Source organism: Plecotus auritus (assembly GCF_963455305.1).
Source record: "Plecotus auritus genome assembly, chromosome: 7".
Lineage (NCBI taxonomy): Eukaryota > Metazoa > Chordata > Mammalia > Chiroptera > Vespertilionidae > Plecotus > Plecotus auritus.
In genome coordinates, this window is record NC_137774.1 from 154,166,784 (window position 1) to 154,238,872 (window position 72,089).

Here is a 72,089-nt window from a genome sequence, read left to right on the forward strand (position 1 = left end):
TTGGTGATCTAGTTTCATTTTTTTGCATGTATCTGTCCAATTTTCCCAACACCATTTATTAAAGAGACTGTCTTGACTCCATTGTATGTTCATGCCTCCTTTGTCAAATATTAAATGCGCATATTGGTTTGGGTCGATATCTGGATTCTCTATTCTGTTCCATTGATCTATATGTCTGTTCTTGTGCCAGTACCAGGCTGTTTTGATGACAATGGCTTTGTAATACAGCTTGAAATCTGGTATTGAGATCCCTCCTACTTTATTCTTCTTTCTCAGGATTGCTGTGGCTATTCGGGGTCTTTTTTTATTCCAGATGAATTTTTGGAGAGTTCTTTCTAGGTCTGTGAAATACGCCGTTGGTATTTTAATGGGGAGTGCATTGAATCTATAGATTGCTTTGGGTAGTATGGACATTTTAATGATGTTGATTCTACCAATCCATGAACATGGTATGTTCTTCCATCTGTTTACATCTTCCTCTATCTCTTTTTTCAGTGTCCTGTAGTTTTCCGCATATAGGTCTTTTACCTCCTTGGTTAGGTTTATTCCTAAGTATCTTAATTTTTTTGGTGCGATGGAAAATGGGATTGCTTTTTTAGTCTCTCTTTCTGTAAGTTCATTGTTGGTGTATAGAAATGCCATAGATTTCTTGGTGTTAATTTTGTATCCTGCTACATTGCCGAATTCATTTATTAAGTCTGTTAGTTTTTTGATGGAGTCTTTCGGGTTTTTTATGTACAATATCATGTCATCTGCAAATAAGGACAGCTTTACTTCTTCTTTTCCAATTTGGATGCCTTTTATTTCTTCTTCTTGTCTAATTGCAGTGGCTAATACTTCCAGTACTATGTCAAACAGGAGTGGTGAGAGTGGGCATCCCTGTCTTGTTCCTGTTCTTAGGGGAAATGGTTTTAGTTTTTGCCCATTGAGTATGATGTTAGCTGTGGGTTTATCATATATAGCTTTTATGATGTTGAGGTATGATCCTTCTATTCCCACCTTGTTGAGAGTTTTTATCAAGAAAGGGTGTTGGATTTTGTCAAATGCTTTTTCTGCATCAATTGATATGACTATGTGATTTTTATCTCTCAATTTGTTTATGTGATGTATCACATTTATTGATTTGCGGATATTGAACCATCCTTGCATTCCTGGGATAAACCCTACTTGGTCATGGTGTATGATCTTTCTGATGTACTGCTGGATCCTATTTGCTAGAATTTTGTTGAGGATTTTGGCATCTACATTCATGAGGGATATTGGCCTGTAATTCTCTTTCATTGTGTTGTCTTTATCTGGTTTTGGTATTAGGGTGATGCTGGCTTCATAGAAGGAGCTTGGAAGTGTTCCTTCCTCTTGAATTTTTTGGAATAGTCTGAGGAGGATAGGTTTTAGTTCTTCCTTGAATGTTTGGTAGAACTCTCCAGTGAAGCCGTCTGGCCCCGGGCTTTTGTTTGCCGGAAGCTCTTTGATGACTGCTTCAATTTCTTCCATAGTTACTGGCATGTTGAGCTGTTTAGATTCTTCCTGATTGAGTTTTGGAAGGTTATATTTTTCTAGGAATATGTCCATTTCCTCCAGGTTGTCCAGTTTGTTGGAATAGAGTTGTTCGTAGTATTTTTTAACAATCCTTTGTATTTCGGCGGGATCTGTTGTTATTTCACCTCTTTCATTTCTGATCTTGTTTATTTGGGTCCTCTCCCTTTGCTTCTTGGTGAGCCTGGCTAGAGGTTCATCAATCTTGTTTATCCTTTCAAAGAACCAGCTCTTGGTTTTGTTGACCTTTTGTATTGTTTCTTTGGTCTCTATGTCGTTTATCTGTGCTCTGATCTTTATTATTTCCTTCCTTCTGCTTACACTGGGCTTTTCTTGTTGCTCTTTTTCTAACTCTTTGAGTTGTTGGGTTAGGTAATTTATTACCCCTGTTTCTTGTTTTTTGCAGTAGGCTTGTAGAGCTATGAACTTCCCTCTCAAGACTGCTTTTGCTGTGTCCCATAGATTTTGGATTGTAGTGTTTTCATTGTCATTTGTTGTCATGATGTTTTTTATTTCTTCTTTGATCTCTCTGGTAACCCAGTCATGGTTTAATAGCATGCTGTTTAGTCTCCATGTGTTTGATTTCTTTGGGTTGTTTTTATTGTAGTTGATTTCCAGTTTTATGCCACTGTGGTCTGAGAAGATGCTTGATATGATTTCTATCTTCTTGAATTTGAAGAGACTTTGCCTATGTCCCAACATATGGTCTATCTTTGAAAATGACCCATGTGCGCTTGAGAAGAATGTATATTCTGTGGCTTTGGGGTGAAATGTTCTGAAGATGTCAATTAATTCCATCTGGTCTAGTGAGTCATTTAGGATTGATGTTTCTTTGCTGATGTTTTGTTTAGAGGATTTGTCCAATGGTGATAGTGGGGTATTAAAGTCTCCTACTATGATTGTATTGCTGTCAATGTCTCCCTTGATATCTTCCAGGAGTTTTTTTATGTATTTGGGTGCTCCTGTATTGGGTGCATATATGTTTACCAGAGTTATTTCTTCTTGTTGGATTGCTCCCTTTAGTATTATGAAATGGCCTTCCTTATCTCTTGTTATGTCCTGCAGTTTGAGATCTAATTTGTCAGCAATAAGTATTGCTACCCCAGCTTTTTTTTCAGTTCCATTTGCCTGGAAAACCTTTTTCCATCCCTTCACCCTCAGTCTGTGTGCGTCTTTTTTTCTGAGGTGGGTTTCTTGTAGACAGCAGATATATGGGTCGTGTTTTCTTATCCAATCTGTTACCCTATGTCTTTTGATTGGGGCATTTAATCCATTTACATTTAAAGTTATTATTGATAGGTACTTATTTGTCGCCATTCCTATTCTTTACCCCTGTGTTACTTCTTCGCTTCCTGTTTCTTTCTTTCTTTCTTTCTTTTTTTTTTTTTTTTTTTACAGTAGACCCTTTAGCATTTCTTGCATTGCTGGTTTGGTGGTAATAAATTCCCTTAGTCCTTTTTTGTCTGTGAAGCTCCTGATTTCACCTTCAATTTTGATTGACAGCCTTGCTGGGTACAGTATTCTTGGATTCAGCCCCTTCCTTTGCATGACTTTGTATATTTCATTCCATTCCCTTCTGGCCTGATGAGTTTCTGTTGAGAAATCAGTTGCTAGTCTGATGGGGGTTCCTTTGTATGTAACTTTCTGTCTCTCTCTTGCTGCTTTTAAGATTCTTACTTTGTCGTTGGTGTTTGCCAATTTAATTATAATGTGCCTTGGCGTCGGTCTTTTGGGGTTCATTTTGCTTGGGACTCTGTGAGCTTCTTGGATTTGTGTGGGTTTTTTCTTGCCTATATCTGGGAAATTTTCTGTCATTATTTCTTCAAAGAGGTTTTCTATTCCTTGCTCAGCTTCCTTTCCTTCTGGAACCCCTATTATGCGGATGTTGTTTTGTTTCGTGTTGTCCCAAAGTTCCCTTAGACTCTCCTCCTGCCTTTTAATTTTTTTTTCTAGAAGTTGCTTTTCTTGGGTATTTTTTTCCATCTTGTCTTCTAGCTCACTGATGCGGTCCTCTGCTTCTTCTAGTCTACTCTTGATGCTTTCTATTGAGTTCTTTACAGCAGCGATGTCATTTTTCATTTCTTCTTGGTTCTTCTTCATTTCCTCTTGGTTCTTGCTCATATTGTCGAATTTGTCTTCCATTCTTTTCAGCCACCTTATGACCATTTCTCTGAATTCTTTTTCTGGAAGGTTGCTTGCCTCCATTTCGTTTACTTCCTTTTCTGGTGATGCCTGCTTTTCTTTCATATGCGGGCTGCTTCTTTGTCTCCCCATGGTCTCTCCTCTCTGGGTGTCTGGTTATGTAGTTCTCTCTCTCCTTATCCCAGGCGAAATCTGACCTTTCCGTAGTGGAGTGTAGAGCTTCTCTGAACCCGTGTGCTTGCGCCAGTTGGGGAGCGTTGTTCTGGGGCTCGCAGCTGTTCCTGGGGTGCCGCCGTTGTGGATCTAGCTGCTGGTTGTACTGTGCTTCACTTTATTGCACTTCACAGATGTTGCGTTTTTTACAAATTGAAGGCAAGACCTTCCACTCTGGAGAGCGGGATCGCGTCCAAGTAGACGCACAGCGCTCCGGCGAGGACCTTCGCGATAGGAGGAGGTGGCGGCGACCCGCGTTACTGAGGAGGAGGAGGCGGTTGGAGCGCGGCGCGGCGGGGCAGCGGCGGGGCTGGGTGGGTGCAAGTCAGAGTCTTACGAAAGGGAATTAACCCCATCACCAGCCCGGACACCGGCTCCAGCGGCCTAATTAATTTCCTTTCAATGTGCAAGAATGCATGCACTGGGTCACTAGTAGGTATATATGAAGCTATAACCACAATCAAGAAAATAAGCATAACTACCATGCCCAAATATTTTCTAGCATGGATATGTAATCTTTCATATCCCTATACCTAGAATATCTTAAATTTTATATAATTAGAAACTTACAGCATGTACTGTTTTTTTGCCCAGCTTCTATCATTCAATATAATTATTTTAAAATTGATCCATATTGTAGCATGTATCAAAGTTTATTCCTTTGTATTGTTAATAATAGTCTATTGTATGGAAATTTCAAGTTTATTTATCCATTCACCTGTTGATGGCCATTTGGATTATTTTTAGTTTGCCTATTTTAAATAAAGCTGTTATAGACATTTATGTATGTGCAAATCTTTTTATAGACATACATATTTATTTTTCTTAAGTAAATAATATCTAGGAGAAAAATGCTCAGAACATATAATAAACATACACTTAAATTTTTAAGAAACTCCCAAAATGTTTTCTAATATGGTCTTACCAATTAGATTTTTATCAGTAGTTTTTAAGTGTAGAGTTTTTTTTTTAATAAATGTTGCATATGATTGACAATATTCTTTTTTATTTATACTTTGTGAGAAGTTTATTATTACTGCTGGATGAATACATTTGCCAAATGTGTTTTCTTTGTATTGAAATAATCATAAGCTTTTTCTTTCTTAAATTTTCTTTAAATGTATTATTAATATGGTGAATTACATTGATTTATTTGTATTCCCATGAAAAATAATAGTTGGTCATAATGAAGCTTCATCTTATTGTTGGATTAGACTTGATAAAATTGCATTAATAATTTCCTCCATATTTTTATAAGACATATTAATCTATAGTTTTACTTACTTATAATATTGTTGGGGGGGCACATTTGCTATCAGGGTAATGTTGACCTTAACATTATAGAATGATATAAAAAGTATTCACTTCTTTTCAATTCTCAACAAGCTTTTTATAGAGTTCACATTAGTTTTTGGAAGACAGTTTGGCAGTTTGTTACTTAAATACATATTCCTAAGTAAAAGAAGCTAATCTGAGAATGCTATATCATGTATGAATTCAACTGTATGACTTTATAGGAAAAGCAAAACTATAGAGACAACAATGGTTGTCAGCGGTGGGGAAAGGAAAGAAGAATAGCAGAGCACAGGGGACATTTAGGGAGTGTAAATATTCTGTATGCTAGTATAATGATGCATATATGTAGTTATACATTGTCCAAACCCATAGAAAGAGCAATACCAAGAGTGAACACTAAGGTAAACTATGGACTTTGGGTGATAATGATGTTTTGATGTAGGCTCATCCTTGGAAAAAAACTGTATCATTCTGGTGAGTGATATTAACACTGAAGGAGACTAGGAGTATATGGGAAATCTCTGTACCACCCTTTCAATTTTGTTGTAAACCTAAAACCATTCTAAGACAACATAGTACTAGAAAAAAAGAAGTGTGTTATATAGTTATTACAATGAAAATTATAGCTGTAAAAGAGAGTCACAAAGACCCAGCATATAAATAACTGGTGTTAAGAAATAATAGATTCCCATAAATTAATGATAAAAATCTGATAATCAAATAGCAGAAAATATTACTAAAATAGTGGAAAACCTAAATGCCATATGATACCAACATGTTGGAGGGGGGAGGGGTAAACATTATTATAAAAAGATTAGTTAAGTTATTGAAATTCAAAATTCTGCAAAAATTTTCAAGATCAACTACCATTCAGATTTCTCAACAGAAATAAGAAAAAAAGTTTCTGCAAAATTCTGAAAGGAATGAAGTGTAATACAATAATTTTAAAGGTTAAAGTGCACAAACAGACTTCCAAATATTTATAAACTCAGGACTATTACTACATTTGAATCATTGTTAGGGAAGAAGGAGTTAATTGAGCTAGCCAACATAAGATTAAAATAAAGAACTAACTAGTAAATGTTCTTCTATTTTAAAGCAGATTAATATTTTTAGATAACCCATTTTAGAAGTACACCTAAGAAGTTTATGATTTCTTTTTTATTTTAAAAATTAGTGGACTATTTTTAGAGCAGTTTAAGTTTTAAGAAAAATTAAGTAGAAAGTACAGAGTTCCTATATACTCTCTCTCTACCTCAGTTTCCCCTATTATTTGTATAATGCATTGGTGTGGTACATGTATTAAAATTGATAAACTAACATTAATACATTATTATTTACTGAAGTCCATAATTTACATTAGGATTCATTCTTTGGGTTATACAAATCTTTGGATTTGTTATTGTGCTTCTTGATGTTCTTCGTTATTTTAGAGTTGCATCTTGATGAGTTTACTCATCTCTTACTGTTCTTTGTGATGATATTTTATAATTAGTCCTATTTTTAAAAATTTTTGAATCAAAAAACTTCTCTTGAGAATGTCTTCCATTCTCATTTCATGGAGCTATTTATCATTAGTCTCCAGAATAGGTACTAGGAAATAAAAATTCGTATATACATCTGTTCACATTTCTAGTATTTTCTACTTCCAATTTAAATATGAACCATGGATGTCACATTTCTTTTTTTTTTTTTTTAAAGAAGTAGTTTATGGATATATTTGAAATGAAAAAAAAAGAAGTTGTTTATATGGGAATATGAAAATCAAAATATTAATGGTATTTATCTATATATGGAATATGAGTAATTTTTTACTTTATGCTTTAGACTTTTACTAGAGGCCCAGTGCATAAAAATTCATGCACTCAGGGGGGTCCCTCAGCCCAGCCTGCACCCTCTTGGAGTCTGGGAGCCCTCGGGGGATGTCCAACTGTTGCAGAGGCAGGAGAGGCTCCCGCCACAGCCACTGCCGTGAGCCCGACTTCTGGCTGAGTGGCACTCCCAACTGACCACCAGGGGGCAGCTCCTGCATTGAACGTCTGCTCCCTGGTCCTCAGTACACATCATAGCGATTGGTCGTTCTGCCGTTCAGTTGATTTGCATATTAGCCTTTTATTATGTAGGATAATTCTCTAGAAATAACACTAATATTGTAATTGGGAACAATGTATCTGTTAGAGACAACTATTTCCTTGTGCAATTCTTTTTTGCTTTTGCAAAAATACAGAGGGAAAATCTGTTATATTACAATGAAAAGATGTTAAAAAATAACCCTTATTGTAGAACTTAGTGTAGTATTATAACATCTGGTAACCGAAAATAATATTAATAACAAAACCTCAGAGATAAAATTAAGGAAAATAAGACACTGTATTATCTAAGTTACTAATCTTTCATTGTATAATTAAATAGGTATTATAAACAACTACCTATATCTTTAAATTAACTTTATAATCTTATTTCCTTACATTTTGTTTTTTAAAGAGTTAATATCTCTGAAAAAATTTATGTTAAATTTTGCTAATTTCAGGGAGGGTAACATAGTTAAAAATGGTAATAGAAGGCATAAGGCAGTAGACATGAGAATAAGTGGAAATATTGAAGAGATAAGAAGCCAAATCAGGGGAGCTTGATAACTGGTTGGGAGAGAATGGGAAAATACATAAGGGCAATTTAAAAATGATACTCAATAAAGCTACTGTAATATGAATCAGGATTGGAAAAACAAAAGGAAACATTACTTTATGAAGGAATATGATAAGCTAAGTTTTGAACATGTTAAATTTGAGATCCTTGGGGCATATTCAAGTGACAGCTTAATTAAAGCTATGATACTATAGACTGGATTTCACCGGAGAACTGGCTCAATGCAGGTTAAGATCCATCATCATCCACTTATGATAGTCAAGTGTCTAGAGGGGTCAGGAAGCTGAGTAAGAAAAGGGGAAGGAGAACTTATGAACAAATGACTGGGACATGAATAGATAGACAGAAAATGAGGCACCTGCTAAAACAAAGTCAAAGGAAGAGATCTCCATGGAGGAGCCTGGTAGTGAGAGATATACAGCATATTTGAAAAATGGAGAAAATTCCACCATGGCCAGAGGTGACATTCAAAATTCATATCTAAAATAGAAAACTGAAATCCAAATGACTTATGGTTTTTAACCTCAGAGAAATTGATAGCTCGAAAACCTGGGCTAATGAGTTTTTTTGTAGAAAGAATATTATACTGAGAAATTGTTATCCATAAATTCCAGTTAGAGGAAACTGAAATACTATTGCTTTATTCTGCAAAAGAATGACATAAAGGAACCCGCTGGGAAAAGTGGCCAAGTAAGATATTGAAATACATTAAAATTCTGTCATAAGTATTTTTGAACAAAAATTGTTTCACTCCAGGGAGACTTTTATTATTTTCCATTATTGTTTTAAATTTTATTTTCTGTTTCCTTTTGTTTTTATCTAGTTATTTTATTTTATTTTAAGATATTTAATATAGACATCAAAAGGTATGGTTATTCTCTATTTCATAAGTGGTTATGTTGTATTAAACTTAAAAAGTATCAAAGACATAGCGTGCTACATTATTTTTCTATAAAACTTTTAAAGAACAGTTAATTCCTTGCTAACCTCTGATACTGGGCGTTGTTGAAAAATCCACATTTTTTTGGTTGTTACATTTTATTTTTTTCCCTTATACGCTGTCTTACACATGTAATTTATTTTATCTCTCAATAGTTTAAATGTGGTTTAACTTTTTAAATTAATGTTTCAAGATAGGAAATGCAGGAAATAAATTAAGAGAGGTCAGCTCTTTGAATTAAATAAAATTAACTCTTGGGAAAAATCATAAATCTTTCATGGTGGCTGAATACAAAGTGCTTAACTCTGTATTAATTTGTAGATGTAATTGAAAATAATGAATAATGCTTTTTTTGCCAGACCTGAACATACATTTTGAGAGAAAGTAAGACTTCTCCTTAGTTTAAAAACAGGTCTTAAAATTGCCCATGATAACTTTTCTTTTTGGAAAACTTCTATTTTATGTGCTTTGTTACAATTTTTAGGTCCCATTTAGATGAACCACCTTGAGTAAAGTGGTCCACTATGCAGTGGGCCACAGGAAATAGAGTGACTAGGTACCCAAAAGTCTTCAGAACTTTACTTTTCTCTCTTTGTTTTCCATTATGTGTTCTTTTATAATAGGAATTGTTCTTATTTTTAATTTATGTGAATGAGAAGGAAAAGTGACTTATATTTTCCCACTTCAAATTCCTACAAAAAAGAAACGATGAACATTTAAGTTTAGGTATGCTAAACGCCTCTAGTTTCCCAATTATGTCAGGAATCAGTGGTGCACAGTGCACTCCCAGCTAATGGAGAACCTATGTGTGAACCCCAGAGAGACAGTCCTCAGAATCCTTCCACTGAGCAGATGCCACCAAAATTATCTAACATTCATTAACAAAAAGGTTTCCCAGGAGTGGATTCTTCACTCTGCCTCCTCTGAAATGGTTCAGATCTTTAAATTAGAAATTAAACAATAATGCTTTCTCATAACTTCACTAATTTGCACGTACTTCTCTCTTTTCCTATAATGTTCTCCTGCAATTCTTTTTTTTTAAAATATATTTTATTGATTTTTTTACAAAGAGAAAGGGAGAGGGATAGAGAGTTAGAAACATCGATGAGAGGGACACATCGATCAGCTGCCTCCTGCCCCCCCACTGGGGATGTGCCCACAACCAAGGTACATGCCCTTGACTGGAATAAAACCTGGGACCCTTCAGTCCGCAAGCCAACGCTCTATCCACTGAGCCAAACCGGTCAGGGCACTCCTACAATTCTTAAAATCTTATTTCATCAGTTGCTTCCTGGTCATTCTCTCATCCCCACTGGTCTGAGTCCAGTGCTAGCTCTGTCCCAGTGTCTCATTCACCCTATTCCTACTTTGTGTTTCTCTTTTTAGCATGACATATAGTTTATATTGTAAATTATTGACCTCTTATGTCTTCATTCATTACCTTTTGTCCTTCATGAAACAAGTCCTATTTGTTTCATTTTCTATATCTTGGATCAAATGCCAAGTAGATCAACACCAAGAAGACAACCTAATTAAAAAGTAGGCACAGGGTATGAATAGACACTTCTCCAATGAGAACATACAGATGAACAATAGACATATGACAAGCTGCTCAACATCACTAATCATAAGAGAAAAGCAAATTCAAACCACAATGAAGTATCACCTCACACCTGTCAGAATGGCTATCGTCAATAAATCAACAAACAGCAAGTGCTGGCAAGGATGTGGAGAAAACAGAACCCTCATGAACTCTTGGTAGGAATGAGGACTGGTGCAGTCATTGTAGAAACCAGTATGGAGTTTCATCAAAAAATTAAAAATGGACCTTCCTTTTGACTCAGTGATCCCACTTCTGGGAATATATCTGAAAAAACATGAAACACTAGTACAAAAGAATATATGCACTCCTATGTTCATTCACTGAAAGATTATTTACAACTAGAGGCCTGACCGATCAGGGCCATTCGGGGTCTCCTGGCTGCCAGCCAGGGCCTTCCTTCATCCCGTGCCGCCCACTGGTGGTCAGTGCATGTCATAGCGATAGAACTCCTGGTCTCCCGGTCAAACTCCTGAGGGGAAACTGCATATTAGCCTTTTAGATATATAGAAGATAGCCAAGATCTGGAAGCAACCTAAGTGTCCATCAGATCCTGGAAGAATTCCTAGGTGGTTTCAATAATTTAGATTTCATCTTCTGTGAGACAGGAAGTCATTAGAGAGACAGAGAAGGGGAGTACACTGATATGGCTCACATTTTAGAAGGGTCACTTTAATTATTTGTGTTTAATACCATGGAAGAGGCTAAAGGCCTAGGAGAGAGATAGAATTTAAAGTTATTACAGTATCCTGGACAAGGTGGTACCAAAGTGGTGAGAAGTGGTCAAATTTTGTTATAGTTTGAATATAAAACCTACAGTATTTGCTGATGGATTGAATATAGAATGTGAAAAAAAAAAGGAATCACAAATATTCATTAAGTGAAATGAAAAACACTGTGAGAGGAACAGGCTTGACAGAGAAATATCAGCTTGTACTGTATTTACTTTGTTCATAACTTCTCTGCTTGAAACATTATGATGTAGTTTCACTGCCTGGAAGAGCAGAGCATGGTGTCTTGGCTAAAATGAACATGGGCAGGATCAGAACCAGGAAGCTCTGCTGACAATCTTTTTGATATGAATCCCCCCGCCTGTTTCTCCAATGCATCGCCAACCACCCAGGACACTGACATATCTGCTTGATCCCATTCTAGTCATTGTGTCCCTTTATGTCTCCTCTCTCCTGCTGACAGTAGATGTCCTGTCCAAGTAAAGATCATTCTTGGGGAGTTCTTTTTTCATTTGTCTTCCACCTGGTTTTTCAACTGTAGTTTACTTTTTCCTCCTTATGATGAACAAAATCCTAGATAAATCTAATATTTAACATACATGAATAAAGCTACAGATATATTGAAAGAAAATATAACTGAATATTTCTCTAGCTTTAAAGGTAGAAAGGATAACAGAATATAAAGGTAAGGATATGTAATTTTCAGTACAGATTTTTTTTTTGAATCTTTGTAACCAGAATTTCTCCTAGCTCAATAGTTTCTTCAGCATAAGAGCAGGTCTCTGCCACCTTCTGTGATTATTTTTGATAATTTCCATAGGTCAAAGCTATACTCTGTAAATTGAAGTCATCATTTCATAGCTATCCATCACTATTTACTTCCTATAACATGTTGAATGAATATTTTGCATGCTTCAACCCATTATGAGAGTCTAATATTTATGCAATGGTTAGAATGTCTCATTGATCCCAAATATACTTTGAGCTTAGAGAACTGCTGTGTTCCATGCAAAGTAAAGAAAAATATTGTGCCTCACACTCTTAGCCATGCATCACTAATACCTCAGAGCAATTCTATTTATGCCCAGTTACACAAAGAATCTCTGGAACTCTTCTGTCATAATTGATTCTCATTTGTCTATCTATCTAAGGGAATTTGTGGGTGAGAAAAGTCATTTAAAGCTCTCCATTCTTATTTTCTTTTTATCCTGATTTGTTGCCAAACACTTCTCATTTCCCAATGCTATGTGCAAAGAAATAAATAATAAGAGTCCTGTTTATGAAGGCAGACATATTTGCATGTGTGAAATTTGTTTTTGTACTACAGGAGACTACCATAACTACCTGGCTATAATATCTTAGTAATTTATTTTTTTATTTTTACTAAAATACACTTTGCATACAATATTATATTAGTTTCAGGTGTATAACATATTGGTTCATAACTTATATACTTTATGATGTTGATCACCACACTGTCTAGTAACCATCTGTCACCACTCAGTTATTCCAATATCATTGACTATTTCTCTATGCTGCATGTCACATCCCAGTGACTTATTTATTTTATAACTATAAGTTTGTATGTCTTATTTATATTAGTATCCTTATTTTGCCCTTACCAATCCTATTATGTGAATTGAAGCTCCAGCAGCATAAATTATCATGTTCAATGACATTTATTAATGAACTGAGTTGGGATTTGAACTGATAACTGTCTAACACCAAAGCATATATCTTTCTACTATAGCCTGTAGAAGTTATTCACACATATATAAAAAAGAAAATATAGAAATTCAATAAATACAAACAAAGGCTATAATTCTATAGAATTCAAATAAGCAGCTATGAAAATATAAAGGAAATTTGGCACTTATCAAAGTGACTAACATTAACACCAAATTTTAGCAATATTATGATGGAACATAAATTCTCATACACTGATGAACAGAAGTCAAATCAGTATTGAATTTATAGAACACCATAATTATTTTGATTAAAAGCCTTAAAATAGTTCATGTTATTTGATCCAGCTATTCTATACTTTCTCTTTGAGTTTGATTTATGGAACAATCAAAAAAGTATCTAAATAGGTTTGTGCAGACATGCCAATAACTATATTGCAAAAATATGAAAATAGAGTTGAACAAATACATGAAAGCAAAATGCTTAGTCATACACAGGTAATATTATAGCAGTTGAGTTCCATAGATACTAAACCTAATTTTATGTTTTACATTTGAGTCATGGCAGTTTTCCAAGTTGGCCAGTTTGTGTTAATTTGACTATATTTGAACAAAATTCTTTTGAATTGAGATAATACTGCCTTTCTTCCTTGGCTGCCAAGAAAATCACCAAACTTTAGTATTTCTGGGAATCATATATATGTATTACATATATTAAAAATAACTCTTTGCTGGATATTAAATTGGAGAAGAAAATTATTCCATATCCCAAAAGAATTTAGGAAAAACTGACTTGTTATTCATGGAAGATCACATACTTCTAAAAGTTTTTCTTAAAACTATGCTTTCTATAATAAATTGTTTCTAAAATAAGACAAAAACCAGTGTAAAGTGCATTCCTTGTCTTAGTGGAATGAATTAGAAAACAATCTTCTGAAAACTATTTTTGGCAGTCTTTAATTGCTTTTTCTTCGTTTTGCTGCCTGCAAGTATCTAATGATAACTTTGATTGAATTAGAAGTTGCATTTTTAACACTGCCATGGACCCTGCTAATTAAAACCAGAAGGGATAACCATTATTTATTTCATAACTCAGAGGCACTTTTCTATGATTTTAGCTTATATTGGACCAGTAGTTTTAATTTGGTTGAAACCTAGAGACAGGCTATTTTAGCAATGCAGTATTTGTAAAAAGAACAACATTTTTTACTGATAATAGTTTCTGAAAATATAATAAATGAGCAAAAGATAATCTAACAAGATAGCTAATATTATGTTTTGAAGAATACAAATGCATTTAAATTAAAAGGTAAGCTTTAAAATTAAATATTGCAAAATTCATAGACCACAGAGATGTCTATGTGTGTCTATGTATCACGTGTTCTGTGTTATCTACTCTGTAGGCAATATGGGAAGAGTTTTTAGAACTCATGCTCTGGTCTCCAATTCACCTTTGAGCACTGGCTTCTCTATTAACTCTCTGGCTGACCTATGGTAACTTGCTTAAAAGCTCAAAGCTACAATTTTCTGATCTAAAATGTTCATATAATAAGGCAATCTATGTCAAATCGAGTTTCTCAGGACTAAATTATATAATTCATAAGAAGAGTTTAGCAAACTTTTACGAAACATTGCAGCAGCTCAGATCTTGGGAGCTGTGTTACTAAGATCATCACAGTGCTGAACTTCATGCAGGAAGAGTAAAAAGAAATATTCAGGGATGTCCACAGGCTTAAGAACGTTACCCTACACTGAAAAGTATATATAAAGGTCATATAAAGAGGTCAACATATTCCCTTTTCTGGAGATATTTTATTCACTACATTTAACTTTATCATTTGTTATATGCAAAATAAAATTTTATGTACTAATTGGTGAAATAGAAAAGAAATAAGATGATAAATTCCCTTCAAAAGAGTACTTTTAGAAGAACACCCATTTATTGAAACATAATTTACATACCATGAAGCCCAACTTTTTAAAGTAAAATACCGAGTGATTTTTAGTATATTTGCAGGATTATACAACCATCACCACTGTCTAATAACAGGGTATTTTCCTGACTACAAAAAATTGATATAACCAATTGTAAGGTCTTACCCATTATACATCATTCCCAATCTTCCCCTCCCTCTGCCCCTCAGGACCCTGACAAACATTGACTTAATTTCTGTCTCTATGGATTTCTCTAGTCTCTGTTCAGTCTTTCAAAATAGAGACATTTCTCTCTAAAGGGGCTGTCCAATCACAGACCTGATTCCCATTTCCTCTAGCACTCAGAGTGGACATGCGGTTAGTTTTCAGGCATAGAAGACATGACACATTGGTGATCATTATTTCCAGGAGAAAGCTTGTAAAAATCACTGTTCCTACTTCACACACTCTACTCTGTTGCACCAGTTGGTATAAAGAGACCTTGGGGTTGACAAACCCACAGCAAGCACCCTGTCTTCAGAAACATGCTACACAAAAAGGTGCTAGCTTAGGGACAGCAGCCCTGAAGCATTATGTTCACAGAGATGAAGTTCTTGTTTAAAACTACTGAATTTAAGAAGTTATTTGTTATAGAAGCATGCACTAGACTAATTAATGTTTAATGCAATGTATAAAGTCTATTTGTAGTACTACTTTATTATTTTACTAGTGACCTGGTGCATGGATTATTGCACATTGAATGGAAATTAGTTAGAAGGTGGCTGGTGGGGCGGGACTGGGCAAGATGGGCTGGACACACCCTGGAACCAACCTCCCACGGTCCTGCCCTGGCACCTGGGGAGTGAGCGGGGCCCCTCCTGCAGGTGGGGTCCCTCAGCCTGGACTGCTGGGATTGGACTGAAACCAGCTCTCTGACATGCCCCGAGGGGTCCTGGAGTGAGACAGGGCACTCTGCAAAGTTGCTGTCATACAGGGTGTGGAATGCAAACCCAAGTGTGCAGTAAACCAGATTCGGGGCAGACAGTGCCCCAGCAACAACATAACGCGTGGCCCCACAAGGAATCGGGCTCCCTTCTCTATGGTTTTGGGGTGCGTCACCCAAGAACCACGGCTGCCAAGTCACTACAACTCAGCAGCTTCTGCATTGAGCATCTGCCCCCTGATGGTCAGTGCGCATCATAGTGACCAGTCGAGCACTTAGCATATTAGCCTTTTATATATAGAGATTACATATAGAGATTCTAATATAGGTACACAGTATCTATGTGATCCTTATAGACAACTATGATTTGGGTTTCAGAATTATTTAGATTTGGGAACATTGTGAATACTTTATAATAAGTAACATTTACTGAGAATCTGTGGAAGCACTCCCAATTAAAAAAAAAATAAATTTCCTAGATAAACATGTAAATATTCACACTAAAACGAAAATTATAGTTTCATTCATGTTTATGTCAAATTTTCCCATAAAATGTGTTTTAGCTCAGAACTTATATAAATGTTGGGTTTTAAAAAATAGTTTTTGGAGTTGACCTTGGGTTCAATACTTAAATTAAATTAATGGTAATATAAATATATTATTTCATTTTAATAATTTTAAATATGTTAAAGGTAACTGTCATAATGTTCGAGGTTAAACTTGTACAACTGAAAAAACTTGATTTCTCAAAGTGCTTATGAATTAGCAAAATGTCAAGACCTATAGAAACCTAAACATACTACCCTTTTAAAAAATCATTGGATCTATGAGTTATAATATTTAGAACTCATTGATCACTCTCAGAAGCCAACCAAGAATAAATCAGCAAATCACAACCCAGCAAAAACAAATTTATCCTCTTACACTGAGATAATGTTTCTCACCATATCCTGCTTATATTTGAAATTTTATAGGTTTTAAAAATGTATTTATTGACATTTACATTCTTCTGCCACACAAACATTACTTGTAATTACATAGTATTATGGATTGTATAATAAAAGATCCAGAGACTTAAAGACAACAAATGATTTCCCCTTAATCAGAATTTGCATATGATAGGAAAGAGTAGAAATGATTCTAAAAGGTTAAGTGCTAAATACATTTACTTAATTAAAAAACCAGCTAAGTACCAAGTATTATATCATAAGTTTGAAAAATCTGTTGATTATGCTAAAAATTTATATAACTCAAATGGTTTTGAATATATATATTATTAAAACTTTGTGAAAATATTTAAAACTCATGCAATTCTAAAAAGTGCAATGATTGAAATACTTTCAAAAACTTTTTTTAACTTCATGTGGTTAAAAGACTGAACAAGTATATAAATAAATATCCAATGATATTAGAAAATATATATTTTATATTTATATAATTAATCTTCAATTCATTCTTTGATTTTGAATATAATGGAGTGTTAATTTTAAGCAATTGCTTATCGACAGACTAAAAATTGTCAGTAATAGATATTAAAAACTATGAAATAGACATTAATATAACAGTGAGCAAAAATTAATATATTTTAGTTTGGCTAGCAAATGAAGAGAATCCAGAAGTAAACTTTCTAAACTGATTAAAGACCGTTTAGAAATAGAAATTACCAATATCTTCCTATATTACATCTCATATTTTGAATGCCTTTCTATTTTAACAAAGTTCACCTTATTCTTCACATATTTTTTCCTAAATATCCTTGCTTCTGACAAACTAATTTTGGTTCCTACCATTGAATGGTATTTTATTCCAATTTTATCACCAAATCAAATTCCTTTAAACTTTTGTGATAGTAACTAAGCTGGATCATTCTTTTATCTCAAATATGGATGCTTGGCAGTTTGGCCCTATGAAATATAATTCATACAATAACTGATACTTGTATATGTTATACTGCTTCTACTTTCTGCTTTTATCCTTTGGAGAGTGGGAGATTCCCCCAAAGGTACATGCTGTCAAGAGTAGAACATTGTAGCTGAAGATTTGTTATGCTTAAAATGGGTACTTGCTAAGACTTGCTTCTTTGGGCTATCAAAATGCATGCTGTGATGTACTAAGGATACTGTCATGACGCCTATCAATTATTATAGTGCATTTTAGCCTGAGTCATTAGCTGTATAAAGTTCTAAAAGTATCCATAGATGACTAGGAATTATGTCATTTGTATTAAACCCAGATCTACTTCAGAGTATGTGTTAATGCTATTGTGAAAGTGATTTACCTTTTACCGTTGTCGGTTTATAATGAAGTGATTTCCTTTTATCCTTTTGTATCTCAGAGAGCAGCTGATGTATCATCTCAAACACAATAAACATGCATCTGAAAAAAAATAATTTATATATGCATATTGGTAATGTCATTTAAATATATATTTTTATATTTAGCATTTATTTAGATATTTACCAACCAAAAATTAACCAAATTAGAAGCATACTTCCCTTTATGGTTGGTCTTACTCTTATGTGTTCTACATACTGACATACTGTTGAATATATTATGGGTATTATTTTTCCATCTCAACTTTAAAAAAATCAGTTTCTTCTCACTATAGGTACATTTTTATCCAATTAAAATTTATTTTTAAAAGTGTAATGATCGGTAGCTATATAAATCAATTTTTTTAAAACTTCTAACTTGAGTTTTATAAATAGCTAATTTGAGAAACAAAAAGAAAGTCCCGATGAAAGGGTTTAGGGACAGAAAAAGACAGTTTGGGGAAGGGGGTGCAGTCCATGGGAGAGAAATGAATAAGTGACAGAAGGAGACAGCTCCAAACCACTAGAATGTTTATCTTACAACAGGAGGGAGAAGCACCTGATGAGTTTTGAAACTTTTTTTTTTTTTTAAATATATTTTATTGATATTTTACAGAGAGGAAGGGAGAGGGATAGAGAGTTAGAAACATCAATGAGAGAGAAACATCGATCAGCTGCCTCCTGCACACCTCCCACTGGGGATGTGCCCGCAACCAAGGTACATGCCCTTGACCGGAATCGAACCCGGGACCTTTCAGTCCGCAGGCCGACGCTCTATCCACTGAGCCAAACCGGTTTCGGCGAGTTTTGAAACTTTGAAACTGATACTAGACAGACAAAAGGAAAAGTGGCCAATTAGGAAAAGCACAGGAAACATAAAATGATGAAGGGTCCAATTAGAAAGTAGCATGAACAGACAAAAAACAAAACACAAACAAACAAAACTGCCAACATTTATAAACCCATAAACAAAAAGAGTCACGGGAATGGGTTTTTTCCATTTTAGAGAGAGGATTTTTCACATTTTGGGGACCCCTCCCCAAAGGGGAGTTGTCTACAAAAGCAATAAACTTCCACACTTTTCCTTAAAGTACTTTATCCACAAAATGTATTCTTCAAACTTTGTAAGACAATAACCCACAATGAGAGTTCCAGCTTGCCATTGGGGTGTCACTGATATTGAAGTGTAAAATAAAGTGATAATTTTGATCAAGTCAGTAGTAGTTTGGATCTCAGTATGTTCTCTCATCCCCCCATCCACTTCTCTCACCTTATCATACTAACATTGGAATGCAATCTCACCAGCTCTTTCTAAGGCTGCTCTTTAGCTGCTTGAACAAGATGGGCTATTGCTTTTGTTTATATCTGCTACCTATTCTCATAGGTGGACACACTGTTCTGATTGATAAATAAGCAGATCAATATTCCTATTTTTATATAAACATCTCATACTTTTAAACATGTTATCATACCCTCCTAGTTTGCTTTTCAGTATGACATTGCAATTTTTTTTAACAAAGACTTTATATTTTAATTATAAACAACAACAAAAATAGATGTTTATGTTGAGTCACGGAAACCAGACTATTTACTTCAATGATTTGGGAGCAAATTTCCATGAACTCATACACAAATCATTTTGAAGAAAGCTAAGCTGAATATTTAAGGACTAAAATCTATTGGTTTTGAACTATAAAATCCTATCTAATTAAAGTTATAGTTAAATGTATAATGATTAAGAAATATTTTAATTTAATCCACTTTTCAAGGTTGATAGGGCACACTTATTTTTAAATGAAATGAATTAAATTGCTCATAGAAACATTATTCATAATCACACAAACAAAAGCTAGTTCTTATGGAGCAAACCTACCTCTTATATATCCTTTCTAAGGGTCAAAGATTTGAAAAGCACTGTCTGCTAATCCTTCTAGGTTTTTAATTAAATTAAAATAGGCTGCAGATTTAAGCAAAACAAAAATGAATTGTCTCAAAATCAACACTCTACTGAGTGAAAAAGTTTAGAAAAAATAGTAAAGCCTATTAGCAAATACTGGAAGATTCTGGAATATTATTTGTGCTACTTCCTCTCAGTGATTAAAAATTATAATTGTGGAGACTTCCTTTTTCAGGTAAACTATGATAGTGATACTGAATGTTTACAAACTGGTTATCTTTAAATAGGCTGGTAAACCCAGGATAAATAGTAGGAATATTCCAAACCCTAAATTATCAGAGAAGTTCCTCTGAGTAAAGACAAATTAGCTAGAATCCAAGTATATTTTCTTCAACTTAAAATTAATGAAATTAACATGTTATAATTAACCTATTGTTACTACATTCTTTAACAGTTAATTATTATGTGGCTTCTAAATGCTTTTTGTTGTTTTTTCATTTGTTTCACCTTGATGATCTTAAAGGCATTATTCAGAATTGTGTTTATTTTATATTTCACTCTGCAGGAAATATATGCAAAACATTTTAATTGAAGCCAAAATTAATCTAAGTGAATTTTTAAAATACATTGGCTTGAATGCATTAAAAGAATAATAAATGTGCCTTCTAATAATCTCATCTGCATTATCAATGTCCTGTTGAAAATACACAAAATGGTTAATTACTGTATTTGTTTTATATGATCATTTATGTCCACATTACATCAAATGTTATTTTAAAAATTATGTATCTTATTCATAAAAGTCATTTATGTTATCTATATCATCTCATAATAATTACATTAATATTCATACCATACAAATTTTAATAAAGGATCATTTACACAGGGTGAAAAAATGAAGCCATGAATCATAGCAAATATTCATAGCAATTCACAAAAAGCCATACAATAAAATCAAAGGAGTGTGATTGCTTGGCTGGACTCAGCTAAATGGTTCTTGCCTGAGGTTTTTCACATGGTTGTTTAGGTGGCACTGGACTATAGTTATCCTAAAGCTCCGCTAGGCTAGACCAAGGTGGTTAAGTCATATGGATGGGAGGGGCTGACTATTACCTGGGCCTCAGCTGCAATATTTACCAGAGAATCTACTTCTGACCCAGGTATTTGGTTTGGGGCTTATCAAAGTACAAGAGGCTCGGTGCATGAATTCGTGCATGGGTGGGGTCCCTCAGCCTGGCCAGCTATTGAGGCCTATTGGGGGGCCGGCCAGCCAGGGCGAGGGACCCCGGGAGGTTGGCCAACTGGCCCCCTGATCAGGGCCAATTGGGGGGTCCAGCTGAGAGGGGGAGCATGGCGGGGCCGTGGGAGATTGACTGGCTGGGGGGGAGGGGCTGCAGGAGGTTGGCTGGCTGGGGGGAGGGGTTGGCTGGGGGGAGGGTCCCTGGGAAGTTGGCTGTGGGAGCATACTGACCACCAGAGGGCAGCTCCTGCATTGAGCGTCTGCCCCCTGGTTGTCAGTGTGCGTTATAGCAACTGGTCAACCAGTCATTCCAGTTCCGGTCTTTCGGTCGTAACGGTCACTTAGGCTTTTATATCTTTAGATACTGGCTATTTCCTGGGAGGTAGTATCACAAACATAGCAACTGAGAAAAAAGATTTAGGCAGATACCGAAAGCTTTTTAAAAATTTTATCTTTATTGTTAAAAGTATTCAGATGTTCTCCTTTTCCCCCCTTCCCCCCCCCTCCACACACACACCCTGCTTCTGTACCCTCCCATGGCCTTCACCTTAGGCTTTTTATGACCCATACTAGAGGCCCAGTGCACAAAATTTGTGTACTCGGTGGGGGGGGGGGGGCGTCCCTCAGCCTGGCCTGCACCCTCTTGCAGTCCAGGAGACCTCAGGGGATGTCCAACTGCTGTGGAGGCGGTGGGAGAGGCTCCCGCCACCGCCACTGCACTCACCAGCTGTGAGCCCGGCTTCTGGCTGAGTGGCACTCCACCTGTGGGAGTGCACTGACCTCCAGGGGGCAGCTCTTGCATTGAGTGTCTGCCCCCTGGTGGTCAGTGCGCATCATAGTGACCAGTCATTCTCGCCATTTGGTCAATTGCATATTAGCCTTTTATTATATAGGATACCATTCTATTAATAAAAAGAGAGTCACTTGGAATTGATTACATGAGGGAGTGAATGGTAAATGCTGAGTATTTGACTCATTCCAGGGTCCTGCTTGGAAACAACTTATTCAGAACAGGACATATTAGTATGTAGCAGGTCTATAAATAGCTTCCCTGAGCCTGGAGCTTGCAGAGTGTGGAGCCCTGAGTGTGGAGGCCAGGGCCTTTTTGGTTAGAATGCCCAGGACTTTAATGCATTGGAGTGGATTGCTTAATTGAGACTATAAATAGTAGAGAGGTTTTTAGATATATATTTCAAGACTCAAAATTAGTTTTGTTATTGCTGTTGCTTATTTTACTTTGCTTTGTTCTGAACAGATAAAATCACAATAACGATGACCTATTAACATGATATTTCTTAGTTACCAGGCACCAAGTTTCTTTTAGGGCCTGAGGAAAAAAGTTGTGTTTTTATAAACAAGTCAAATTAAGCTTGATGGTGTGCTATCTTTGAGAGGCTGACAAAGATATACTAAATTCTTTTTAATTCTGAAAATATGCTTAAGTCCGTTGTGTAAGGCCACACAGCTATGGACAGAGAACAGGCTAGCTCAGGATGAATGTGTGTCACGGAGCAAGAGAGCGGGAACTCTTTGTCCAGGGATTTTAACCAAGAGCTTCTTGAAACTAACCAATAAGCCTTTAAGATATCACACACTATTGATGGGGTCCACCCTCTAGCCAATCTATCATTCTCCAGGCTAGACTGACAGGCAAGCACCTTCCCTAAGTCACCCCGATTTCACTGCACATGCTCCCATCTCCCCCTTGGCTGGATCCCTTCCCCCGGTGATCTGCATGGTTCCCTGGGGACATGAAACTGTAGCTACCTGGTGAAACTACCCAGATGACCATGATTAAAATGCCTGGCCTCCCCATTTGCTCTCTTCCTATTATTAATATTCATAACTAGCTAAGTATGATCATAATAGTCTGTAACTCATGAGGTCAGAACAAGCACCACAATGCAAGAATGGCAAGAGGGAGGATTCAGTTTAATAAAACAAAAATTGGAACAATGGATTGTCCAACAATGAAACTGGCCTTCCAATGAAGTTTCTTCCCTTCCTAGTCCGACTGGTCAGAGAAGTCCTTTCTGCATCTAGAAATGAGCCAAACTAGACTTCCTACGTCCCTAAGATTATATTTCCATTTGTCACATATTTGCAAATCAAAATTTAGGTCCCGTGTCTCTGATTGCAAACGCATTAATTTTGTGCCCATGCTATTGGTATAAGTTAGCCAGGGAAACTGATTATTAGCCATTTATCAATTTTGTATATTTTGATGGGAAACGTTCATTGCATTGCTTAAGACCCAAACATGAAAAGGGTTTTGATGCAACCGGAAAAAAAAGAAAGAAAAAGAAGAGGAATGCGTAGGTGGCAATGTAACTTTTTAGTGCAAAATCATGTTTAGCAAATATTTCAATATAGCAATATGTTCTCTGAAGCTTCAGATGAACCGATTTGAACTTTGAAAGATCAGGTTCCATTCTGAATAGAACCTTCCACTAACTAGGTTACAGCTGGGGAATGTCATTATTTAATCATGTGTAGGAGTGTGAAGTCAGGCTGCTGGAGGGAATAGGCCTCTGCCCACGAAGAGAGAACACATAAAAATGTGACAGCCTGTGTGGTTTATCACAGTGCGAGAGGAGGGTTACAGAACTGGCATGAAAGCTGCCATAAAAAAAAATGATCATTTCCTTCAATTAATAACTAAAATTCTGTGAGGTAATGCTCACTTAAAAGCGAGACATCATTAACTTATAAATAAAGGCCGTAAAAAAGTAAGTTCTAATGCTGCGTTTTATGTTACCTTAGAAAAGCAGGGCATCAACTCAAAAGGCATGAATGTCCTTGTCTAAGTCAGGATGTTTGCAAAGAGTTAACACAGTCTTCTTGCTCTGTATTCCAAATTACTTTTGAAAGTAATATCCATATTGTACCTTGAAGGAAGGCCTAAGCAGTAAACTTTAACGGCTGCCTGAGTTGGCAATCATTTCATAGAGACAAGATACTGCTCTGGAAATTGCCCTATAAATAAGGTCCCTTACAGAAAAATTAAAATGGAATTCATATTATTGATGTTCGCTAAGAGCCATAAGAAACACAAGGGAACCAGGAAGTGGCATTTGTTTCGAATCGCTCTCAGAGGCACTTGAAGGACGCCCTCAAAGTCAGCTTTGATCAATGCTGATAAGTCGTTTGTCCAGCATTCAGAGCAAGCTGTAATGTATTTGGAAACCTTGAGGAATTTCCCTACTGAATAGAAATGATCCAGACATTAGCTGCCCCACAACAAAATTTTCCCTGCACCGTCCATTAATTCACTGGCACCCAGATTTCTTGCAGACCCCTTCCTTGCTAGTCCTCTACCTCCTCACCCCTGCTCCTAATTGTTTACTTTTGTATTTTATGTCACATTCAGAACTTACATTCCCTGAAAGTTTTCTGGATTTTGGACTGCAGGATGAGAGGCCTACAAGGCTGCTATTACTGCTAATTATAATAACACTCTTTGCTAGATGTATGTTTCGATGTGAAATCTGAGACCTAAGTTCATAATATCTAGATCACACTATGTTTCTATATGTCATGACTGTTTGGTGTAATGTCCAGTGTTATAGCATATTAAGTTGTCCACGTTGTAAAGGAAATACTCATGTAAAAGTGTAACTGTTTAACCTATAAGTCCAAGCAAGACAGAGAGAATAAAGGGGAGATCAGAGGTGAGAGCAAGGATGGGAAAATGACAGTGAAAGTTAGATTGAGAGAAATAGAAAGAGCAAAAAATAAATTGGAAAGGCAAAGCAATTGGAAAGGTAAGAAAACTAGAAAAGCGCAAACCTACAGGAAAAAATGTCTTCTGTGCTAGATATTATATTTATTTAGGGAAAACGTGAACTGAATTGTAAATAGTGACATAAAGAATAACCATGTTAATAGAAACTCATTTTGATTATTTCAGTAGAGCTGAAAAACCTTTGCCTTTCTACAGAAAGTAAAAATAAATTACTAGAAAATGAAAATGGATATGAAATAGAGCAAAGAATACAGATACTAGAGTTCAATCAATTTTACCCCTTACCAACTGTTGGTGTTCTGAAGAATGCTCAGCATTGGTGCCTTTATCTGTGAAAATATAATTCCAGAGTAAATATATAAAGTGCAGATACTGTGTATAAATCACTTTATGCAATGTCTTAACATGATAAAATATGAGTAATAATAATCATAATTATTAATATGATATTAATTTTAATATGTTATGTTTTTATGGTTGGACCCATTAAACAAATAAAGGATATGAGTTAAGATTATACTAAACTGAGTTTATGCCAGAAATGTAGTACATTATTGAATCCAGAATTATCATCTATGTGCCTTTTGACATGATACATAATTTCTCTGAGATCCCAATATTTTATCTGTAAAATAGCAGTGGTAGTATTGTCAATGCATGCAGTTATAATTAACTACCAACATATTATAAAAAATAGAATGATGTGAATGGTGAATTCTAAAGCAAAGTGACCCAAGTTTGCCAGTTATCTGGATAATTTATAAATAACCTTTCTAAAAATCACAAATGAATTAAATATTATAACAAATAAGGTTTAGTATCAAGAATCAAAAAGCTCACCATGTAGAGATTATGAAAGTGTGTATGAGACAGATATTTGATTAGATAAGCAACAGTCTTTCATACACTAATTCTTTGTAGGTACCCTTTCTTCTATATTTAGGTGAATGGAATTGGATAAAACACTCTAACTGGTCAATTTTCACATGAGTTTACCTGTGTTCTGAGCTGTCTTACAATAAACATACACTCAACATACTGAAAAATTATTAAGCTAACTCTGGCCAATATGTCAGTTGATTGTTATAAAAACGGAAATCAAATCTCTAAATGTCTTTGTTGGATAAACATAAAAAGTGACAGAAAATTTATAGGTATCAGTACAATGAATAATCAGTGGATTTTTAACTTTCATGATATTAAGAAACATAGGGTGAAAGAAGAAAAAACAAAGTGTAAATTAAAGTAGGGAGGATGGGAAAAAATGTAATTCTTCCCTTTCCCAATAACAAGTAAATTTAGGGTCCTCCCCATGTCATTCATCTGGGGTATATCTGAAAGAAGCAACTTCACATAAACCCACTGGTTTCTCTTTCAGAAGTCCAACTTTTACTTTTAATTATGAGATCCATCTTATTCCTTATACTTAGTCATAGTGTAATGTAGTGTGAAGACTATAACATATTTCCTGTTTGGTCACTGCATTTCAATTAAGAAGTTTTCTGCTTAAGGAGCCTCTAATGTGTTTAATTGTATTAGCTTACCTCAAGTTGAAAATTGAATATGATATGGGAGTAATATTTTTTTTCTATGACAAAAACCCAATAGAGACCATTTTGCTACCAAGAAACACTGGATTCATTTGCTTTAACTGGTCTAATGATAAAATTGTTTAGATTACTACCAGAAAAAGATTATGTATTTATTTTATTCAGATTGAAAACACTGAAGGAAAAGTTTAAAACAAAATTAATTCTGTGTGTGTGTGTGTGTGTGTGTGTGTTTGTATTGTACACACACCTTGTTTTTACAGGAGGTTTTTAATGGAAGTAATACCATTTGGGTAAAACTTCAAGCAACTTGGTTAGTCCTGTGGTTTTAGTGATTTTTATTAATAACTAGCATTGATGTACCTTGTGTAATATCCAGCAAAGGAATTCATTCTTAAAATAATTTCAAGCCAATTTGTAAAATTAGGCTTGTCTGTTTCCGACCAATCAATCCTATATCTTTACTACACAATTCAGAGGAGTTTGTACATGATGAGGGGCAGTGGTCCAGGTGAAAATAAGTAAAAATGGTCATTGAGATGAAGCAGTGACACTGTCAACAAAACTTCCAAGTGAAGAGAAAAGGCATATTTAGGAGACTGTGAGAAATCTAAGTAAAATTTTAAAAAATTTGTTTGATTGACATTTGGTTTCTATTTTTATAAACAGCGCAATATTGAACCCTTAGAAAATGCAAGTGAGTTATTGATGAGTGGTAGATTCCTTACTTGAATCTTCCATTCTTAATATTTCCATTAAAATTATTTCAATTGAATTTTATAATATTTAACTTCTTCTTTATTCTCAGATATTTATCTATCTCCCAAATGTAGGCACATAACTAGTGTGGTAATGTTCTGAGTAATCTTGCTACTAGAATATGGAGAGGGGACTAGTGATCAAGTATATATAGATTTAATTGAAAATATGTTACTCTGAAAAATCTCTTCCTTCAGTGATTCTTATAGTGCATGTTAGGTGAATGATGCTTATTTTCTGTCATTTTTATGATATGATTATTCAATTTTCCTCTGTGTAGTATTTTCATCATGTACTTCAGTACTATTATTGTCAATCACATGTAATTTTCTCTAGAGGTAGGTATGTCAAAATTTGCCATTTTTTTCACTGATTCTAAGTTTATAATGTGGTATTTTGTATTTTCTTTTGCAGTTTTTTTTTTAAAGATTGCAAGTAAACTTGCAAGCACCATCTGTAGAGGATATCCTGTAAGATTTACTTTATTTTTAGATCTTATATTTATTCTTGATAAAGTTTCATTTAGATGAGTGCCCTTGAAAGAAATTAAAGGAAGGATAAATGACATCGCTAAAATACACACCAGCAGACATATACTTATACCTCATAATTTGTTATAAATGGAGTTTTTTCAGTATTTCCAAAGGAGTTATTAAGTAGGTGTTCATGGAGCTATGTATACCAAACTTATGATTGTTTGTGGGCAGATCATTCTATAAAATTTAATAGTATTTGTGACCTACAGAAAGAAACTAAAACATCAATTATTCTTATCTATCTATATATCTATATATATCTTTATATCTATATCTATATATCTATATCTATCTTTATATCAATATATCTCTATATATCTCTATATCTATATATCTATATATATCTATGTATTATATATATATACACATATGTGTGTGTGCATATATATATATATATATATATATATATATATATGTGACTAACATGTGAAGTATCCCCTCGGGAGTTCGATCACTCGTTATGACGTGCACTGACCACCAGGAGGCAGCGTGGAATGAAGGAAGGCCCTGGCCAGCAGCTGGCAGTCAGGGAAGGGAGGCCCCGGCTGGTAGCCAGAAGGCCCCATTTGGCCCTGATCGCCGGCCAGGCCTAGGATCCCTACCTGTGCACAAATTTTGTGCACCAGGCTGCTAGTTTAATTATATGAACTATTATTTTCAGGACTGTATTTTTTCATCCCATGCCTATCATTCTTAATTTTTTTAAATTTAGAATATGTGCATCATTTAGCTATTTGTATAATAATTCAAGCAGTGCTAAAATCCCACTGTCATACAACAATTAATATTTATTTAGGTCATATTTCCATTTGTTCTAGATTTAATTAGACTTGCTTCAGGAAGGATTTTATTCTGAACTTGCTGATCACCTATACATTAATAGGTATTTGGCTAACTGAATCTGGCCTCTAATTCAGCTGAACTCATGGCTGTGCTTTACTTGTCACCACATCTTTTCTGTTGGATCAGTGAGCTAGTTTAGAGATATTCTTTTCATGGTGATGACAGACGTGTGAAGAACCTACAGAAAAATATACCACTTCTTATACCTTCATTCGGAAGCAGCATGCTAAAACTTTCACCTCATTCAATTGGCCAAAACAAGGCATATGACATAATGCAAATTCAAGGCATGGGAAAATGTTATTCTCTCCCCCCATGCCCTTCTCACACACCTCTTTAGTGGAAAACACTAAAAAGTCATGTGTCAGTGGGCATGAACCCAGGGAGGGGTGAGCAATCAGGGCCAATTGAGTGATTACCTACAAGATTAGTCTCTAGAAATCTGTATCATAAATATATTAAGACATTTATGTTTTGATATAATGAAAAATATACTTCACATGGAATAAACTAGCTCTCTTAAAATAGAGCTGATTCTCTAATTCATTAATTTTTATTTATTTTTTATTTCAGAGAGGAAGATAGAGGGAGAGAGAGATAGAAACATCAATGATGAGAAAGAACCATTGATCGGCTGCCTCCTGCACATGCCCTACTGGGGATCAAGCCCACAACCCAGGCATGTGCCCTTGACCAGAATAGAACCCAGGACCGTTCAGTCCGCAGGCCAATGCCCTATCCACTTAGCGAAACCAGCTAGGGTTAATTCATTAAAATTTTGATGGTGATTTTAATGAATAATTTTAAGTTTTCAGGGATTCAATAAGAAGCAGTTTTACAATTTGTTTTGTGGTTGAACAATTTTAGCTGGGCATAATGTGTATAATTTTCCAACCTTATACATCATAGTAATTTTTAAGAAATGTGTAATGTGCTTAAGAAAATATCGGACATTAGTAATAGATTAAGTGTATTACATAATCATACAATATAAATTGATAAATACAGTATTTCTGCTCTGAAGTAATATTAATAATAGATTTAAATGACTAACAAAGAAAAAGTATTTATCACACTATAGTGTTTTAATAGAATTTAAAATTATATTTTCTTGATTAGTATTAAGGCTTCACTAAAGTGAGTAATGTAGGTGCTATCTACACACTTACTATCAAAACTTTCCAGGATCTTAGGAACTTAACTCATTTCAATCTGCTTGGATATAATTTTGATTATTTTTTTAAAAATGTATTTTATTGATATTTTACAGAGAGGAAGAGAGAGGGATAGAGAGCTAGAAACATCGATGAGAGAGAGACATCGATCAGCTGCCTCCTGCACACCTCCCACTGGGGATGTGCCCGCAACCAAGGTACATGCCCTTGACCGGAATCGAACCCGGGACCCTTCAGTCCGTAGGCCGACGCTCTATCCACTGAGCCAAACCGGTTTCGGCTAATTTTGATTATTAATATGTTTATAATAACCGACTATAATAAATAGTTGGTCCCTATTTCAATTCATACCTATAGTAAACTAAGTTATATTAGTATTTCTTATGTGAGGTTATAGATGAAACTATAGGTCTGAGGGGAAAATGTTATCTTTTACTTATTTTATATATAATTTTCCTTTATATCTGATACTCTCTGTACATAAGCAATTTCCAATTAGCCATAATAAAAAAACAGCTTTAAATTTTTGACATCTCAGAATATGGTATCCTCTGGAGTTATTCTGCTGTTGTCTCAATCACACATCTTGCAAAGCTGTCACTTCATACACACGAAATGGTACAAGCTATCTCAGCAATGACTTTGGACATTATTAAAGAATACTGCCATCCACAGCATTTCTTTCAAAAAAAATTTTTTTTTCTATTTGCTCTTTTGAGTCAAGAATAGAATCACTAGCTTAGGACATCCAGGGGTGAACTAATTTTATGCTACAACTTTGCTCTCAGAATGACTTTAGGCTGCACTACTTGAAGTACACTTTGATTTGCTTCAGTAAATGAGAGGAAAGGTCAAGGAATTGCTCCACAACTCGTCGGGCATCCAAAAATATGTTTACTTCAGATGTGAGCTTGTTTGAAGTTGTTCAGCACTCCTACAAACTGTAAATAACACGCACAAAGAAAACGAACTCTGAGGACCACTGCATGCACAGAAAGGCTTACTGACCTCTCAACAGGCTCTTCACAGGTATGTGTGAGTCATGATTTAGACTCAAACTATATGAAGAACAGAAAATAATATCAGAGGGAGATTTAGAACATGCATTTTCCCAAGGGTTAGTGATCCAATTACCATTAGAGGTATGTGTAAGGGGACTTTCACTTATCTCTAGCCAGTATAATTTGAAATGCCCAATTCAGTTCGCTTCTTCACATTTATAATATTTCCGAAGCATTGCCTTGTTTATGATGCCTCATGTGACGACATGCAGGATAATATAAAAAGGTTGAAAATATAAACATACAACATAGCATATTTACTAACACTGAAAGGCTAAGTAAAGCAACAGAAAGACTTAGTCTATTAACTTTGCTCTTACATATATCCCGTTCTTGCCAATATTTATAGAAGACAGGTAATTCTAAGCTACACTGCATGTGGCATGTAATACAAATCTCTCACCCCTTTCAATTAGTAGTTATTATCTCTATAGCAAGGTGGGACTGTAAAGGATGCTGGAGTAAACGGTGACACACAACAGCAGCAGACTTATAATAAAACTGGGGATATTCCCTTTCTCTTCAATTAACATAAACCAAATTTCAATAAAACTGGAAAGGAAGATTCACACTATTCCAAGCTTAAGACACTTACGCATGTTTATATACCGGGATGTTTACAGACTGCAATGTGTGTAAACTGCTTCCTAACCTAAGACGTGTCTGTATCACAGATTACATTTGTCTGCTCAAAAGTGAATCATTCTGAGAATGTTAGACTTCAAGGCCATATTGTCATGATCAGTACACTGTTTTTCACTCGAATGACTGTAGTAGTAACAGGTATGCTGTACAATCTTGTTTCTGGGATTGTCTACATTACCTGATGGATTGTACTGAGTATCACCGACCTATATAGAGAAGGGTAGAGAGTGTTTAGTAATCTAATAAGAAAGGTAAGCTGCATTTGCAACAAATCAAATTTAGCACCATGATGTTTCAGTTTCTTCAAGTGAAATATTTTCTACTAAGCTAAAATTCAAATGAAGAAAACTAACATTTGTCCTTGTTTTGTTTGTTTTTTCCAAAATGAGTTCCTTCTCAATTATATGTTTAATAATATAGGCAAAGGTGGTTTAGGTGGAAAAAACATTTTATTAAATAACTTTTAAGCAGATTTCTGAAACATATGTGAAAGTCATGTTGAAATGATGGATAAAATGGGTAATCATAACAGTCAGATCACCTACACCAAGCATGTCAAACTCAAAGGCTAACACAGGCCAAATAAACAAGGTTTAAGTTTATGTGGGCCGCAAAAAAACAAAAGCTTAAATTTTCATAGAAATGTAGGCTTATTTCGATAGAGACATGCTGAATGCAAAGGGCTGAAATAAATGAGTAATTGTTAACATAAAATAATAGAACATTTTAATAAAAATTAATATTTTTTATCTTGAACATTAACCTATCAGACACTGAATAACTGCACAAATTAATAAGCATAACGCAAATAAACCTATTTTTCTTGTTCTTTGAAAGTGAAGTATTTCCTGTTGCACACACCAAACAAGTCAATACAAAACTAATGGTATGGCAATTGGCTGCTAAAATATTCGCTGCTAGTATTAGTGGAGGGAAAAGGTGCGCCTGCATAAGGGAAATGAATGCAACATGATTATAGCAATCAGTCATTAGCAAACTATGTTATTAATAATTGTTTATAACAGGATATTGTAAAAATTAAGGTATGAAATTTTTATTAAAACGTTTCTTACATAACATATTGGCTGGGCCACAAAAAATATTCGTTGTAGGCCACATGCGGTCCATGGGCCACGAGTTTGACATGCTTGACCCTTGACCTACACAAAAGCAGTAAGTATCGTCCCTTTAAGTGATTATTCCTCTTCACCTCACATTAACTTAGAATTTTACTTTTAACGTTTTTTCTCTTCTCAGCTCTCTCTCTCTCTCTCTCTCTCTCTCTCTCTCTCTCTCTCTCTCTCTCTCTCAACAAGTACTTCTGTTGCCAGAGGATCAAATTCTTCCCTCACTCATGGGAGTGGGGTTGAGGTTCTTTGGGTACTGCTGAAGTGAGCACTTTCAGAAGGCCTCCGGGGAGAATGAGATTTGGTAAAGGCTTTATTTACATGGAGTTACATTCCTTTAGGTTCCAAAGTCCCATTACATTGCACCTAAGATCATCAGGAAAGGGAACAAGAATGAGGGATTGAACCTAAATATATCCAGTGGGCTAAGCCTATAGGCCTTGCAATTCACATTCTTTTGCTCAAAACCTAGTCATGTGACCATGCCAAACTTCAAAATCATGGTCACATACATTTTAACTAATGCCCAAGAAGAAGAGGAAATGCATCCTATAAATTGCTTGCCAAGCAAAACTATTGGTGCAGGGTCTGTCATAGTGGGGAGTTGTTTAAAAGTAGTAGGCTCTTTTACCTATGACTGGGTTAGTAAATGCAGAGGTACAGATGAAGAATGAGTTCTGATATTTCCTTTACTCATCTTCTTTATCATGCTCCTTTTATCATGCCTTGAAGAAACAGTGGCTATGAATCTTGGCCAGTATCTTAACAATTGTTATAAGAACAATTGTATTTATGTGTTTATAAAAAAAACTAGAGGCCCAATGCATGAAATTCATGTAAGAGTAGGCCTTCCTCCCCACAGCTGCCAGCACCAGCTTCTCTCTGGCACCTGGGACCCGGGCTTCCCTCGAAGCCCTGGCTTCATCTGGAATGTCATCTGGAAGGACGTCCAGTCCAATTAGTATATTATGCTTTTATTATTATAGATACCATGATTCATTTTATCCCAAGGTAGGGTTTATATGAGAAGTTCTATCTCAGTTCTATCTCAGATAGCATCAAACAGTTCCTGTAGCTGAAGCAGATGGGGGCTGGGCTGTCATCTATCTGAATGGTATCTTAGGAAGAAGGAGACAATTCAAGAAGTTTAAGCTTTGCCCTGGAACAAAACCACTCATTTAATGATTAGTCAATGAGTTGTACAAATTCCCAGCTCTCTTGCCTCATTTAGAGTGATCTCTGAAAGCCCACCCAGTTTTAGAGCCCAATAAGTTTCCACATGCAGATGTTTAGTTGAGGGTCTGTTTTCAGAGTACACTACTCAATTTAGGCATATACTTCAAAACAACTTGAAAGTCCATTTCAATAACAAAAAAGATCATATTGTCAGGTTAGACTCTGGTGAACTACAAATCTTACCCACTTAAAAGTTTATAATTAATTCAAGACCCGACTGGCCTGGCTCAGTGGTTGAGCATTGATCTATGAACCAGGAGGTCATAGTTTGATTCCCAGTCAGGGCACATGTCCAGGTTGTAGGTTCGATCCCCAGTGGGGTGTGTTCAGGAGGCAGCCAATCATAGATTCTCTTGCACCATTGTTGTTTCTATCTCTTTCTCCCTCTCGCTTCCTCTCTGAGATCAATAAGCAAATATATTTTTAAAAAATAGAATACAAATAATCAAAATGCACAGGCAAATAAGACAGAGATCCAGGGTATTTTGCAATACTTCCTAGGTCTTTTTTCCCCAAAATTGGATATACTCAGGCTTTGGAAAATGTCTGGAGAGGAGGTCACTTATACAAACATAGTCATTTAGGTCCTAAAACATCTGCATTTTGTACTCAGACTAGAGGCCTGGTGCATGGATTCATGCACTGGTGGGGTCCCTCAGTCTGGCCTGTGCCCTCTGGCAATCTGGGACCCCTCGGGGGATGTCGGACTGCCGGTTTCGGCCCAATCCCCGCAGGCCGATTCTGCCTGCCACTCCTGACTGCCTCTCCCACTCATCCTGGCCCTGCTGTGTCTGACACGAGCTCGCGCCCAGTCAGTCTCGATGGGGAGAGGCTCAAGCCACCGCAGCAACACTAGCCAGCTGTGAGCCCTGCATCTGGTGCCCATTGGTCAGCTGAGGGCACTCCTGCTGTGGGAGCACACTGACCACCAGGGGGCAAGTCCTGTGTTGAGCATCTGCCCCCTAGTGGTCAGTGTGCATCATAGCGACCCGCCAACCAGTAGTTCGGTTGCTTAGGCTTTTATATATATAGATATTTACACACCTATATGACACTGTCCAGGGGAGCCATGTGCTATAAATCCATAGACTCTAGGTGTGTTAACATAAGGTAATCCTAGATAACTAAGCACAATCTGTTAAAAACATTTCATAGATAAGAATTCTCTTGCCCGAGAAAGAAACATTCCCCCTAAGATATCTGCTATTATTATTGTCCTGTAAAAAACATCCACGTGACTGTCCTTTTTGAACTCTTTGTGACAATAAGTACTCAAGTACAAAATAAATACTCAGTTCATTTTCTGGTCATATATGAATTTTCTGGTCATGTATTCCCACCGGTGCAGAATATTTGCATATTTAATTTCTATAAAATGTCCAGAATATTTTCCAGACTGTCTGAGCAAGTTTAAAGTCCTAAATCAAATTCAAAGTGATATTGTTTTCACATATCCTCACCCATACTTGGTTGTACTATTTTATTAAATTTTTACCAATTAAATTTGTGTAAATTTAAATCTCATTGTTTATAATACTATTTTACTATTGCTGTATCATTAAAATGGCCTTATAAATCAGTGAAGTAGAATTTCCTTTTTCAAATTCTATTGATATTTATAGATAAAGTAAGCATATTGGTCACAGATTGGGAGAAGCTATTTACAATGTCTAACATTAGCAAGGGATAGTTACCTCATATATACTAAGAACTTGAAATAAAAAAAGGCATAAAAGTAAATCCAATATATTTATATATCTATACATACATATTTACACATATTTACAAAGAGATTCTCCATCTCACTAGTAGACAGCAACATGCCAATTAAAATAAACAAACCCAGTTTGTTCATAGAAAGTGATGGAGAATTCTCATCCATTAAATTAATAATATAGTTAAGAACATCAATAAAATATAACAATGTTATATTACTAGAGGCCCAGTGCGCAAATTCGTGTACCGTGGGGTCCCTCGGCCTGGCCTGAGGGATCAGGCCAAAACCAGATCTCCAACATCCCCTGAGGCATCCCCGATTGCGAGAGGGCACAGGCCAGGCCGAGGGACCCCACCAGTGCATGATCAGTGCCAGGGAGGGACATGGGAGGTTTGCCAGCCAGGGAGGGAGCATGGGAGGGCTCCAGGGTGTTCTAGCCCATCTTGCTCAGTCCCAATCAGCTGGACCCCAGTAGCAAGCTAACCTACTGGTCAGAGTGTCTGCCCCCTGGTGGTCACTGCACATCATAGCGAGCAGTTGAGTGGCCTTAGCATATCATTAGCATATTATGCTTTGATTGGTTGAACAGCAGACTGGATGACCGGACACTTAGCATATTAGGCTTTTATTATATAGGATGTTCTTAGATTTTTGCAAAATCATTATCTAAATCTGAGAATAGTTACTCTCAATATTTCTACTCTTGGTATGATAATACAAAGTAAATTTTAGTCTGACAGGCATGGCTCAGTGGTTGAGCATAAACCTGTAGACTAAGAGGTCATGGTTCAATTCCCAGTCAGGGCATATCCCTGGGTTGCAAGCTCAATCCCCAGTGTGGGGAGTGTAGGAGGCTGCCAATCAATGATTCTTTGTCATCATTGACATTTCTATTTCTCTCTCCTTCTCGCTTCCTCTCTGAAATCCAATACAAATATATTTAATAAAGTAAAATTTTTAACTTATTTTTGTAACATATTTTTTATTGATTTCAGAGAGGAAGGAAGAGGGAGAGAGAGATAGAAACATCAATGATGAGAATCATTGATCGGCTGCCTACTGCATGCCCCCCCCTCCCCCCCACTGGTGATCGAGCCCTCAACCTGGGCATATGCTCTTGACTGGAATCAAACCTAGCACCCTTTAGTCTGAAGGCCAATGCTCTATCCACTGAGCCAAACTGGCTAGGGCTAAAGTAAATTTTAAGTTTATTATTATTGTCCAATTAGTGATACCAAAGTCTCTGCTTTTCATTTTCTCTACAATACATAAAACTTGCTATAAGTCTACCTGCATTAAAGATGAGTGTACAGGTACACTGATAAGTACACAAAGATAACTTTCAAAGACATTTTATTTGTATGTGCATTTATTTACATTTCTTTTGAGCATCTTTTTTTCTCACTGTCATCAAATTACTTTGATTTATTACAGTTGAATTATGACTCAGCAGTTTTCTCAGTTATTGCTACTATCTGCAAACTGCAATCATGGTACTCAGATTTAGGATTTATAAAATTTTACAAAAACAGTATTCAAACATGCTTCTAGGGCAATATTTTGTTTCTCTTTAATCTTAATTATAAGTATTTGGGGATTTAAATTTTTTTTTCATTTAAAAAACTAACATTATTATGGAGAAAGACATTATAGGAAACTCATTAACACTTGATTTTGTATTATCCAAATAATGTTTTGTTATATACTCAGGCAGGCACTATTACTTATTACCAACTGAGGTGGCAGCTTTCTAATTATTGCCATATATATAGGAAGACAGCATTGAGCTTGATAAGAATAGGCCTGCCCCCAACGTGAACCACCAGGGTGAGTTTTATCATGTTTCACAGCTCTCTGAGTCATCTCTACATATTCAAGCCTCCCAGTCACCTGTCTGGACTTTTCTCTACATTCCCCTTTTGAAACATCACCACTACCACTATCTTTATATACAAATTATATTACAAATTCTTCTCTATTATCCCCTACAACCTTAACTTCAACTCAGAAAAATGCACTCTCTCTACAGGACACCTGAGTGATTAAAAATAAATAAATATAGCAAATTATCTTAGACAATAATCTTTCAGAAATATATATTATTGCAATTATCCAATCTGTATCTCACTGTGTGACATCAAATTTCAAGCATGTAAACTAAAATACATGGGTCACTTCTTTTTATGAAGTGCAGATATATGTTACTAATTTTATGATGATGTATTCAAACGATGAGGTACCTATTTTACAACCTGACTACTCATTACCATAAATGTGTTTAATTTTACAGTATTAGTGACCTGTGTACTCATAACCAGTGGATAGTTTCATAATTTTTCACCCATATAGTTGTGTATGGTCTTTATTGAAAATGTTGCTGTGGCTGACTAATATTGATTTCCATTTTAAAAAATGTTTTATCTTTAGCGTAACAGAAAGGAAAATCAAGATGAATTTTAAATACTTATAAATGTTGAATTTTATTTCAAGGTAATTAAAAAGGAAGAAGTGGGAAAAATGGAAGGAAGTATGATGAAATGTGTAGGAGGCGTGAGACAAGAGGGAGGATGGCAGGATCATACTCCCTCGTCCCGCCCCTCTGTTGGCGCAATACTCTCTGATATTCATTCTTTTTGGACTGATGATGGGGGTACCCAATACAATTAAGCAGGAAAAAATGACTTTTGGTTATAATCACCTTCCTGTAGCCCATGGAATTGTCTTCAAAAGGCTGGTGGGTTTTGTAGGTTTTTTTAAAAATTATTTTTGATTTTTTTAGTACTGCCCTATTTTGTTTCGTTTTAGAAAAATTTTGTTTTGATATAGTGTTGTTTTGTAATATCTGAAAAGAAATTCATAGTTCAGAGAAAACTAATGTATATCTCCAAGAGGAATATCAAAGGTTTAGAAGTTACAGGCAATATTTGCTCTCAGAGGGCAATGGGAAAGTTGGAACAAATTCTGTGGTCTCTCTTTATAAAGCACAGACAGGGAATTTGCTCTCAGCCAGGCCCTCCCTTCAGTGGTGGAAAGGGACATGCCTGGAGCTCAGATGAGCTACAGCTGGTGGTTTGATTGTGGAATGAGCTGGCTCTATGAAAGCAGCAGGTTTTAGGCTTACCTGACAGCATCTGTTTCCTGGCCTTGATTTTTGGACCTAAAGGCTGAGAGTCAGGCAGGAGGAATGACTTCACCTCTTCTGTTCCAGTCTCATCAAGCCACCTCCTCCATTTCTCTACCTTTACTTTCCATAAAAACTCACCTGCTGTCCTCTTTGCAACACCCTAAATGATTTCCTGCTCTGATAAGAGAGCAAAAATGCTCTACTATTTTCTTTAAAAATTAGAAGAAAAAAAGCATAATTTCTTGTTATTCCACCCAAATCCCTTCTTTTTGAAACAACGAATTATATTCTATGAAAAAGAGAAAATGACATATTAGACAGTGATATAAGGTTTGTTAAATCTAATTCTAAATACCACATATCTGTCTTTCACTGTCTGAAACCCAAAGGCCAAAAGGATGCCAAAGGACTTTGCCCTAAAAATAGTAATACAGGGCCATCAAGAGAGGGTCGGAGAAGGTTGGCTTCACTCAGTGATATTTGTGTTCTCCAGTGATGCCTCTGCCAATAGACCCAGGCACCTCTGAATGTTTAAGATGTCTTCAAGTTGCTTAGCTTCAAACTGAGTCCTTACACTCCCCTGCCTGGCTCTGCAGAAGGCAGCTTCTTTTTTTTTTTTTTTTTTAAATATATTTTATTGATATTTTTACAGAGAGGAAGGGAGAGGGATAGAAAGCTAGAAACATCGATGAGAGAGAAACATTGATCAGCTGCCTCCTGCACACCCCCCACTGGGGATGTGCCCGCAGCCAAGGTACATGCCCTTGACCGGAATCGAACCCGGGACCTTTCAGTCCGCAGGCCGACGCTCTATCCGCTGAGCCAAACCGGTTTCGGCAAGGCAGCTTCTTTTGATCTGAAAGTGACAGCACAGAGCCCTTTTCTTTCATTCGCTCTGGAGAATGGCCTTGCTTCCTGTACGACACTTACATTGGAGGGCTTTGGACTAGCTAATTTCACATAAAAAGCATCTTCAGCCTTCTACTGTTCTTTCAAACTAGGTCACTATCAATCACGTTGAAGGTTAACTTCCTCTGAATCATGAAGAGAGTGAAACAAATTCATCTCTCTATATATATATATATTTTTATTTTTCTGCCTTGAGATGAATTGAAACCGAGACTTTATGTAAGCTATGATAAAATAATTTTTATTGCTTGACACCACATTATTTCAAAAGTCTTTATATTGATATTTCACAGACTGACCTGGAACAGAAACCTACCTCTACATATTTAATTAATATGCACAGTTCTTATTTGTAACTTTAACCCTTAGGTTCATCTTTCTTTCATTGCCTGACTCTCTCTTGTTAATCCAGAAAGAAGTTTAAACTAAAGGAGAAATAAAAGCATTTATTTGAGGTCAGAGGTTGCAACTGGGATACACACAACTAGGTCACATGTGCTCGAGCGGTAATAAAGAAAGGCAGGGCTTTTAAAGGCTTAGTAGGCTGGATGTTATAAATGAAAGATTCTGGCAAGGTTATAAGGATTGGCTGAGTCCATCATGCAAATGAAGAATGCTGGTTGATAAAACAGATTGGGTCCTTTCTAAGTAAGGAACACAGACGGTCTGGGTGCCATGATGAAGAGATGAGGTTCAGACATGGCTCAGAAATTCAAAAGTTCATGGAGAAACATGCTGGGTGGGATGTGTGTAAGACAAACTTCTTCATGGCCCCCTGGCTCCATTTTAGTTCCCCTGATAATACATCACTCCACCTTGGCAATCTCTGTTCACACCCTAGAGTGTCACCCTGCTCCTGTCACATGCATGACTGTTACCCACTGTCCATGTCTTTCCTCCCAGTAGTCTAGATCTATTGAATGGTAACCTCGGTTGGGTGAAAAGCATGGTGGGCTAAAGAAAGTTTGAAAAGTGACTTTGAAGGAGAACCTGATAAAGCATTATGTACTCAGTCTCTGTTTTGGGGTGTTTGTTAGAAGTAATAAAAAAAAGCAAAGAAATAAACGTATTTTAGCACAAGTATAGTAGACCTAAAGACTATGGATATATATTATTTTGCTTTAAAAATATTATCTTCATCATATTTATCAATATACAAATTTCTTATCTGTAACCAACTAATGCAAATTCACTGATTCATTTTTGTACAGCACCATGGGAATGATAAAAATATCAAATATGCTAATAAAGCTGTCCAAAGTGATTTGGATAACTAAAAGATCACAAGTTTCTCTATTATTTACCATTAATTATAAGACATAGAAGCAAAATTACCATTTGTGAATGTTACTAATATTATGCTAATAAAACAATTAAAATATTAATGAGAACAAAAGTTTAAATGGAGCTGTGGCTTATTTGAATTATTAGCATAGTATAATATTTGGTTTCCTTATTTAGTGCTTAACAGCCTTATGAAACTCCACAAATTGGAACTCTTAATCACCATGACAACTGGAGGAGCTAGATAATGCCCAAACACACTTCTATAACATCATCCCATAAAAAAAAAATGAAAATAAGTTACTATGTAAAAATTTATAGTAATAATTTCTTCTCCACATACTTTTCTCATGTTCATAGTACTAGATATTTAATATATAATTCTAGTTATTCTATATCTTAAATTGCAATAAAGATGTTTTCAAGACTACCTTGTGAGTTAGTTTTAATGTTTACATAGAACATAGACATAAATATAAAAACTGTCTTCTGTTACAAATAAATGGCAAACATGGTCACCATCCTTTATGTGGGTCAGACAGAAGAGCAGGGCTCTTTTTCTCCTGAAATTATATATTCACGGGCTTGGGAGGAACCATAAGCTTTTTCAAATTAACCAATTAACTTACCAACATTTCCCAGGCTTGCACTGGGTTCCACCCCTAGGCAACTCTCTTTTTCTCAGGTTAGACTGGCAGGCCTCTATGGCAAAGAACCCCCCCGCTCACCATTTTGACTTTATTGCACATGTCCTTATCTCCCCCTGCTCCCCCCAACAATCCAGAACCTGAGCGGGGAAGGGACAATGCTGTGATTCCCTGGGGTGTGAAGCTGTAGCTTCCAGGTGAAGCAAACAGACCTCTGCTTCCCAGCTGAATATGCTCAACAATGTTTGATTTTTCCTTTGCTTTCTTTGCCTAGCTATGGACGGACCCATGCACTTGTCTGTTCTCTCTCCATAGACCAGATATGTGTGATTTTTCTTAGCTACTGAGAGATTTACTTGTATCATTCTATTGTGGTTTTTCATGGATGTGGAGATGAGCTAAATATTTAGTTTATTATTTCTAAATATTATTGAATTAACTAAATCACATATCAAAAATTTCAAACTGTTGGTGGGAAGATGTAGGTAATTATCTAAATTATTGTGCCCCTCAAGGATATCTATACTAATAAAAGCCTATGAGGTTGTCAAGCCCTTAGGCTGTGATGCCCTCACGCTGTAACAATCCATCACCAGGAGGCTGTGTGCGCAGCGGGTGTGAGCAGGTGGACGGGCACTTGATGCTGCATGCACGGCATGGAGGCGGGACCCCTGACTCCAGCCTACCTCTTTGGGGCAATCCATCGAGGAGCCACGGATGGGTGGGCAGGGCCAATCTCTCTAGGGAGATCAATCACGGGGCTCCCATATGTGAGAGGGCACGGGCCAGGCTGGGAAACCCTCACCCTGAGTGCATGAATTTCATGCACCGCGCCTCTAGTCAAAAATAATATGTAAGACCTACAAATCAAGACATAGTATCCTAATCACGTTATATAGAGTTAGAGAGGAAACAAAAGGAAAAATTAAAGATCATTCAAAAATATTTGCCCATGGGAGTTTTTAGAAAAGGAAAGTAAGACGGAACATTGTAGTTTTTCATCAGGATTTTTCCCTTTTTCATAACTTATATGATAATTAAAACTGGAAACATAACCCATTAAGTATCCTGGTAGAATAGTTTAAAAATACTTGCTAAAAGAAAAGAATAATATGGCATAGGTCTTTTCTATATTATGTGCCAGAAGTCAATTGGACTAACTTCAGCAGAGTTTGAGGAAAAGTCTGAGGTCCAAGATATATAATTAATATATATATATAATTATATATATATATATATATATATATATATATATATATATAATTTTTTTCTTTCATAAATGGAAGCAGTAGAAAACCATCATTAGATATGAAAATTTTTGTAGATCTAACACACACATATAGCTTTCTTAAAAAATATTTTTAGATATCTAGTATACTAGCAAACCTAATAAAACAAAAAAGTTCACTGATGGGGAATATGCAGTTTAAAACCTCTCGCAGATCAGCATAAGAGATTATCAACATACATACTTTGCAACATGTTCCAAGGTTACTTTGGACACTCATTTCCTCAGAAAACCATTATTCAGCTGGATATACAGATGATCAGGTAAAGAAAGGGGCATAGTGAGAGTGACCTTTCACAAAAGACAATGGATTAAATCTTAACACAAACAAGTTCACAATGATTTCATATTTCTTAGCAAATAAATAACAGGAAAATGGAAAACCTTTCCTTAAAGTATTTAACAATACACGGTGAACTCTAATAAAATAAGATTACACTGTTTTAAAGCAAAATTACACTTTGTTTATTAAATACTAAAAGTTAATATCTCAAAACATAAAAGAAACTAGTTACTTTAACATGTAAGGCTGTATTACTTTATTATTTTACTAGAGGCCCAGTGCACGAAATTCATGCATGGGCAGGGTCCCTAGCAGCTGCTGGTTGCCAGCCAGGGCCTTCCTTCATTCCTCATCGCCCCCTGGTGGTCAGCACACGTTAATAACGAGTGATTGAACTCCCAGTAGGTCAAATTCCTGAGGGGACACTTTGCATATTAGGCTTTTATATATATAGATGCTGTCTTAGTGATTTAGGCTCTATAACTGAATGTCATATATACATTCTTTCCACATCTCTATATTTCCAATATTTAAACATCACACATACATCAATTAATTAAAAATATTACAACAAAATAAATATGAGAGCTTTCTGGTATATAATTATCATTTTCTTATGGATCCAGTTAAGCTAAGACTGATCCTTAGGTCAAAAGCCTTGTTTGTATCTGCAATATCAGTTATCTGTATGTGCAATACAGAAGTCCTTCACATGACCCCCACAAAACCTAAAACATCCATAAGCATTTGAATGTCTTTCAATTCAAAATAGTTGTAAGATACTTTTCTAATGAGTTTAGATGGTAAATAAAACTCTTATGAAGAGGTGGACTATGTTTCACATAGAAAACAATTCCAGTTTCAGAAAAAGAGCAAAGATCATTTTCTTTACCCCACTTTACTGTCAAAGATCACTGGAAAGAAAATCAAGTTATTCATATCTCAAATTTCATTCAATTGCTAGGAAAAGAAAATAGGATTTATTGCATTTGATTTGTGGCAATGTTTAGAATGATGACTGTGCTCTAGGATATGGGCTCATATTGTGGGAATTTAAAATTTATAAAAAATTTAAGAGACATTTTGCTTGAGGGGAAAAATAAATTGCATACTGTCCTTTATTGAATAGTTTGTACTTAAAAATTAGGTCACATGCATGAGGAAGTCTTTTCCCCAATATATTTTTGCATTTGGAGTCCAGTGATTACTGTTATGTAGGAATAAAGTGAGAGAATAAAATTTTTATGTGTATCTTTATGCCTTGATAATATCCTCAGGGTTGTTGTTCTCCATACCCAGGTACTAATGCTAACACCAGTTGTTTTATTTTCAATGCATAGTTCTAAATACAGTCGATTATATTAAACTAGAGGCGCTGTGCACGAAATTCATGCACTAGGGGGTGGGGGGTAGGGGAAGGTCCCTCAGCCCGGCCTGTGCCCTCTCGCAGTCAGGGATCCCTCTCGCAGTCCAGGACCCCTCACTCCTTACCACCCGCCTGCTCACTGCTCCTTACCTTTTGGCTCACTGCTCCTTAGCGCTGCCACAGATGTGGGAGAGGCTCCCGCCACTGCTGCTACGCTAGTCATCTGTGAGCCCGGCTCCTGGCTGAGCGGTGCTCCCCTTGTGGGAGTGCACTGTCCACCAGAGGACAGCTCCTGTGTTGAGCGTCTGCCCCTTGGTGGTCAGTGCACGTCATAGTGACCATTCATTCCGCCGATCCTTCTGCAGTTCAGTTGATTTGCATATTAGGCTTTTATTATATATGATGATGTGGTTTTTTAAAGTACATTAAGGAAACATATGATTTTAAATTGTTGAATTCAGTTTTCTATTACTAATATGATTACACACCTTACAGGATTAATTCTCCAACAATTTATATCATGACTGTTAATAACAATTTTAAAAATAAGCATGCTACATAAAAAACTCACTTTTTGTATAGTGAGTTTTTTTGTGTTTTGTAACAGTGACTTTTGAAACAAGATGTTACTTGTAAAGTCATCAATCATAAAGTTAGAATTTAAAGGACTGGTGCTCAGTATAGAATTTTTATTATTCTCTTGTCTATTTGTAGATACTAAAAACACCATATGGTGTTAACATTGATACTAACATCTGTCACTTAGCCATGCACTGATTAAATCACTTGGAAACTTGTGATCCACATGGGGAGTTAAAGGAGATTTGATTACACATTTATACATGTTTGATTTAAATCTGTCCTTTAATCCAATAAAGTAGTCCCCCCTTATCTATGGCGGGTACCTTCCAATACACACAGTGGAAGCCTGAAACTGCAGGTACTACCAAACCCTATGTAAACTATGCTTTTCCTATACATACATATCTATGATAAAGTTCAAGTTACAAATTGGCACAGTAAGAGATTAACAATAGCAATAAAATAGAACAATGACAATAATATACTATAATAAAAGTTATGTGAATGTGGTCTCTCCCTTTCAAAAGATCTTACTGTACTGTACTCACCCTTCTTGTGATGATGTAGGAAGACAATATGCCTTTTTAAGTTGAGAACTTTCACTTAAAGAAAGCACTTCAAGGATTCTCTTTGGCCTCTCTGAATTGCCAGCATCACTGTCCTGGCACTTTGAGATCATTATTAGGTAAAGTAAGAGTTTCTGGAACCCTTACTGTGATACTGCCACAACCCATCTGATAGCCTAGATGGCTAGTAAATGACTAGTGTGAATGTACTAGTAAATAGCAAGAAGATGCTGGATAAAGGGAGGATTCACTTCCCCTGCAGGACAGAGGGAGACTCCAAGAGATTTCATCATGCTACACAGAACAGCACATTATTTAAATCTTACACATTGTTTATTTCTGAAATTTTCCATTTAAACTTTTTGGACCACAGCTGGCCACAGGTAACTTAAAGCACAGAAAGCAAAACCTCAGATAAAGGGGGACTAGTGTAGAAGTTAAATGAAACAACTATTCAAACAGAGAATTGTTCTTTTCTCACAGGAGAAGGTGTTTCTCAGTCTCCTGCATTTATATACTGAATCTTAACAATAACTTACACATACAGACAAGACATATATTATTATTTTGTCTATTTGAATATTTTTTAGATATCTTACCTAATAATAGACAAACATGTAAATTGACTGTACCTCCACTATGCCCACAGCAAATCAGGAGTGAGTATGCAAATTAACCTGACAAAGATGGTGGGTTAATTTGCATATGCAGGCACAGAGTGGCCAGGAGGGCTGGGACACCTGCTATAAGGCAGAGGGGGGGGGCAGCAGAGGTAGCTACAGGATCGGTGCTCCAGCCGGGAGCAAGGACTTGCAGGCTCCCACGTGGCCGCGAACGAAGCCATGGGAAGGAAGGCCTATTCTTGTACGAATATCGTGCAACGGACCTCTAGTTAAAATATAATATTGTTACTATTCACATTTGGTCATTTTAATTGGCAGCAACGAAGATGATTTTCCACTAAAGTAAAGACTTCTATTTTTGCCTGTAGCCTTGGTATACTTCCAGAATTTTTTTTTTAATTGTTCCAATTTCCAAGTAAATATCTTTGGTTTATAGATGCCTGCAGGTTAGGTTACATGAAGTTGTATGTATTATAGTTCATGGGCTTACTCATCAAAGTAGTATTTTCATATTTGCCATGTATTTAATGAGACAATACTAGTAGTATTCAAGTAATCTAATGTCCAACTGCCAATTTCAAAAGTAAAAAATTAAAATTAAAAAATACTTTATAGCTACCAAATCTGATAAGACTTAAATCTTAATTATAATCTACTAGATGCCTGGTGCACAAAATTCGTGCACGGGGGGATGTCCCTCAGGCCAGCCTGTACCCTCTCCAATCTGGGACCCCTAGAGGGATATCCGACTGCTCATTTAGGCCTGATCCCGGTAGGATAAGGCCTAAATGGGCAGTCAGATATCCCTCTCACAATCCAGAACTGCTGGCTCCCAACTGCTCTCCTGCCTGCCTTCCTGATTGCCTCTAACCGCTTCTGCCTGCCAGCCTGATAACCCACTAACCACTCCCCTGACAGCCTGATTGCCCCTAACTGCCCTCTCCTGTAGGCCTGGGTCCCTCCCAACTGCCCTTCCCTGCAGGCCTGGTCGCCCCCAACTTCTGTCTATCCTCTGTTGGCCTGGTCACCCCTAACTGCCCTCCCTTGCAGGCTTGATTGCCCCCAACTGCCCTCCCTTGAAGGCCTGGTCCCTTCCAACTGCCCTCTCCTGATGGCCTGATCGCCCACAACTGCCCTCTCTTGCAGGCCTGGTTCCTCCCAACTGCCCTCCACTGTTGGCCATCTTGCGGCAGCCATCTTGTGTCCACATGGGGGCAGCCATCTTTGACCACAGGGGGGCAGCCATCTTGTATGATGGAGTGATGGTCAATCTGCATATTACTCTTTTATTAGATAGGATAGAAGCCTTCTGCATGGGTGGGGGCTGGCTGGTTTGCCCTGAAGGGTGTCCCGGATCAGGGTGGGGGTTCCCTTGGGGTGTGGGGCGGCCTGGGCGAGGGGCTTGTGGTTGTTTGCAGGCCAGCCATGCCCCCCGGTGACCCAAGAAGAGGCCCTGGTATCTGGGATTTATTTATCTTCTACAACTGAAACTTTGTAGCCTTGAGTGGAGCCAAGCCTCCTGCTTGCTCTGTGGCCGCAGCCATTTTTGTTGGGATTTATTTATCTTCTATCATTGAAACTTTGTAGCCTTAAGTGGAGGCCTAGGCCGGCAAGGGCAGGTGGAAAGCTTGGCTTCCTCCATTGCCAGGGAAACCCAAGCCTCCCTCCTGCTCTCTGTGGCTCCAGCCATCTTGGTTGGGTTTATTTGCATATTCCCTCCTGATTGGCTGGTGGGCGTGGCTGGTGGGCATGGCTGGTGGGTGTAGCAGAGTGATGGTTAATTTGCATAATACTCTTTTATTAGATATGATGTGTATAGAATTCATGAGTAATGATGCATGTTTCCACATTATTTAGTTATTATTATGTGACTTTTGGTGGAATTATTCTGAAAAAAAAAACTAGTAATAAGAATAAAATTAGATTATTAGTTTTTTAGGACCATAAATTCAATAATTTATTAGTGATTAGCAGATATATCATAAGTACTTGTTATTGCTAATAATGTGAACTAAAATGATATTATACTTCAGGTTTTAAAGAAACATACAAATTAAATTTCTGGATAATTCATGGCCTGTGCTGACATTCGGCCAGTAATATGACCTTAATAAACTTTCAGGATATCATTGGTTCATAATTAATAATGATAGGAAAAAATAATAGATGTATCTAGATATGATTTAAAAGAAAATATAACAATTGTTATTAGCAAGTGGTTTTAAATACTTGTTAATGATACCTTAAAAGACAGATAATTGATTAGTGTCTTAGTTATTATCTTGAAGGTCATGTTTCAATTAGGTAAATTATTAATAGAAAACAATAAATATACTAACATTTTTGAAATATTCCTAACTGTAAAAAGGCATATGTTTTAGTGGTGGGGAGAAATGTATTTTTATTAGATATTGAGGAAATTTTTTATGCTTACTTTGCCCTCAAATGTCTTACTTCCCATATGACTCTAAGTGTTTCCTGAGTAGTACTTTGAAAGAAAATAATTTTATTAACTAATACTTTTCAAAGATAGATATATTAAGCACCTTGTGACAAAACATTAGTCTCTAGAAAAAATTATGTTAACTGATTTAAACTCCATTCTTTATGTTTCTTCAGAATTATAATAAGTATTATCTTAAAAACAATTTCAGTGAAACATTTTTATTGTAATTCTTCCTGCTTGTCATATTCATTATTTTATTTTTCTTTATAATAAATGACATATTGATTACAATCAGGTTATTTCTTAAAATTTAATTACCAGAATACAAATTGTACTTAATATCATATATTGCCTTTTAAACAAATAATATTCACCTGACTTGTGATCTAATAAACAGTTCAGTTAACTAAGTGTGTCAATGAAAATCAGGTTAAATAGATTGGGCATAATCAATACCTTCTGAAAAATATATTGGAAAAATCTTTATGTCATTTTAAACTTGTTCAAGGACACATATCTCTGGCAAAGTACAAAATTTGCATTTTCAGATTCAAGTTTAATTTTCATTTTATGGTGACTCTATATAACCCAAGCAGCGTGCTTAAAATACTTAGGTAAAGTAAACCGTAAAAGAGTTTTGAAGGCTAATGAAGGAACTCTCTTAGTATGTTTGGGCTACTATAATAAAAATGCCGTAGACTGGGTGCCTTCAACAACATCTATTTCCAACAACTTCGGAGGCTGAGAAGTGCCCGACAGGCAGATTCAGTGTCTGGTGAGGTCTTGTTCCCTGATTCATAGACAGCTGTCTTCTGGCTGCATCCTCACATGTTGAGGACATTTTGGTTGCAAAAAGGAACCATGAATTAGATGAACTCCACGTAGTTGAAAAGCAGTATGAAATTCAGGCTGTGAAACAAAGGTTCTGAAGATGTTTGAACATATTCCAAGCACATATTTGATTTGGAATCCTCTGCATAATCTTGCCAATCCATGCAAAAGCAGTGGTGTGCTCAACCTGCCTCATAATGGCCCATGAAAACTGCCTGTCAAGTGTCTGTCATTATTTTGATGTTTCGCTGCTGCCAGCCTTCAAGCCTCACCAACCACCCTTCTTCTGCCCCACATCTGGGTAAGCTGATTAAAAAACAAAACATTTGCCGAAACCGGTATGGCTCAGTGGATAGAGCGTCGGCCTGCGGACTGAAAGGTCCTGGGTTCGATTCCGGTCAAGGGCATGTACCTTGGTTGTGGGCACATCCTCAGTGGGAGGTGTGCAGGAGGCAGCTGATCGATGTTTCTCTCTCATCGATGTTTCTAGCTCTCTATCCCTCTCCCTTCCTCTCTGTGAAATATCAATAAAATACATTAAAAAAAAACATTCTCTGTCTGCCCAGCTGGTGTAGCTCAGTGGTTAAGCATCAACCTATGAACCAGGAGGTCACAGTTCAATTCTCGGTCAGGACACATGTCCAGGTTGTGTGTTCTAGCCCCAGGAGGGGGTATGCAGGAGGTAGCGGATCAGTGATTATCTTGCATTATTGATGATTCTCTCTCTCTCTCTCTCTCTCTCCCTCTCCCTTCCTCTCTAAAATCAATAAAAATATCTTTTAAAAAAGCAACAATAAGCCCTAGCTGGTTTGGTTCAGTGGATAGAGCGGTGGCCTGCGGTGGCCTGCGGAGGCCTGCGGACTGTAGGGTCCCAGGTTCAACTCCAGTCAAGGACACGCACTTTGGTTGCAGGCTTCTCCCTGGCCAAAGCCCTGGTCGGGCTTGTGCAGGAGACAACCAATTGATGTGTTCCTCTCACAAAGATATTTCTCTCTGTCTTTCCCTCTCTCTAACACTCTCTCTAAAAATCAATGGAAAATTATCCTCAAGTGAGGATTAAAAAACACACATACATATACACACAAAAACAAAACAAAAACATTCTCTATCCGTCATCTCCAGTTGTTGCTGAAACTCATAGGTAAATTGTCAACATTCACTCTCTCTCCTTGTTCACTGATGGGACACCAAATTTGTTCAATAAGTCCAGATAAAATATTCACCCTTGTAGACTCCCATATATTTTTAAGATGGGAATCTATGATTCCAACTTGACAAATTAGATGACATTTACTAGGCCTACTGGCAAAAATGTTAAAAGCTTCCTGCCCATCAGTCTGGACCATGAACAATGCCAGAGAGTAAACTGGTAAGTTACTATTGTAAAACAAACAACAACAAAAGCTGCCTTAGATTATTGGAGAAGAAATGTCGAATGAACTGTATTCCTTGAAGAATTCTTTCACTAGCCATCCCAATGGTGGCAAGCCTAGCTCCAAATTTCTAATCACCTGGGTAAAATTAGCTCCTAATAGGTTATCCAGTGGTCGGCAAACCGCGGCTCGCGAGCCACATGCAGCTCGCGAGCCGCGGTTTGCCGCTCTGTTGACTAATGAGTTTGCCCACCACTGTCATATACTACCCTTTACCTCTTTGCACACAATATGCCACAATTGCCTAATCCTCACAGCTTCCAACTACACGGTAACATTTAGTCTAGTCCAGTGGTCGGCAAACTCATTAGTCAACAGAGCGGCAATCCGAGGCTCACGAGCTTCATGTGGCTCGCGAGCCGCGGTTGCTGACCACTGGGTTATACCACTGCTCTCAGATATTTCCTACATGCTCCTCAACACAATTGTAGTTGAAACAGAACTCTTGAAGATATTGAAATACAAAGTTTCCCTTCGGTTGCTAGATATCTTGAAATGCATTATTTTAATGCATTTGATAGTAAACAACCATTTATGGAATATTTACTCTAGACCAGATACTGTCCTTATTCTTAGGTATTTTTCCCCTAAGAATGTGGATTAGAAAAATTAGGCAATGTAACACAACTGGAAAGTTTTAAGCAGGGATTTTAATTGTTTGGGTTTTTCAAAATCTGTTAGTAGATACTTACCTCAAAAGTTCAGTGTTGTTTTTTTTTAATTGAAGCAATTGGTATGTGATATTTTCATATAAATATGACAAACTCTGTTTTTCCAGTCTCTCCCATAATACAGCAAACATAAATACAAGAAAATCCAAAAATATTATTTTAAAATTAATGACTAATCTTTTTTTATTTGTTTTTATTTAGAATAGTATTGGAGAACCAGACTCAATTAAAAAAAAAAAAAGAAGACATACTACTTACATTTTACTAGTATGTGTAGTTAATATTCTGTCATTATTACTCACATCTTTAAATAAGTGGACTTAATATGTTCGTTCAGGTAAAAGATGGGCGATTGTTTCTCTAAGGAGTAAAATTCTGATATTTCATTTTTACATTTCTAATCTCTGCCAAAACTCATTTTATCTGTGATTAGCAAGTGACCATGTGTAATTTAATGTTTCTACTTTAATAATTTAGCTCAAAAGGGCATTTACTTAAAGCTTTACAACTGAGAGGGAAGATAACTAATCAAATTTTATAAGCTTAGAAACCCGGAATGTGTTGAGCCTCACCTATTAGATCTTCTGGAAGCAACAGATGCATCAGTGAAATTTAGATGATTCTAAGTGTGCCAAAATTATAAAATTTAAAAGCAGTCTTACTGGCTTTATGAGCCAACAAATATGACCTATTTTATGCAACAGATAATTGTTATTCCCAGTGAAATATGAATAATCAAATCAGCAGCTCATATATTTTATGTTATGAATGGGTTTATAAGGGACTGGCTACTTGATTTTTTTTTTGTATATTATAAATGTAAATGCATTTGTTTTATTTTGTCAATATAATTTCATTGAATTTATTCAAATAATTGGAACAATCAGGATCAACATAAAATCTGAAGCTCCAAAGTATTTTTAAATTTGTTTTCACACTTGGCTAGATGATAGTCTTCCAACCTTTAATAATAAATATCATATATTATATATTTATTTTCCAAAATAGTCTAGATTTGTAGAATTCTGTTATGATTCTTTTCTTACTCTTGTATGTCTTACTTTTCATTGTAGTATCATTTATTCTTGGCTAACTTCTTACATTTTGTTTCATTTTTATTTTGTTTAGTTTTTCTTCATGAAATTTCCCAGAATTGCATCTACTTTGTTAGTTCATTTGGGGACGAAGCCTTTGACTGGTAAGATCTTATTTATTAACACATATTTTAAAAGGTTATTTTCTGATTGTATTTTTATTTTACTTAATACATAAAATAAATAATTTTTCCTAAAGGGTATTATTAGTCAGGAGGTAAAATATAATCTATAATAATAAAAACATAATATGTTAATTAGGCCAGACGTCCTTCCAGATGACCTTCCGGATGAAGTCAGGCCTGCAAGGGAAGCCCGGGTCCTGGGTGCCAGAGGGAAGCTAGTGCTGGAAGCTGGGGAAAGAAAGGCCTGCTCTTACACAAATTTCATGCATCGGGCCTCTAGTCATGATGATAAAAAGTGTATGCTAAATGCCAAGTTAGTACTTCAGGAGATGTTGTTTTAGGAAGACTGAGGTGATAGATTCATCATACTTTGTATAGGACTGATTTAATGCAGCATAATTGACAAATTTTTTTTTAAATGTGGGAAATGCCATACTTGAGACAAAGTTTTGTTTATAAATAACAGCTACAACTCATTTTATAGACAAGCATTAAGAGTGGAAGCTATAAGGGTTGGTCTGCTATAGGAGTTACCCAAAACAAAATACAAATCAAACAAACAAAAAACAGAATATAAGAGGGTGTCTTGTGCAGAGAAGAGATGGGAACTAAACTGGGTGCTGAGAGAGTCAAGCAGAGAAAGAGAGAGACAGAGTTTAAACAGTTGCCAAGAGGCAGAAGAGATTCTAGAGGGGACCAGATATTGCAGCAAACTGCGAAACATACAATTCTTCTAAAAGTTAAAGCAGCCTCTCAGCTCACATCATTGCTGCTATGAGGGAGTGACAGAGATTATTGCCAGTTATTTTAATTTTCCAATAGATTTTTAGTGCATTGTTTGCTTAAATATAAAATACCGGTGGACCAGTGCACAAAATCCATGCACATTAAAAGGGAATTAATTAGAGGAAATATTTTAATATTGCTATTTGCCCTTTCTCTATAATAGAAGTGTCAGAGATGAAAGAAAATTAGTAAAATGTATATGAAAGTCTTCTTCCTTTCAGAGTCTGGGGCATGCCGCGGGACCCAGAGTCAAATTCCCACCCATCCATGTGCACCTCAAAATTGTGCGAGACCCAGACCCGGCCAGCCCCGCCCCCATTGGGCGAGATCCTGACCTGGCTGACCCCACCCCCGTCAAGCCCCGCCAGGCAGGGGGTGTAGTCTCAGGTCCCCCATCAAGCCCCAGTGTTGGGCAGTGGGCGCAGCCTCAGGTCCCCTGGCCTGGCACTGTGCGGGGAGTGACCTGAAGTCCCCCTTTAAGCCCCACCAGGCAGGGGGTGCAGCCTTAGGTCCCCCGGTGCACCCTCAGGTCCCCCGGCCTGGCACTGTGCGGGGAGTGACCTGAAGTCCCCCTTTAAGCCCCACCAGGCAGGGGGTGCAGCCTTAGGTCCCCTGCCCTGGCTCGATGCCACGCAGCCTCAGGTCCCTGATGATCACTTTTTAAGGCTCATTACAGGAACCCTGCTTCCGCTGTGAGTGCAGCCATCTTGTGTTATGGGAACCCTGCCTTTGCTGTGGGCACAGCCATCTTGTGAGGGTGTGACGAAGTGAGGGTCAATTTGCATATTACTTCTTTATTATATAGGATGGTAGGAGTAAAACTAAACATGTCTATGGACCAACTGTGTTTCTGCAAGTCTATTATGAAAGTCTTAGGAATCCAGTAATTTAAAATGAAACATTAAATTTTAATATTATTCATTGGAATTTGAGATATAAGATAATGGTTTACATTGTTAATAAAAAAGATGGTGTTCCCAAAATGAAGAGTTCTCTCTGTTTCTTAACAAAAATATTTTGATTTCCTGTCATTTATCTGAAAGTGAGAGCTTAAATTATGTTCTTCTACTTGAATTTTACCAGTTAGAAATTATATCGCTGTTTATAATACACTAGAGGATCAGTGCACGAAATTCATGCACGGGGTGGGGTGGTCCCCTCAATCCAGCCTGCACCCTCTCCAATCTTATCCCTCGGGGGATGTCCAACTGCTGGTCTAGACTGGCAGTCAGACATCCCTCTTACAATCCTGGACCGCTGGGTCCTAATCACTCACCTGCCTGCCTGCCTGGTTGCCCCTAACTGATACCCCCTGCTGGCCTGATTGCCCCTAACTGCTCCCTCTGCCAGCCTGGTCACTCCCAACTGCCCCCCTTGCCAGCCTAGTCACCCCTCACTGACCCCCTGCCAGCCTAATCACCTCCAACTGCCCCCCCCCCCCCCCCGCTGGCCTGGTCACCTCTTACTGACCCTTGCCAGCCTGGTTGCCTCCAACTGCCCCCCCACGCTGGCCTGGTCACCTCTTACTGACCCCTGCCAGCCTGGTTGCCTCCAACTGCCCCCTCTGCTGGCCTGGTTGCCCCACGCAGCCTGCTTGTTCAGTTGTTTGGTCGTCCCTCACTAATGGCCCTGCTGGCCTGTTCGTTCCATGCAGCCTGTTTGTTCAGTCGTTTGGTCATCCCTCGGGCTGGCCCTGGGTGGCTGGGCAGCCAACATCCGAGGTTTGCCTGCGCCTTGGGCCAGCCCTGGGAGGCTGGGGGGCTGAGGGGACTGGGGGACTCTGGAGGCAGGCACATGGAGCGGCCAGACACGCCTGGGGGTGGGCCCAGTTGTACTGCACTCCTGCTTCCCTGGCAGGGCTGAGGGGACTGGGTGCCACCATCTTGTGGCTGTGGGTGCCGCCATCTTTGAGGGCGTGACAGCCAATTAGCATATCCCCTCTTTATTGGCTGTGGGAGCAGCCATCGGTGAGGGTGTGGCAGTCAATTAGCATATTCCCTCTTTATTAGATAGGATTTTTTATATTTTTAGACATTGAAAGGACTACAAGTGCAATTTATTAATATTAACTGTATTTTATCTATTTTCAACAAAGTCATTGCACAATAGACAGTTTATTTATTTTCTTCAAGTTGTTTGAATATTCATTCACAGACATGCCCTGAGTTTTTACTGTGTGAAAGGTTTATCCTAGGCATTGGAATATAGTAGAAAACAAAACAGACCAAAGTTTGCCTCTAATGGAGCTAATATTTTAGTGGAAAAAACCAACGCTCAACACTGTAGATAAAGTATAAAACAGATTACACTGTGATGTGTGTATGTGTGTACTAGGGAAGGAATTTAGTTTTTGGAAGATGGGAGGGGGAAAGGAGAGCAAGTGTTGTAACTTGGTTAGAGTTGTCAGAAAGAACCCACTGAGGAAGTGATTCTGACTAAAAAGTGAGATGCATCTTAAGAAATATGGTGGAAGTATATTCTAGACCAGGGGTGGGCAAACTTTTTGACTTGAGGGCCACAATGGGTTCTTAAACTGGACTGGAGGGCCAGAACAAAAGCATGGATGGAGTGTTTGTGTGAACTAATATAAATTCAAAGTAAAGGAGCGGAGGGGAGAGCAAGAGAACCGGATAGAACAGCCTGATCCGGCCCGCGGGCCGTAGTTTGCCCACAGCTGTTCTAGACTGATATTTCTCAAAATTTTTATATTATTATCTACCCACTTTAGAGCCTTTTAAGACTTTTCTTAGTGTGTCCTTAACCTGAAATTCAATCCCAAGGATAACATTTTGACCAGTAGGGTTGAACATTGGAGGACTAAAACCAACTTTAATATGTGATATGTAAGAAAGAAAAAAATATTCATTTTTCTTTCTTAGGGGCAACATTGACCAAGTAAAGAATGTGTTTGCTAGACTTAGAAACAAACAACTATAAAAATTCAGAAGTCCTTATATGGGAGTAGTATGTGTCTAGGAACAGCAAGAAGGTTAGTACCTGAGTCAGAGAGAACTAGTGAGAGAACAACAGAATAACAGAGATAAGAGGGTAGAGAAATCATACACGACCAAATTAGTCAATACCTCAACTTTTGACATAAAGGACTTTAATCAAAGGAACAATAGGGTGGGACAAGAGTATGTGAATCACAAATACTTATACAGTTGGGAGTATAAGAAACACAGAGTTTATTCTTGTATTGTAATTTGTTAATTATTGTATTTTCCTTATAAACAGCTGTAAACATATTGTCCCACCCTGCATAATCTAATTTAAGTTTTTGGCAAATCATCTTGGCTGTTCTGCTGGGTCTAGTGGGAAGGAAAGCAGAAGCAAAGAAACCAACTTCTGCAATCGGGTCTGGCTACATATATTTGAGGGCCTAGTGCAAAATAAAAATGTTGAATTCCAATTAAAAAAAATAATTACAAATGTCAGGAAGCCAAGGGTCCTTTGATAGAGAATTGAATAAAGATGTGGTACATATATACTATGGAATACCACTCAGCCATAAGAAAGGATGAAATAGTGCCATTTGTGACAACATCCTTAAGAATATTATGCTAAGTGAAGTAAGTCAGTTAGAAAAATCTAAGAACCACATGATTTTACTCATACATGGGATATAAAACTGAAACTCATAGGTACAGACAACAGTATGGTGGTACCTAAGGGAAGGGTGGGGGGGGGGGGTAGTAAAGGGTGAAAGAGCCAAATACATGGTGACAGAAGATGATTTGACTTTAGGTGGTGAGCACACAATGCAACATACAGCTGATGTACCACAGAACCGTACACTTTAAACCTATATGATCTTGTTAACCAATGTTGTCCCAAAAAATTTAATTTAAACAAGTGGCTGAGAACAGAGCATTACACCAAGAACAGGACCCTTTTATTCATCTGGACCTCCTGCCCAGGTTGCTCATCCATGGAGCTGGTTCTGTTTGCAATAACTCTTGGGTCAGGGTGATGACAGTGGTTAGAGATTAAACGTTAGGTTTTGAAGGTATACCAGTCTGGATTTCTTTATAATGTATATAGGGGAAATAGGAAACAAACATGGACAGGTTTTGTCTTAAGCAACTAAAAGTATGAAATAGATCGCATCTGAGGTAAAGAAGATGGAAAAGAAAAAATTGGCTTAAGAGTTTTGTTCGTGTTACTGTCCTCATTATTACAATTTCATATAAAATGTTGTTTCTGAATTATAACTTATATCTTTTATCTGTGTTATCATTTTTCACATATTAAAGTTGTTTAATTTTAGAAAATGGTGGCAGACATTTTGTTTTTACTTAGAAAATAAACCTATAACTTTTCAGAATATTCCTTTTTGGAGTTTTAGTTTCAGTAGTTATTAAAGAAAATATATTTATAATTATCACCTAAATATGTACATGTGCTTTTACATTATATCATTTGTATTCATGAATTTGATTCTACTATGAGTGTCTTTAAAATTCACAATCACCTTATCCACTTGAGAGCACGTTTGATAAATCACATTAAATATTGATATTCAGTTAAAACAATCTATATCTATTTTTTTGAAATTAGACTTACGATTAAATGACTTATAGATCCCCTTTCACCTTCATTCCAACTTATCAAGGGATTACAAGATAACCAAGTTTTAGAATTAAAACAATAACTTATAAAAAATATAATGTATTTTGAGAGATAAATTGATAAGACCGGCTATATAGTAAGCTTATTATTTTTTAAAGATCTATCTATTAACCTTAAAATGTATACATTCTGGAACCACTAAGTGAACTTCTCCATAGCTAACTACATGTCTTAACACTATTACTTTCTTAAGTTACTGGACAGGGGACCTGGCCCTGAGCGGGTCTGCCTAGGGCCAGCCAGTCATGTGTGGGTTCTTGAATTTGTATAGGAACAGTGGTACAAAGAATGGTCTAGGTTAGAAGAAGCAACAGGAGAGAGCCAGGCTGGGATGTTTTAGCTCGATGAGAAAAGAGGGCCTAGGAGACAGGTTCAGGGAGTTACCCCTGGACCAGCTGCCTCTGCCCCTTGTTGCCTGGTTGCAAGTCTCATGGAGTCCCTTAGAGTTTGAGGAGATACATGCCTGAGGGTGAAGAAGAGGGAAAAAGGAATGGTGCAAGCATACTCCCCAGTGGGAGAGCTCTCCCTGGTATCTTTGTCTTGAAGATTTTCTCTCTCTCTTGAAAGCAGGAATTTTAGAGGAGGTCTCAGGGGAGGGTTTCCACAAAATATTAGTTTCCCAGGTGTGCCCTTTCAGGGTCATGGTCTCTACTGATTGGTCAGCACCAGGGATGTGGTCATTGCAGCTGGTCCTGGCTGTGGCCACATACTTTTGTTGCTTTTCTGGGCCTGGAGCTGAAATGCAACTAAGGCCTAGATATTATCTCTAGGGAGGTGACCTTCTGTATCTGGCTGTAAATTGCTCAGGCAGTTTGTTTAGCTATCTGTCTCAGTTCCCTCATTTTACCTGCCAAGGAATTTTCCTCGCTTCTTACTATCCTGCCTCACTTATGTTGACTTTTTGTTCTCTAATTTAAAATGTTCTGAGGACACAAATGTCAAGTATATTGCTTATAATTGCATTCATACTTGTTATTAAATTCAATTAATAAGTATACTCTAAATATATATGAAAATGAAAGCATGCATTCAGGCTTTAATTTTTGCACTAATCTTTTGCTTATTTTCTAATCAATGCTGAAAAAAGCTTTAAGATGCTCTTCAGCGTGGACTCTGGAGGTCAACAAGGACAGCAAGAACAGAGAGCTGATAAAATGGGGGATATGAGGCAGAGTGATTATTTCCTATGTATGTTTTGCAGAAAGATCTTGTTATCTCAGAACTCAACAAGATTATAAAGGTTATTTTTCAAGGTAGGAGATGCATCAAGAAAACTACTCAATCATACTGTCATATATTTGTGTAGCTGAAAGCAGAATTTATATTAGAAAATATGTTTCTTGTCTATACCTGATAAAATGGAGAATTTAAAATTGATAATTAAATTTGAGTTTCCTAAATTTGATGAAGCCAAACAACTGAGGATTCTGAAAAGCTCTTTTGACTAAGATGTGTAATCATTTTGAAAAACATTGAAGTAAAGAAAGAACGAACATACCATGCCACAGAAACTATAACAGAATTGAGAGTTAATTTCATGTTTTTATTATTTCAATTTCTAATTAAAATTTTAATTCATTATTAATAGGATGGGTCTACCCTAGATGCATATTTCTAGTTATAAAATATATAATTGCTACTATGAAGTATTTACCTAAACCTAAAAGGTTTTTAAAATATTTGGGAATTTTTACAATGTAATAGTATATGTGTATGTGTGTTCGTGTGTTTTAAGAGAGAAAGGCATGAAAACTGTTGACATATTAATAGCACTGTAAGCAACTCTGAATTTCAAATAAGGGCTTCTCATAGCACTGTTTCAAGTAACAATTCAATCTTTATTTGCCTTATTTTTTCTTTTTTAAGATTCTGCTTCAAAAGTGTTCTAAACTATTGCAAAAAAGAAAGCTATAAAGGGTAATTTATTGATGAATTTTGGTAGTGAAAAGTATGAAAATAAAAAGCAAGAAAGGGAACTTATTTATCTTTCATTTTTATAGAACAAATTTATTGACTGGCCTATCTAAAATTTTTTTCTTTGAAAGTATAACTTCTGATCACATGCAAAATTACAGATACTAATTGTATATATGGACTAAAATATTTTAAAGGAGTATAGTAAGCAATAAGTTACTACCATTTGATAACATTTGTAATTCATATATATTCATATTCAATCAATAAGTTCATGCTATCTAAAATTTTATAACAAATTAAAATTATACATATTTCATAAATATGTGAACACACAGAGTCCATAATATAAATAGACACCCAAAACTCTAATTTGAAAATAAAAAATTGTTTCAAGATGAGCCAATGTTTCAATAAATTGCTGATATTAAGGTTTTCATTTGTCTGTGTTATTTCTATATTTTCGCCTCCATTGTTATGTAATGCTATTCATGATCGCAATGCCAGGCTCTGGCTGCCCGGTAGCTCTGCTACTAGTATATCATATTTGGTTAATTTGCTTTCCTGACTCCACTGTATCTCACTGAAAAAGATTCACATATGTCTTAGAAAGACATGGTAAATAAATAAGAATCAATTAAGAAGAGTAAGAGACAATTAAAATATTACAATAAGGACATGGAAAGAGGTTCACATTGGGAAACTAAAGTGAAAGATTGAGGAAGGATTTATGTAAACAATATCTAAAGAATTACAATAAAGCCATTATCCACCTAGTCATTCAAATGCCATATATTCAATAATCTATGACCCTTTGAAATCTTTATCAAATAGATTGCATGGTTCTATTTTTCTTTTTCATTATTCCCCTTTTCTTTTTAAATATGATTTGTTCATATTTTTATCTTATGCTATTTTTCATAGACCCATGATAGTTTTATTATTATACTAGAGGCCCAGTGCACAAAATTCATGCATGGGGAAGGGGGTCCTTCAGCCCGGTCTGCAACAATGCCAGCTTCCCGCCCCCCAGCCAGCCTCTGGCCAGAGGCCCACCCGCCCTCCCTCTGCGGGACACTGGGGCTCATGGCCAGGGCGACGTGGCTACAGCATCCCGTGTGCCCCAGCCAGCCTCTGGCTAGAGGCCCACCTGCACAGCCTCCTTCCCTCCGTGGGCCGGGGCACGCGGGACGCTGGGACTCATTGCCGAGTTGACACCGCCAGCGTCCAGTGCCCTGGCTGCTGTGGGTGCTACTATCTTTGTGATGGGGTGACAGTTAATTTGCCTATTACCTTTTTATTAGATAGGATATTATGTAGTATAAAATATTATTTTCACATGAATAAAATGTTGCATGTTACAATTTATTTTGTCTATAAATTATAAATTGAGCATGTAATGTGCGCACACCTTAACAAACCACATACCCAAAATATACTGACTTCAAATAACACTATTTAATTGCACATGATAGGGTGGGTTAGAAATTTGAGCTGAGGTTAAATGAGGGGTTTGGGTGAGGGTTTCACTTGGGGTGCTCATGTGGTAGCAGTTATAAATGGGCTTGATATGTCCCCTGTGTCTTCATTCACTTGTGTGGTTACTGGGAGCTGCATCCATACTATGGTTTCTCAATTCTCATTTATATAATTTCTCATTTTTCAGTGACATGACTTTATTTTTTCTTTGTGCAAGGGATTTTAATAATTTAGTAGATATAAGACTATTCAGATTTTCTGTTTAGTGTTGTGTCAATTTTGTTAATTTGTATTTTTCAATGAATTTTCCCATTTCATATAAGTTGAAACTAAGTTGTGGCCTTCTTAATTTGTTCTATTGTCTGTTTTATATTTTATTTATTTCTGCTCTAAAGCACATATTTAAAAATTAATCAACATGCTTCTAAATGAAAAGAAATCACAAAGGAATTTAAAAATTTGGATGGAAAATGAAAATACGACATATCAAAATTTGTGGTATGTAGCTACAGAATGCTTACATGGAAACATAACTTTATATGCTTCTATGGGAAAATAAGAAATGGCAAATTAATGAACTAAAAACTTCACTTTGAGAATCTATAAAAAGAGAAACAAAGCAAACCAAGACTTAAAAAAAAAAAGGAAATAATAAAGGTAAGAGTATACATCACTTTATACAGTGGTTTCATGGCAGTGTTTTAAGAGGAAAAGAAAGGAAGTTAATCTGAATTCTCAAAATGTCATCTGTATACCATTCTATTGGTCAAGTGAAGTCATACCTCCTGCTCAGATTCAATGGATGAGTCAATGGATCTTACTTCTTGATAGGAAGATGACAAAGATGTTGCCAATAATCATATAGACAGGGATAGGAGAAATTATTGAGGCAGCAACAAAAAAATCAACCCCAATACCTAACACAACAAGAATAGAGATAGCTAATTTAGCTACAGAGACAGCATTTCATTTTATTCTGTTAAGCATACTATATGAAGTGGGGAAGAATAACCTAGATGAATACAGCAATGAAGGAAGAGTAAACTTTTTACTGAATTTGTTTATTTAACATCTTATTCACAACTTATTTAAATACTAGAGGCCCAGTGCACAAAATCGTGTGTGGTTAGGGTCTCTAAGCCTAGCCTGTGATCAGGGCCATGTTCTGCCCATTCACCAGTCCCCAGTTCCACCCTGCTGCCACCACCAATCAATTGGAGCCTGAGGGCTGAGAGGAAGGACCAAGAGGTTTTCTTTCTGCCTGCTCTCCAGTCCCTGCCATGCCACTCACCCCAGTTCCCCAATTAGTCATCCCCTGATCAACCAGAGCCTGTGGGCCAGGGGGAGGGACCAAGCGGTCTGTCTTCCTCCTGTTCACCAGTCCCCAGTTCCACCCCACCGCTGCCACAAATCAATCAGAGCCTGAGGGCCAGGGGGAGGGACTAAGAGGTCTGCCTTCCACCCACTCGCCAGTCGCTGCTGCCACTGGTTGATTGGAGCCTGGCCGCCCTGATCAGGGTGTTGGGGGCAATCCGGCCCAGATCAGGCCAGTTCACGGGCTGCAGTGGGTGTCATAGTGACTAGTCGTTAGGTCGTTATGGTCGTGATGGCATTAAAGTCACGGGCTTTTTATATATAGATATTTTAAAAAAACAGAGCAAAATATTTTCTCAAAGGATCTCTTGATTCATATTATTTTTTTCAGTGCACATAGAGACAAAAGCAATATTAAGGCATTAAAATATAATTTCAATACAGTATAACACTTGGAATAGAAAATACATGGTGCCTTTTAGTATTAAGATAGAAATATGAGGTAAATTAATTGAATAAAAATGACATGATTTTAGCAACTTTTATATTTCCTATTGTGGTATAGGTGTTTGTTGCTAGATAAATAGCTAGTTTATATTGATTTGCCCATGATGAATTCATACTAGGAAAGATAGAAAAAAAGAAGCCATGCATGTGAGTAAGGGAATGAGAGAGACAAGATAGCTTCTAGTGTAGAGCAATAAAAGATGTTTTTGTTACTTATCATTTTAGTGTTCACCTCCTTGCCCTACTTGCAAGAATTTATGATCATCACAGTAGTTGTAGAATCTAATTTATTTGCAAAAGCCAATGTGGACAAGGAGTTTACATATCTCCCTTGATAATCTTTTTAGGGTCTTGTATGAATTTCTGTCAAGTGTATCTTTCTGTTGTCCAATCTAAATCACTCCTGCTGTGATTTAAACATATTTCTATGTCTTCTGCTCTCAGTGGGTACGAGGAGCAGCTGGTTTTAACACTCTTGAAGGTGACAGTTTTAAAAGGCACTCATTTAATCTGCTCAGAACAAAACTTATAAATCTTGGACTATTTCCTTTACAAGTTGGTGGAAGGTTTTTAAGTGATTGTATGCCATACAAATTATTAGCATGGTAGTATAACAATAGACCAACAAAGTAGAAACAGTTTTTATATGTATTTCTCTCCTTGTTCACTGCTTTATATGTGTTGATAGCTTTTGAAATGGGCACAGTTAGGTGTTTGTTTTGTTGTTGCTTTATCATCCCATGTGGATCACAGTTGGTATATTAAGTGTTTGAAGTTGTGTGAAAATTGGAATGTGGAAAGAAAATTGGAATGGAAGTGTATGCAAAATCTTTGACTATAACTAAAAAAACCCTGAGAAATCTTTATGAGTTTAATGTATTTTATGATATCACCTTGATTCTTGATTTTTAAATTTGAGCTGAGAAAACATGGAAATCTAGTGTTTTAGGAGTTGGTTGAATGATCTGTAAAAAACTATTGTATTCCAAAATAAACTTCGATAAATATTTGTTTGTAGACAGAGAAGAGGTGGTTGGGAGAGAACAAGGTTTTGCCTAGTGGTATCTGGCATAGTAAGCCTCGAGAAAGACCAAATGTATGAGTCTCAAATATCTCTTCTCTATAATGCAAACTATTTAATAAGCATCCCAGATTTAATGCCAATTATTTTATTAATGTTAGCATTGTGAAGAATTTCCCCCAGCATAGCCTGTTGATACTTTTAGCAGCCCTAGTTCTAGACTCACAAGACTACCTTTTGTATAGATTCAACCCATGTTTTAGCAAAGTTCAGTATGAAAACACAATAGCTTCACCAAAGATTAGTTTCTTCATCCTGAATTCATCCTATTACCATTTGAATTTTATAAAACAAATATTGTAACAAGTAGGTTTTGGGAACAGAGCATTTTGGAGGGTGCAGTGGTCACGCAATAAAGCACTATTTTCTCTACCCCTTGGCCAAAGGATTAAATATCTATTATGGACAGAGCTGTATCAAGCCTGGTAACTTTGATGTAAGAAAATATTGCTATATTGGTTCTCAAATTTCTGACCATATCTTGGATTCTTAACAATCACTCTAAGAAAAGGAGAGGAAAAAGTAATGTTCCAAGTATGACATGGTATCTATAAGAAAATTGACAGTGAGCCAGTGAGCTTGCCGAATTTTCTAATATATTTTATAGATAATATGAGAACTGTTTGTCTTCTGATAGAAGATTCCACAGGTAAAGATCTTGCTATTTAATTTCATCATTTGTCAGGCATGAGGCAAGTGCAGATCTAAAGGGAATGCATGAAACCTGATTGGCACACTTGGGTAAAGCGTATCTCCTAATGTTATTGTTAAATATCCTTCCCCTACTTTTTTTTAGCTGTGTATTCCATTATCATGTGGTGAGCTCTTCTATCTTTAGATCTCCCAAATGCCAAAGGGCATTCAAGTCAATCATTATAAATCTATCTATGTTCTACTGATACACAGAAACCACCACAGAATTCAGTGGTTTTATATTATTGCTCATATATCTGTAGGTCAGCTTGATATCAGCTGATCTACCCTGGGCTAAGCTGAGCAGTCTGTTCATCTTGGGCAGACTTGCTCATGAATCTATTAGCCAGTCAGAGGCCAGGTAAATCTGTCTTGTGCTGGATCACAGACCAAAGGGGACATGTTCTTATAGAGAAGGGAGAGCTGCCAGAGGGAACAGAAATTGATGAGGTCTCCTTTAGGCCTCAGGTCAAAATCAGAACTCTGTCACTTCTACCCATATGTCACTGCTCAGTACGGACAACCAGCCAAGCCCGAAGTGAAGGTTCCAGAAGCATGGATATCTGAAAGGGTGAGAAATTAGGGTCCTCATCTAGATCTCAATCTGTTCAAGTTCCCAATGTTCTCCTTTTCTCCAAGGTGTATCCTTTCCCCATGCAGTAGAGAATAAAAAATAGAAAATTACTAAAAGGGTTTCCTCATTATTAAAAGTAAAATAAAAATATTTATTTCTCTCTCTTGATTTAGTTCTGTAATATAGATTCAAATAATTCCTTCCTTAAACATATTTGAAAAATTTCCCTGTGGACCTTATTGAGCTAGGACTTCCTTTTGTAGGGGATACAATTGTACATTAATTATCTGAACTATTTTGATATTTTAAAAAAATTATATATTCTTATATAAGAATATTATACATGGGTGATATATATGCTCATACATACATGCATACATATGCATACAAATATTTGTATATCACACACACATGCGCATATATATACATACTACATACATATATGTATGTGTATGTATGTGTGTGTGTGTGTGTGTATATATATATATATATACACTATATCCTATATAATAAAATGGTTATATGCAAATTGACCCTAAGGACAGAAAGACCAGAACGATTGGTTGCTATGACATGCACTGACCACCAGGGGGCAGACGTTCAATGCAGGAGCTGCCCCCTGGTGGTCAGTGCACTTCCACGGCGGGGAGGAGGGGGCATGCCACTCAGCCAGAAGCTGGCTCATGGCTGGCCAGTGCAGCAGTGGTAGCGGTAACCTCTCCTGCCTCTATGGCAGCGCTAAGGATGTCCCACTAACAGCTTAGGCCCCGGGGGCTCCTGGGCTGCCAGAAGGATGTCTGGTCTGACTGCCAGCTTAGGCCCGATCCCCCAGGGAACAGGCCTAAGCCAGCAGGTAGACATCCCCCGAGGGGTCCCGGACTGCGAGAGGGCACAGGCTGGGCTGAGGGACCCCCCTGCCCCACAAGTGCACTGGACCTCTGGTATATATTTAACTGAAGTAAAATATTACTGGCTTTGATATTTACTTATTTAAGTATTTATTTTTTAAAATTGGTTTCAGATGCACAGCTTAGTGAAATTTATTTTTAAAGGGTTTTATAGTATGTTATATTGTTACATAAAATTCCCGATATAGGAAAATTATTGGTCAAATAACAGGAGATAAACACGTTTTAGTGCCAAGCCACAATTAATAGATCGATTCATTCATTTTATTTTTAATGAATGAAAGAGTCAGACTTCAAATACAAATACCAGTTGGATTCTGATTTTGAACTTTCATGTGCTACAACATATATCAAATAAATATGTTATAGTAAAACAAATAATAGCTGATATCTACATGGCTTATTATATATTATCTAATATCTGTATAGCTTCCTCAGCCTTTTGAATATAAGGAAGACCTTATGACAGTTAATTTTATGTGTCAACTTGACTGGATAATAAGTTGCCCACATACCTGGTTAAACATGATTTCTGGGTGTGTCTCTAAGGGTGTTTCTAGAAGAGAGTAGCATTTGAATAGGTAGACTGAGTTAAGTAGATTGCCCTCCACAATGTGGATGGGCATCATCCAATCTCTTGAGGGCCTGAATAGGACATAATATAGCCCCAGGTAAAGAAAACAACCATCATGTATGCTCTGAATGCCTAATTTCTGGGACAGTAATTTCTCATTATAAATTAACAAATGTCCTTTATTATTACATATCAGTATTATGGGTATGAGAATGTGCTTCTGAGAGAAGGATACATGGGGTACAAAGTCAGGATTTTGAACTTGATCAAGTTGACCAGCCCAAGTCCAATGCAAATTCTCCATAGTGCTGCAACTTTAGAAAATGTCTTGCATGAGTCTATTCACCTTCTCCCCCACAGTGGAGGGGTTAGGTATGGCAGTACTATTTTGCCAAGTGTAATGTCTATAATGTTCAGACTTCACATTACTTTTCCTCAGAATGTGTACTTACATTTATTCTTCAGTAAAAATATGTGTGCTTCATGTGTATGACAACTTCAATTAATCCCACTTGTTTCCCTCTGTGAATTTGGAGAATATTGTAAGTTAGGAAACAAAAGCATTCTTAAACTTATACTTACTTCAGCAACAGGCATTTCACTTTAATTTTTCACAAAAACAATGGAAAAATTTGAAGTGTATTGAAGTGGTGAAGGATTGAATGAGAACCACTTTATATACAGCTAACTGAAACTTTCCATAGAACTGTACATCTAAAGGTCAACATCTCTCAATAGAAATTAAGAATCTAAGAATACTGAGGTGAATTTTGTTGTGGAAGTGTAGGTTGTGATAGGGAGTGATCCTTTCACACATATTCTTTTAATAGTGATGCAAATATGTTAAGAGTACATGCAACAGCCAAAATTATTTTGTTAGAATAGAGCTATTATAGGTGGTTTCATTTTTAACTCTCTTTATTATCTTATATTTTTAAAAGTAAACTTCAGAAGAAAAAAATCAACTGCCTACATTTCATGAATGACTTGAAATTGCTGGGTGACGTGAGGTTTACATCAAGATGGGAAAAGGTATTTTTTCTTGAATTTTACCTTAAAAACATTTTAGAGGGAGCCATGGGAGCAATGTCTGTCATTATCACTCAGCATGTTTTAGGAGAAAGGGGAAATGAGCCCAAATCTATCCCTTAGGCAAGAGTAAGCTCTGTGACCTCTCTGGCTCAGAGAAACAAAGGAGCCATGGATCAATTTCCTAACTATGGTACAAAGTCCTGGACTCTAAGGGAATACTTACAGATTGCTTTAACTTTGTTTGTAAAGGTCTGCTTCACTCCAGAATATATAGAGGACACAACTGTAATAATCATGTAATTTTTTTATGGGTCATTCTTCCTGTGCCAGTTCTAAACTTGTGATAGTTCCCTAGTTTCCAGCCCTATGCCCTTAATGACAAAACTCCCAGACTGTACACATATGGGGAATACTGGCTATACTCATGCATAGAAAAAAAGAGAAGAAAACGTAAGGTCATACAGAGCTTGCATAAAATCAATCATGTGAAGATGCAGATCAGTGACAGTATGCTTTTATCTCCTTACTTTTCCATGTAAACATCAGAAATAATTTGAGGCACCAAACCAACTAGAATTATTCATGTCAAATTTTAAAAGATCTTTGTTCTTAGCTAGACTAGTGATGCTGTCCCCCAGTCATTCTACAGATGTAAAATATTCACCTCTCCATCCATTGTAATCAGCCTGAAAATTTTACTTTGAATTTATTTGATTTCTAGTTTATGGAGACACCATTGTACCATTTTTTTTTTTTAGGCATCTCTGTAGTATTTGTGTCTTTTACTCTGTGTTTGAAGCATTATGGAGAGTTAAATAAGAATGGTCAGAGTTATCCATATTGCAAGAAGTATATTTTTATAAGTATATTTGTTTATATTTTGTGAATCACATTTGTTCAGGTACTTTGCTGCCTAATTGTAGATATTCTATTTTTTTTTTTACCTATATCACCTTCTATATCTTTAAGGTCTTAATTCTTTTAACATATTCCACTGATTTGAGGGGTTTCTTCATCAGAAAATACCCAATCAAGTAACTGGCCCATACTTACTAAGATGAAGATGTCCTTCAAGACAAAGTCTTGCACATTCAATAACCATCTCTGTTAAACACTACAGTGGGTTCAGTGGCTTTAAAATGCTACAAATACACTATTTATTTAATCACAATACATGATAAATAATGATTATGCTCACACTTTATATTTAAATATACAAAATGTTTGTTACACCTATATAGCAAGGATATTTATTTAACTCCTTATTCTTAATCAATATTCTAAGCATATATTTAAAAAATTAACGTTAATTTTCAAGTCATCCCTGGTGTTAAATATTGAAATTTATGGGGGTTAATGGATCTGTTCTTTTACTTGCTAAATAAAACGTGTCCCCTTAGATGATGGTTACCATTTCTTAATTAAGAATCCACTAAAGTGCCATCTAAATGTACATAATTTATTTCCTTTATATTATTGGACTGGGAATTTTGCCAATGAATAAAACATCTCATTCTGAGGCAAAATGGAAACTAATATTTTAAATCTTAGTGAGAAATATCATTCTTTTAACTTGCTTTATTAATAAATCGATATTATAATGAAGAGCAAATCAGGGTAGTACCTAATTTGACTTTTAGTTAGGATGCTAGCTAAAATTTAAAATGATTATTTCTCAATGAAAGTATAGAACTTTTAGTGATAGAGCAGAAATATGCATATATTTGCATACAATGCATCTATGCATTGATGGATATATTATACATAGGTGCATATATATGTTATTGTTGCTGTTATTATCCTTTTCTTATATGAAATAATTCTTTTTGCTCCTAGCCATAGTTGTCATAACTGAGGATAAATATACTCTCAGTGTTTTGAATGACAAAAGATGTCAGGAGGTTCATAACGGAAGAGCTTTTAAGCCAGGGAGTATGTAGCAGATGACAACACTGTACAGTTTATGAAACAAAACCAAAAAAATAGGTCAGTGTTTTTTATTCTTATTTTCTTATGTACATCATAAAATGTTTCTTTGAAAAAAACAACTGTGCAATTTTTAGAAAGTCTTTCCTTACAGGAAAAAACTCTGAAATTTTCAGTAACCCTGGCTGCCAGAACTCCTTAGTGGACATGGAAAGAAATGATGACTGTCTTCACTTTGCCTAGTCCTGAGTTAGGGTTAATTTGTGGGCCTTCTAAGTCACTCCATACACCATTTCTATACATATCATTGGACTAACTTGGTTGATAGTTCAAATAGTAATGATAATTAAAAGCACATGATATGGAATTATTACATTAAAAACACATTTGAATCATTTTTATTATGATAAAGTGTTTAATTCAAATAATTCTTTATTTGGAGGAAGAGTTAAGATTTATAGCCCTACCTGGGTTGGCTCAGTAGATAGAGGATTAGCTGTAGACTCAAGGGTCCTAGGTTTGATTCCAGTCAAGGGCACATACTGGGGTTGTGGGCTCAATCCCCAGTAGGGGGTGTGTAGAAGGCAACCAATCAATGATTCTCTCTCATCATTGATGTTTCTATCTCTCATCAGAATGGATATATGTGCCCCTATGTTCATAGCAGCACAGTTTACAATAGCTAAGATTTGGAATCAGCCTAAGTGTCCATCATCAGATGAGTGGATTAAAAAACTTTAGTACATCTACACAATGGAATACTATACTGCTGTAAAAATGAAGGAACTCCTACAATTTGCAACAGCGTGGATGGAGCTGGAGGGAAAGCATTATGCTAAGTGAAATAAGTTAGTCAGAGAAAGATAAATATCACATGATCTCACTCATTTGTGGATTATAAAGAACAACATAAACTGATGAACAAAAACAGATCTAGAGACAGAGAAGCATCGATCAGATGCTCAAACCTCAAAGGGGAGTTAGGGGAGGGTGGGGGTAAGGGGTAGAGATCAACCAAAGGGTTTGTATGCATGCATAAAAGCATAAGCGATGGATGCAGACAACAGGGGGTGAGGGTGAGGGCAGGACTGGGTAGGATGGGGGGACAATGGCGGAATAAGGACACATTTGTAATACCTTAATCAATAAAGAAAAGAAAAAGGAAAAAGAAGATTTACAGTAACTTTGGCACATGTCCTTTCTTACCGTGTGTCCAGAAAATAATAGTGATTCTGGGGTGTAGTATCACACCCTGTTGGTTTTCCAATATTCTTCAACCTCAGCCATATCAGTGATATGGTCATTTCTCTATCTGCTTTTGTCTTTTTCTTCATTGGATTCAGGACTTGCATGTGGAGAAGTACAAACTTTGGGGCAGTTTAAAATTCTTACAGTATTGTAACGCAGTATTTGCCATAATACTATCTTTCTTAGGCATTAAATACTAGCATCCACTCACTTGCAAGTGAATTCCATCTAGTTTAGACAGAAAAAATTGTGGAATTCAGTAGCTTTTATAAAGCATTGACAGACAGAGCAGGAATGTATTTGACCCCAATAAATAACTAGAAATATAGAGTTGATACCATTTCTCTTCTCTGATCTCTCTCCATTCTCCTCTCTGATTTCTGTGTTTTTACTTCATTCTTGCAAGCCAGCTCCTTCCACAAAGTTGGAGCCATGAGTGTAAGCAGTGATATGTTTCGTAAATAGAAAGAAAGTAATATGGGAATATGTTTCTTACCTGATAACATTCCTAGAAAACAAACATAGGAGCAAAATATCTGAAAAAGGCATCTCATTGATCTGGTTTAAGATTATATATGTATTTTTTGAACAATCACCTTGGCAGGGATGGCAAGTAGAACCTGACTTTGCCTAAATCCATGTAACAAAACTATGTGACTG